This window comes from Pinus tabuliformis, chromosome Q, assembly GCF_031772625.1.
Source record: "Pinus tabuliformis cultivar Carrire ecotype Pingquan chromosome Q, CPIR1, whole genome shotgun sequence".
Classification (NCBI taxonomy): Eukaryota; Viridiplantae; Streptophyta; class Pinopsida; order Pinales; family Pinaceae; genus Pinus; species Pinus tabuliformis.
In genome coordinates this window covers 898,757,858-898,818,805 of record NC_142296.1, presented here as the reverse complement: position 1 = coordinate 898,818,805, position 60,948 = coordinate 898,757,858, and the positions used below count along the sequence as shown (strand labels likewise).

At 35.4% G+C, this 60,948-nt stretch overlaps 1 pseudogene; it reads right to left on the bottom strand.

Annotated features, from left to right (window-relative positions):
• Nucleotides 1–12,268: 12,268 nt before the first annotated feature.
• LOC149222369 (L-type lectin-domain containing receptor kinase VIII.1 pseudogene) lies at nucleotides 12,269–12,745 on the bottom strand (annotated as a pseudogene).
• Nucleotides 12,746–60,948: the final 48,203 nt, after the last annotated feature.

The window sequence follows — 60,948 nt, the reverse complement described above, 5'->3', positions numbered from 1 at the left end:
TCAGCTTTTTGGGCCTTGCAATTTTTTTTATCATAGGTTCATGTTGGGATTCTCCCATATCACTTGGCCTTTGAGTTAGATTACTAAGGGCGAGGCGAAAGCAAATTTTTCCTAGTCTGAGTCCCAACAGAAGGTGTTCATTGAGTTGAAGCGTCGCCTCTGCTTTGCATTAGTACTCATATTGCCATACCTACAGTAGCCATTTGAAATTGAGCTAGACACCTAAGACTATGTTATTGATGTAGTCTTCACCTAACACGGGCATCGAGTGGCCTATCACAGTGAGACACTTTTTGAATTGTATTCAATCGTGCAGGCTCGCCAATACTGGAAGCACTACATTCTAGGGAAGGAGACGATCATCCACACCGATCACCGACCTCTTCAGTTTATACAGACATAGGGGAAGTTGCAAAATGATCGTCATCAGAAGTGGTCTACATATCTGCAACAATTCCACTTGAACATTAAATACAAAAAGGGAAGCACCAATCATGTTTGCAGACTGCCTCAATCGACCCTTAGTTGCAGCACTTACTATTGTTCTCAACTCTTGTGGTCTCAATACCTCTGGATGGCCGCAACTATACAAAAATGATTAAGAGTTTGCCTCCACATACCAGATGCTAGGGGATGGAAAGCATGTTACTGATTTCCACCTCCAGGACACATTATTATGCTACCTGGGCCACATTTGTGTTCCTTCAAGCGAGCGTGCCAAAATGATTTGGGAGGCGCACTACAGTCAGATCGCAGGACACTTTAGGGTGGAGAAAATTGTGGTTGTACTACAAAAGTACTTCTATTGGCCCAAACTTCGATTGGATGTTGGGAAATATATTAGATCCTGCACTACCTGCGCCATTGCCAAGCCATCCATCAAGAAGCAAGGCCTGTACACTCCTCTGCCTACTCCCAACCAGCCGTGGGAATCCATCTCCATGGACTATATGTATGGCCTCCCTTCTACCAAACATGGTAATGATTGTGTATTTGTGGTCATGGACAAATTTTCTAAGATGGCTATATTGGCAGCCTACAAGAAGAGTATCATAGCAGAGGACACTGCCAAACTCTTCTTTGAACGAGTATGGGTACATTTTGGGATCCCACAGACCATTATATCAGATCGGGATAGCAGGTTCCTGAGCACATTCTGGTCAAGCCTCTGGACACTATTGGACACCAAGCTCACCAAGTCAACTGCCTTCCATCCCCAGACTGATGGTCAGACAAAGGTCATCAACAAGATGATAGTGCACATACTCTGCATGTACAACTCCAAGCATCCTCAAACCTGGGATGAGAGTCTTCCATATGTGCAACATAGTTATAATAGAGCTCTCCATAGCTCGATTGGTCGCAGTCCCTTTCAAGTGGGTCTAGAATTTGAACCGTTGTGTCCGATTGATGTTGCATGCCTGAGGCGACTACACAGACAAAATCCACACGTGTATCGTCTGAGGTGGATAAAGTGACCAGATTTATTAAACACATCCAACACATCCGCCAACAGGTTCACGACATCTTGGAGAAGTAAAATTCCAAGTACAAGTACCGACATGATCAACATAGGTTGCCACACAAGTTTCAGGTGGGCGATAAAGTCTGGGTGCATTTGTAGAAAGAATGCCTTACCAGAGCCCATCGGAAGCTCAGACCACTCCGATATGGTCATTACACCATTACCAAGGCTATGGGAGACAATGATTTTGAGCTCAACATTCCCCTATTCCTTGGTCTGCACCTAGTGTTCAATGTGGACCGCCTTCGACTATACTTCCCACCATTACTGAACACATCAGACATTGCAGAACAGCTCACACCAACAAAGTTAAATCCAGACTGCATGGAACATGCCACAACTGATCAGATTATGGACACACAGGTCAAGAACACTCGCCAATAGAAGATCCAACTATATTGGGTTGTCAAAGTTGGCCAACTCCTGCACCAAGGAAAGTGGCTCACTAGGGACCAGGTTCAACAGAAATTTCCTCACCTCATGGAGGCTCTGCATGCAATGGGGACCATTGCTTCCTAAGGGGGGAGGAATGATCTAGGTGGATATTGGTGGCCACCCACCTATCCCACCTAGACCTCCAGTCAGTTTCATTTGTTTCCTTGTTTATTTCAACATTTACTATTTTTAGCAGTTTTTTGGGTCCTGAACTTCCGGAGCAGTTTTGACCCCCTAAACGATGTTTTTTTATGTCTGCAACAAACACACAATTGTAGGTAGGAGCTTGCAACAAAACCTGTAGTACTCAGAGAGACCTTTCCAACAAGGTATTGTACGTGCTAAACAGAGATAATATGACCACGTTATAACCCTGGGAAGTTGGCTGCCCAACTAACCTCAACAGGGCCCACAAACTCTTAGCGTTACATCTCTTGGGGTAAGGGTTTTGGTTGTTTATGTTTCTCATGTTTTCCAATAATAAATAGGCCCTTGAGCCTCATTGTAACACAATTTAGAGGCATGTAGCTGGCACATCTCTTCTCAAAGATAAGCTATCATCGCCCGAGCTAGTCTTATTCCATTCTGTTTGTAAGCATATTTTAGTATTTGATATTAATGAAATGAAGTGTTATTTCTATTGCATGTTTGTGTTTATGGTTATATCTATAATTTGTTGCATTCCTGTTTAAATTCAGATCATTGACATATTAAAAAAATATTGTTGTTAAACAACTAGTGTAGCTAAATGATTTTTCTTATAGATGGGTGGATGAAAAGAAAAACTTCATTATTTTCTCTGGTATTAATTATTCAAGTAGCAAAATACAAATACTAATGATATGGTTCTTTATCTTCTTTCACATGAAACGAAAACACTATTCTTGTCTTTTTTCAAAATATATGTTGGAATTACACTAAATTTGAAACGAAGACTTAATGCATATGCAAAAATTATGCATTCTATGTTTTTTTATTTAGAAGTAAAAGAAGCTCTTGTGTAATGATATGTTGAAAAACTAAAGTCTTAGAAAGAGAATTTCATACTCAAGAGAAACATTTAGAAGTGAGGATTATAATTTTCGTAAAATAGAGAACTGTATGAAAAATATTGAAGTCGAATAATAGAAGCAAAAGAAGGGTGAGGTCACAATAATATAAACACAAGTTTCTAGACGTATAACAAAAAAAAACAAGAAAATAATACTAGTAAATTACTATATATATATATAATTCAAGTGTATATAACGAACACCACAAAGAAAAATTATAGAAGTATTTCTGAGATTTAAAATTTAAATCAGCGTGTTGCGGAAGATTAAGAGTACTTTTATTCTAAAAGAAATCATTTTACTTAGTTCTACGGGGCCGAAAACTCAGTATTGAGGTGTAATTTAAACTAATTAGAACATAAACGTAAACCCTAAGGTTAGGGTTTTTAGAATAACCTTTGTGTTAAAATAAGAATACATGACAAAAACATTACAGGTCTACAATCCTTTAATAAAAAATGTGTTTTTAGTTCTACTATAACTGTCAAATTCCTAAAAAACAACCCATCAAAGGGTTATAAGTATAATTACACTAACAATAAGAACTATGCTAGCTGAAGAAAAATATTTTTTTCCTATATAAGGAATGATGAAGAAACTTGTAGGTATGCTCCAACCTCGTAAGAAAAAGACAACTTGGTTAGGATTTCTCTTGAATCATAGCAATTCCGCTTGCCAAGAAAAAGGCTTCCAAAGGAGAATAACTTATGGAATGAAGCACATTGTGAATGTAGTTATCCATAAACATAGAAACTATTATGAGTATTTATGTAAAAAAAATATTATCTAATATGTCGAAAGAAAGAATGTAAGGAAGAGATTTATGAAAAGTATACCTGACGAGGTTTATCACTTTGTCTCGATAAAACCCTACACACAATTATAGAAAAGTTAAACAAAATTTTAGATGGAATCGTCTTCCCAGATAATAAGCAGAAAGTTAATTCTATTTTTAGTATGAATTCGATACTAAAAGGACCAGAAAAAGAAAATAAATGAAAAACATTCAAACTAGTCAGTTATAGGTAGAGCTGACATATGAAATACAAATACCTTGTTATATTCAGAAATCAGGATAAACTCTAGGTTTCTTACAACCTGTAAAATTTATGAGAATAACAGTAGTTTTGACGGTCTTGGGAAAAACATAGAGAAAGACACATAACATAAATAGTCAAACTAGACTATATATTAAAATAAATCACATATAGAAATGGACCAATCTCTAAAATTGTCATAGCCCCTATAACAAGAGATGTAGAAGGGTTATAAATGCTTCCTTCATTCAAAGACCAAAAAAATAGTCAAATTTTGAAAGAAACAAGATACAATGAAAAACAAATTCTAAATTTATGAAATGATAATGTAGGGTGTAAATATTACATTTATTGATTGGCGAATCCCTTTTTAATTCTACATAAAAGCCAATGGCATAAAAAATATCCATACAAGCTAGTAGAAATAAGGATAAGGATAAGGGTTTCATTATGAATCCTTTGAAAAACTTGAAAGATAAAACAAGAGCAAAGTTAAGGAAAATTGTAAATTAAGAAACGAAAGCTTGAAAAAAAAAATGAAATAATTGACCAATAATTACCCAATGGGATCTCAGAGTGGAACAAAAGAGTTTGCCTGAGTGAAACTGAGTGAACCTTAAAGATACATAGGTTCCAAAACTCAAAATAATCTTAAAAAAACCCTACAAGAAGCAAAGGAATTGTATAACATTGTTATATATAATTTTCAACTATAAATTAGGAAAAAAAATGAATACTAGAGTTACCTTCAACAAGGTTTTGACACATGTCAGAGGAGAAGGAACTCCATAGTAAAAATTGCATGGTAAATGGTCATTGCGCGATAGATGGAAGTAGCAAAATTGAGAAGTTTATCCTATTTACCTCTGCAACTTAATGCCGATGAAAAAGAAGGGTCACCATTGAAAAATAATCGAAACCCTAGCCACAAAGAGCAGAAAGTCCAAAGAAGAAAACCATAAGAGTAATGACGATGTTACTAAAGTGGAGATAGATCATTAAACCTTGTTGAAACCCTAAAACTCTTCATGACTGTTGATTAAATAACAAATATTTAGAACCATATATCATTCCAAATAAAAGTATATACTTGGCAATAAGGATAGGTTTCTCGTCCAGGTTTAGAATTCCCCAGAAAAAAAGAGTGATATTAAATTAACTATGGATAATGTGCGCAAAAAACAAAGGTTACACATTAATACCACATGCAATAACCAATAAATGCTTACCTTTATAGATATATGTATGTAAAACTAGCATTTGCATCATATGTTGCAAAGGAAACACTGTAAGGCATAAATTCAAGAAGAATCATGACATATAAAAAATCATTAGATCCCATTGTCATTCTTTCTGTGTGTTCATAGAAAATACCATTGTAGGAAAAGAAGGTAGAAGATACAAACATTTTAATAAAGTTGAGGTGTTCATAGAAAATACCATTGTAGGAAAAGAAAGTAGAAGATACACACATTTTAATAAGGTTGAGGGTTTCAGAATCGACCAACTTGGATATTAATTTTAAGGCTTCAGGAACAAGAATTCACTATTTTTCAGCCAACAAAACATCAATACATGCTATTTTTTAATCAAACTTAATCACAATTATTCAACCCACAAAGCATCGAGAATTAAGTCATGTTTTTCAACTACGAAATAACTAAATTAATTATCAACATTGTATGAAAGAAGAGAAGCGACACATGCATGACTTTCAACTTGCTTATTATGTACCCTAAGAAATAGAATAAATACCCTTCGTATCCTCATGGCATTGTCATCATTTTATGATACATCATATATATATATATATGAGAACATGCCTTCCGCTATGATACGTAGCATCTACTCAAATGATCTATTCAACCTAGGATTCACCTATAAAAGCCAAACACTTTACATTAAAAAATTGTGCGAGAAAGTTCGCAGCTAGAAAATAATATGTTAGAACATGCATCGCTCTATTTCATACAAAGCACCTACTCAAATGATCTACAAAGCCCTCAAATCATATGCCAAACCTACGTAGTAGGATTCAATTTAAAATGGGGCAGCCATATGCGTCATCAATGTCGTAACTCTGGACGAACCATCGCGCCGAGGCACGAGTCCATTTCACGGTTAAAACTGTATTCTGTTAGAACATGCATCGCTCTATTTCATACAAAGCACCTACTCAAATGATTTACAAAAGCCCTCAAATCATATGCCAAACCTACGTAGTAGGATTCAATTTAAAATGGGGCAGCCATATGCGTCAGTCTCCTTTTCGATGCTTATTAATGGTTTTGTGTCCCCTTTTCTTCATGCACAAAGGGGAATCATGAAGGGTTTTCCCCTCTCACCTCTATTATTCCAATTGGTTGCATAAGGACTTAGCAAGCTACTGGTTCATGAAAAGTGAAGAGGAGTGTTTGGGGGGTGGAAGTGAAATTTTGAAAATAACGCATCTGCTTCCTTCTTTTCTATGATGGGTTGCAAAGAGATATTAATTTCCTCCATACTGTAAACTGATCAATGAAAATAAACGTCTATCTACAACAAATTAATCATAAGCATCTACAGTGGGTAGCATACCTCTTCCACTGATGGTCCTTCCTTGCGTCTCCTCTGCACATGATCTCCCATAGAAACCAAGATAAAAGAAATATAGTTTAAAGGTTCAAGGTTCAAGCCAACCTTTTACCACATTCATTGACTAGTTCAATGAATCCCTTACAAATATCCCACTTGCTGGCTTCAAGAGTATGGTAAAAGTTTAAATTTTAGCTTCATAAAGACTTTGGATGTGTCATGGTGAAGTATTTAATCACAACACAGGATTGGTCAACTAACTTTAAAGTAGCTACTACCAACAACTCTACCATTTGAATTGAGCCAATCACTTAAATGTTACTCTTTACAAAAATGTGTATTGCTAAAAACAATTGCCAATCTCTCCAATGGGACTTGCAAACTTGTAATGAATCCAATCCTTGCAAAAGATATGGATATTTTAATAAAATTGTCTATGCCAACAACTAGATCACTTCTTTTGAATGGAAAATGAAAGCCTTCAATGACAAATGCACTCTTTCGGAGAATATCCTTCCTTTTTATGGGCTAGATTCAGCCTTTGAGATAAAACAAATCCCAAAAGATAAACCATCATTAGTTTGCACCTGCTTTAATTTGCTTCATTCAAGCCCAACCATAAAAGATAAATAACCTTAGCATTAATCAATTCTCCTCCTTCAATGTTACTTTCTCAATGAACTCACAACTAATAACAACTGAACTTCACAAAAATTAAAATTCGTAATCAGTGTAATGTCAACTGACAAAATACTGCAATTTATAACACAAAAATAAAAAATTGTAATCAGTGTATTGACAACTAACAAAATACTGCAATTAATAACATGAAACATACAATAAATATTGATAGTTTAATAACACTGTCTATGCCAGCAGCTAGATCATTGCTTTTGGTATTACACATCTCCCTCATACAGGGCTGTAGAACACCCCTCACTTATCTTAGTGCAATGACAAAGAAGATGCAACATTACATAGGAAGAAGAAGCACATACTACTATAGCCTTAGGCTTACGATGCATCAACCAATAATGCAAAAGGTCAGAATTTTTCAATACCAATTGGGTGGTGTCTCCTTACAAAGAAAACAGAGGTGTTGTACAAGCCCAACATTGTGGAAGATAAAAGGTAATGTGACCTATCTGATCGTAATATGGTAATAGATAAAGGACAAGACTAGAGCACTTTTGAAGCATACAATATAAATGAAAATTTAAGTGCTGGAGGAACTTCAACAAAAATGAATTGCTAGCGAAGGAGACTAAAATTGCAATCAAGGGAAACATGAAGCATTGTGCATAGAACAGGAAAATTTGATGGAACTAAAACATATTGAACACTGTTGGACCTGCCAAAATATCCTAGATAGAAGAGGATATATCATGTAATTGTGTACATGTTAAATGGTTAGAAAACATATCTCTGGATTTATCAATGCCTCTCTTTTGGCCAATTGGGCCATTTTATTCCCTCGGGGGGAAATAATGTTACTAATCAAAGGAAATAACTGTAAACTGATCAATGAAAATAAACGTCTATCTACAACAAATTAATCATAAGCATCTACATTGGGTAGCATACCTCTTCCACTGATGGTCCTTCCTTGTGTCTCCTCTGCACATGATCTCCCATAGAAACCAAGATAAAAGAAATATAGTTTACAGGTTCAAGGCTCAAGCCAACCTTTTACCACACTCATCAATTGTAAAATAGATAACATGTTTCAAATAGTAATATTTCATTTCAAACCTCCAACAAAAAAGTAAAATAATGGCCAAAACAAATTGAGACTCAAGCTTACCAACCTCTACCAGTTTTTAAAAATGTTATGCTATAAGAATCCTAATCTCTTGGCACTGAAAGAAGCCCTCTTATGAATGGCCATTTTGAACTACATGGAACATTGCAAAAACCAAATTGGCATCCACATTATACAATTAAAGAAATTTACCTCTTTCAAAAGATTCTTAGCTAATTTTTTTTTTTTTTTTTTTTTTTTTTTTTCACGAGGAAGTTGCATTATGCATTTCCTGTTACGGGAATGTATAATCCACGAAGCAACATAACAATGTAGAAAAATGAATCATACTAATAAACAATGCAACGTTACTTCAACTCTGGATCGGTGATTAGACAAGAAGTGGATCGACATGCCATAGCATAGAGCTCAAGTCATTCAAGAAATAGACAGAACTCGTAGACTCAAAATAAGGTCAGAATGAAATGACATGCTAGGCTTGCGCCGAGGAACATGAGGAAATGGAGCTTCTCCACTCAAAAATGCAGTACTTGCATCATTGTCGGTTTAGCTCCAGGATTGGGATGTGAACATAGAAGTCCAACCATCAACATTCTACTCATTTTGTTCTCATCAAAATGAATTGAATGAACTCTGAAAGATTATCAATCACATTCAAGAATAGTCCTTGATGCTCATGGAGGAATTGGAAACCTGGCTTTGATCACAATCAGGGACAACCTCTTGAAGGCTCAGATGACGGTTAGAATTAAATGACATGTTAGGCTTTCCCCGAGGAACATGAGGAACTGGAGCTTCTCCACTCAAAATATGCAATACTTGCATCATTGTCGGTCTAATAAAATTCTTCTCATTTCGTTCTAATCAAAGTTTCCTCTCAATATTAAGTCTAAGGCCTCAAGAAGCTTCCCATCTCTATGCAAACCCCAAAACCCAATCAACCAAATTGCTCTGTCCAGGTCGCGTATCCACCTCAATAGCTCTTCTTCCATAAGAAACTTCCAAGACCACTGCCCAAAGCTGAAGACATTCATTTTGTCTGAGGCCTTTCCCGTGAATAAATACTCAGGAGCAAGGTACCCCATTGTTCCTGTTGTTAAAGTTGGATCAGGGCTCTTATTGTGCTCTATAAGCTGAGCAAGCCCAAAATCTCCTAGCCTTGCATTACATTCGTAGTAACAGATAGAACTGACTTCCCAATAATATTGTAAATTTTTGATCACATACAGGAACCTGGGAAATATTTTTGTGATTACTGTTCTTGCAATCTTTGAAATTCCTCTGGAAGACCAGTGATCACAAAACAAATGGGACAACATTTCCTCACCAACATAATTTCCATTGTGTACAGGATTTATACCCACAAAATGGAATATATACCATTATTTACATGTGAAATTGGAAGGGCAGTTAATCCTGAACAAAATTTACTTATAGGAAGAATATTTTGTTCCAGTCAAATCCTTTTCCTCAAAGCCGGAACAATCCTTTCACAGACCTCAAAATTTTTACGCATCACCGAAAATTTTCAAGTAATAATTTGCGGCGAAAAAAATGCAAATATGGTCTTAGCTATGAATAATTTTCAGTTTCACTCAAGTATTAATGGAAAGAAGCACAATTCAGTAGGCAGAGTCTCTGTAGTTTTTGACATCATGTTTTGAAGCATATGTGAATAATATTTTCAGGATCAAACTTATTAAAATCTAATGTGCTTTGCTTATAGGTGGCATTCAAATCCTCCAATAAAATTCCAAGTTCAACAATTTGTGCATGAAACTGCGTAGCTAATTCAGATGGGTTTTATTTTTATTTTTGTTGTACTGTCCTGTTAGAAATGCAACTGAATGTCATTACAAACCTTTTTTCAGAAATTCAACCATTTTTTCATACATAAAATCAAATTTTATTTGTCAAAATGGGAAATAGATCTGTTCAAAAAATTTGTGTGGCACACATATCTGAGAGTCAATGATTCTGGAGACTTTACATCTCTCTTTGGAATCATCAAATGAAGTTGGAATTAGCTGCCCTTAATAAGTCAGCAGGTGAGATTGTATTGAATGGAGAATATCAATGCAGTAATATCATCAAGCTTTGACCAACTCGCTTCTTAATGCAATTGATGACCCAGTTTATTGTAATACAGGCACTTCTGTATTCCAGAGAAAGCAAGAAGAGATGACAAATTAGGGGAATGGAAAATGAATTGACTGAACTATGAAAGATTATCAATCACATTCAAGAATAGTCCTTGATGCTCATGGAGGAACTGGAAACCTAGCTTTGATCACAATCAGGGACAACCTCTTGAAGACTCAGATGACGGTTAGAATGAAATGACATGTTAGGCTTGCCCCGAGGAACATGAGGAACTGGAGCTTCTCCACTCAAAATATGCAATACTTGCATCATTGTCGGTCGAATAAAATTCTTCTCATTTCATTCTAATCAAAGTTTCCTCTCAATCTTAAGTCTGAGGCCTCAAGAAGCTTCCCATCTCTATGCAAACCCCAAACCCAATCAACCAAATTGCTCTGTCTAGGTCGCGTATTCGCCTCAATAGCTCTTCTTCCATAAGAAACTTCCAAAACGACTGCCCCAAAGCTGAAGACATTCATTTTGTCTGAGGCCTTTCCCGTGAATAAATACTCAGGAGCAAGGTACCCCATTGTTCCTGTTGTTAAAGTTGGATCAAGGCTCTTATTGTGCTCTATAAGCCGAGCAAGCCCAAAATATCCTAGCCTTGCATTACATTCTTAGTAACAGATAGAACCGACTTCCCAATAATATTGTAAATTTCTGATCACATACAGGAACTTGGGAAATATTTTTGTGATTACTGTTCTTGCAATCTTTGAAATTCCTCTGGAAGACCAGTGATCACAAAACAAATGGGACAACATTTCCTCACCAACATAATTTCCATTGTGTACAGGATTTATACCCACAAAATGGAATGTATACCATTATTTACATGTGAAATTGGAAGGGTAGTTAATCCTGAACAAAATTTACTTATAGGAAGAATATTTTGTTCCAGTCGAATCCTTTTCCTCAAAGCCGGAACAATCCTTTCACAGACGTCAAAATTTTTACACATCATCGAAAATTTTCAAGTAATAATTTGCGGTGAAAAAAATGCAAATATGGTCTTAGCTATGAATAATTTTCAGTTTCACTCAAGTATTAATGGAAAGAAGCACAATCCAGTAGGCAGAGTCTCTGTAGTTTTTGACATCATGTTCCGAAGCATATGTGAATAATATTTTCAAGATCAAACGTATTAAAATCTAATGTGCTTTGCTTGTAGGTGGCATTCAAATCCTCCAATAAAATTCCAAGTTCAACAATTTGTGCATGAAACTGCGTAGCTAATTCTTGAGAAGTTAAAGGCGTCCACTGCTGTTGGTGTGGTACATACTCAAAATATACATGCATGCAAATAGGTTTTATTTTTATTTTTGTTGTACTGTCCTGTTAGAAATGCAACTGAATGTCATTACAAACATTTTTTTTTGGAAATTCAACCATTTTTTTCATACATAAAATCAAATTTTATTTGTCAAAATGGGAAATGGATCTGTTAATTTTTTTTGCGTAGCACACATATCTGAGAGTCAGTGATTCTAGAGACTTTACCTCTCTCTTTGGAATCATCAAATGAAGGTGGAAATAGCTGCCCTTAATAAGTCAATAGGTGAGACTGTATTGAATGGAGAATATCCATGCAATAATATCATCAAGCTTTGAGAAACTGGCTGCTTAATGCAATTGGTGACCCAGTTTCTTGTAATAAATGCACTTCTGTATTACAAAGAAAGCAAGGAGAGATGACAAATTAGGGGAATGAAAAATGAGCTGACTAAACTTTGAAAGATTATCAATCACATTCAAGAATAGTCCTTGATGCTCGTAGAGGAACTAGAACCTGGCTCTGATCACAATAAAATACAAACTCCTGAAGAGTCAGAAGAAGGTTAGAATGAAATGGCATGCTAGGCTTGCGCCGAGGAACATGAAGAACTAGAGCTTCTCCAATCAAAATCTGCAATACATGCATCATTGTCGGTCTAGCTCCAGGATCAGGATGTGAACAGAGAATTCCAACCAGCAACATTCTTCTCATTTCGTTCTCATCAAAATTTCCTTTCAATCTTAAGTATGAGGCCTCAAGAAGCTTCCCATCTCTATGCAAACCCCAAACCCAATCAACCAAATTGCTCTGTCCAGGTCGTGTATCTGCCTCAATATCTCTTCTTCCACAAGAAATTTCCAAAGCAACTGCCCGAAAGCTGAAGACGTCTGTTTTGTCTAAGTCCTTTCCTGAGAATAAATACTTAGGAGCAAGGTACCCCATTGTTCATGTTGTTAAAGTTGCATCAGGGCCCTTATTGTTCTCTATAAGTCAAGCAAGCCCAAAATATCCTAGCACTGAAAGTTCCATCTAACATTATATTACTGGACTTAACATCTCTCTGAACCACCTGTTTCTCCCATCTTCCATGTAAATATGTCAATGCAGATGCAACCCCCATCACTATCTTGCATCTATTTTCCCGTGACAACACCGGTCCTCCACCTTCTTGAAAAATGATCTTATCCAAGCTACTGTTCGACATGTAATCATAGACCAAAAGAATCTCTCCTTTCTCTTGACACCATCCTTGTAGATGGACCAGGTTTCGATGACTAAGGCATCCTATAATTGAGAGCTCTGTATGAAATTCATATTTCCCTTTATTATTGCAGGTAGATCTCTTCACTGCCACCAAAGCTCCATCATTAGGCAGAATCTCTTTATAAACTATCCCAAATGCACAATGACCCGCAACTCTAGCCACGTTGAATCCTTTGGTAGCATTGCTGAGCTCTTTGTTGTGGAAAGGTTTTACCTCGCCCCTTGCTGCTTGCAATCGACGAGGCGAAATCGAAACTGTTCCTGATGACGCGAAGTCGAAACTGTTCGGGAGGAATGGAAGATCCCCTGTGAGCCTCCATTGCCTGCGATTGAAGACGCGAAGTCAAAATCGTTCGGGAGTGATGGGTTAGGGTTTAATAACTCCTTTCCAAACTACCTTTGCATGATCCAACGACTAAACACCTTCCAATCGTCTAACATATAATCTAACGGGGCATGATTATGACAGATGGACAAGAGGGGAGTTGATTTCATAGGGGAACGCCTTACAGCATAATAAACCAAATAACATAATGAGATATTACCTTTATAGATATATGTATGTAAATAAACCAAATAACACAATGAGAGATTGTAAGAACTTTCATATAGAAAATCACAATTTGGTTTGATGTTTGAGTTCCTATTACAATGCAAGGTCACACATAATGCTTGAATAGATATTGAGTATATTTGACTTCATAAATATTTACTTATATACATTGATGAGAATGATAAATTAGTGAGAATCAATTTGTCTTTCCTCCCATGGAAACCCAAAGGCATGATCAAAACTCCCTCAGACTTAAAGAAAAAGGAGAAAAATATCCATAGAGAGGAGAAAAATATCCATAGAGACAATGGAAATTTTGGATAACCATGTTCACCATGTTGTATGTTATTTTTTGGATTTTAACTGTGTGTAGATTTAGAGTGGACTCACCACCCATCATCAGGGACTGAAGCAAGCTATGATGGATTGGAAAAATAGTGCCTGGAGGTTTATGAAGAATATGAGAGCCACCCACAACAGTAATATGTAGTTAATATTATCGTTCAATTGAAAAAATATATAAATATCAATTGATAGAGATTTTTGACCTAGAGATTTTAAATTATTAATAAAATAAAATTATTTGAAGCTTAACCCTTCACCAAACAATCAAAGAGAAATTGAAAGTTGAATTATTAAAAATACACATTTAAAATAAAGATTAATTAATAAGAAATTTTGACATATAGGGTTTAAATTATTAATGAAATAAAAATATTTAATGGTTAATCTTTTACCAAACAATTGAAAGAATTTTGAAAGATGAATTATTAAAATAATAACCATTTAAATAGATCACACTAGTATTAGTAATAGTACCAGCCTATATCCATCTTAACTCTCGATCAACCAAGCCCAAAGAGGGGTAATATTTCTTTTCACACTAAAAGAGATTTGCATCTAAGTAGATTCACTTGTTAGTTCCAGAGTTAAGATGGATCTAGATTGGTTTAATTTCCCCTTTAAATAGGCTATAGTCCACATGAATACCATGGGTTCTCATAAACCAATGCTCAAAAACCACTAGTAACTTGACCAAGTCAAGTTTACCTTATTATTTTAGTTTAAAGTTATTTTTATTTTAAAGTAGAGTTAATTTTAATTTTATTTTATTTTGATGAGGTAAAAATGTTCAACATAGGGTTATTTTTAATTTTGTTTTTACATTACATTATGTTACAATATCTCTACCATACTAAGTGTAGAAATTCTGCAAATTCTCTACAAATCTCGTTCTAAGACCATGTAGAAAATCTAACTGTAGATTAACCCGATAATGCAATATACCAAAGAAAAATACTATAACCTACTTCTATTATCAATTTGCTTTGCAGAAGCTTAACAATCGAGCTGAATTAGAGCTGAACACATATAACCAGAAGAAGAATAATTAATACAAATGAAACATAGAAAATACTCAAGGGAAAGCCTCAGCTAAAAACCTCACTATCTATATTATCATACAAGGTGGAAATACATCAGAATTATATAAAGCCTTAGCTCTCACAGCTAGCCAGCTCTCAGTACAATCCTCCTGGATGCTCACATGCAATCAAAGCTTCTCACAAGCCTTCCTCTCTGCTCTCCAAGCTCCTATTTCCTTGCGCAATTTCTCCTGGGTGATCCTCCTGTTACCAAGTGGAAAACTCTCAACCAAGTGGAACACTGATCTCTCACATTGATCTCACAACCTGTCAGAACTGCGCAATCCTCAAGGAACCTTACCTTGACTGCATGCATGTATTTCCTTTATAGGAAACACATGCAACTAATAGTACACTGTCCTTGACATTTAGCTGAACTGGGTCTTTCTCAGAATAGACATGCATGCGTTTCTGATGAGGGAATCTTCAGTTATCTGGAGTACACTAGTTGAGTGCATGCATGCATCAACTAACTGATAACTCACAATTAGTTCCTCAAACAGTTTGGAACTAATTTAACTGGACTTAACTCAGTAAACCGAGTTAACTAATTACAACTCAAATATAACTCAATCTTATCTCCTTAATTAAGGGATAATCTCCTTAATTTAAGGGATAACTCTTGCATGACTTTAGAAAGACTTCTAACTTGAATTTCTCCAACTAATTAATCCATAATGAATTAATTAATTATTTCCAAGCAGCTGGTGAGACTAAATTCGATTTTAATTCACAATTTTAATTCAAGGACAAATTAAAATTGGAATTTCTGGATTCTATTTTTATCATTTCTTGTTGCTATTTTCAACACTCCCTCTCAAAAAGAAAGGAATTCAACTCGATCTCGATAGTGAACCTTTGGAATGCTATGCATGCAACACTTCTCTCTAGTGTTGTTGCTCCAGCAACTCCAAAAAAAAAAAAAAAAAAAAAAAAAAAAATCCAACCTGAATCAATATGATGCATCTGTCATCAAAGTCTCTGACTGCTATTGCCTCTGTCAACTGAAAACTTTGTGCTTCTGCTGACTCTACCTTTCTGCACTGTTGTCAATCCTTCTCTGCGCTCTTTAGTATCTGACTGCTCTAGCCTCTGTCACTTTGATCTCTGACTGCATCAATCCCATTGATTCCTCCCGCTACTATGTACTTTGGGCTCCCGTAGCAAGGTACGATCCATGAGATAAAACCTCTCAATGGACCCTGCCCAATTTCAGCCTTCTTGAGACTATCACTTCACATCGCCCCACCTCACACCTGGAGGTATGGCTGCATGTGATCCCTCTGCCCACTTCTCCAATTATGGCTCCTCCACAATTGTCTGAGACTTCTTCTGGGACTGCATATTGAGAGGTAATTTACTCTCCCTCTCAACCACCAAGTCTCTAACATTTGCCTTGCTCCTCAAGGCTTTGCATGCATCTTGAACCTCAAGAGCATATAGGTTCTTAACTCGTGAACTGATCTGTTTCACCTGTCTCGTGGTGATGTGTTTAAGGAATGCCTTTCCTTTATTGAAGACAACATCGTAGCCTTTGTTCTCCAACATCACGACTGATACCAAGTTCTTCTTCAGTCCAGGCACATACTTCATATCTGTCAAGGTGATAAGAGCTCCATGCTCCCTCTGAACCGTGCCCACTCCTGAAACATTATACCTTTTGTCGTCACCCATCTCTATGCGCATCTTGAGGTCTTTCTCCTCCAAGGCACTGAATAAACTTTTATTGCCAGTCATGTGGAATGAGGCTCCATTGTCAAGATACCATACACAACCCATCATCGATGACACCATGCATGCGATGAGAGTAAAGTCCATTTCGAACTAAGAGGCTAATGCCTCACCTTCCGATCCATTCGAGGATCCCTTCTTAGACTTCTTCGATGGGAAATTAGTCGCATAATGTCCCATCTCGTGACAATTAAAGTATCTCACTTTAGACTTGTCACCCTTCTTCCCTCCATGAAAAGAATTGGATTTGGAATGGAAATCCTTCCCCTTCCCTTTCCTTGCCTTACTCGCTAAGGCCAGATTTTCTTCATCATCATCCTTAGATGAAGAACCATCTCGAGTGCTCCTCCTGATCTCCTCCTGCATGAGATCCGACCATAGTCGTTCCCAATCCGGTAGTTTCTCCCTTCCATTCACAGAGTCCTGGTAGCTATTCTAGCTCTTTGGAAGGCCAAGGAGAGCGAGGCTCACCATATCATCATCAACAGTAGTTATTCCCACACTACCAGTCTCATCTCTGCAAGTGGTGAGCTTGTTCAAATATGTGGAAATAGTATTGCTGTTCTCCATCTTGATTCTTCGAAGCTTATCCTTGAGCACCAATTTCCTCTGGTCGCTACTGTTCTGGTAGAGGTCCTTCAATTTCTTCCACATTGAATATGGAGTATCCTTCCCATGGATGTTCGTGACAATATGGTCTCGAACTCCCTCAAGGATGATCCGTCTCACCCTTGCCACACACTTCTTCCACTCAACCAACTCTTGTGCATCAGTTGAACCTGGCTTTGGGATTTCTTGATCAATGAAATCCTTCAAGCCATTGTCTTCTAATACAACCTCCATGCGATATTTCCATGCTATGTAATTCGAGCTACCTTCCAAGTCATACTCGAGTCTCAAGCCATAGAACACCATTGGCCAACCTTGAATTATGATAAGAATTCAATTTGCACCTACAACCCAGAACTTCAAACTTCGAATTCTCTTCTCTATATACTGCTCACAGCTCTGATAGACTTGGCTCTAATACCATGTAGAAATTTCTCTATAGATCAGCTAGCTCCGATACCATGTAGAAATTATGCAAATTCTCTACAAATCTCATTCTAAGACCATGTAGAAAATCTGACTGTAGATTAACCCGATAATGCAATATACCAACGAAAAATACTATAACCTACTTCTACTATCAATTTGCTTTGCGGAAGCTTAAATATTGAGCTGAATCAGAGCTAAACACATATAACCAGAAGAAGAAGAATCAATACACATGAAACATAGAAAATACTCAGGAGAAAGCCTCAGCTAAAAACCCCACTATCTGTATTATCGTACAAGGTGGAAATACATCAGAATTATACAAAGCCTTAGCTCTCACAGCTAGCAAACTCTCAGTACAATCCTCCTGGATGCTCACAGGCAATCAAAGCTTCTCACAAGCCTTCCTCTCTGCCCTCCAAGCTCCTATTTCCTTGCACAGTTTCTCCTGGGTGATCCTCCTGTTACCAAGTGGAAAACTCTCAACCAAGTGGAACACTGATCTCTCACACTGATCTCACACCCTGTCAGAACTGCACAATCCTCAAGGAACCTTACCTTGAATGCATGCATGAGTTTCCTTTATAGGAAAACACATGCAATTGATATTCCATTGTCCTTGACATTTAGCTCAACTGGGTCTTTCTCAAAATAGAGATGCACGAGTTTCTGATGAGGGAATCTTCAGTTATCTGGAGTACACTGGTTGGGTGCATGCATGCATCGACTGACTGACAACTCACAATTAGTTCCTCAAACAGTTTGGAACTAATTTAATTGGACTTAACTCAGTAAACTGAGTTAACTAATTACAACTCAAATATAACTCAATCTTATCTCCTTAATTAAGGGATAATCTCCTTAATTTAAGGGATAACTCTTGCATGACTTCAGAAAGACTTCTAACTTGAATTTCTCCAACTAATTAATCCATAGTGAATTAATTAGTTATTTCCAAGCAACTAGTGAAACTAAATTCGATTTTAATTCACAATTTTAATTCAAGGACAAATTAAAATTGGAATTTATGGATTCTATTTTTATCATTTCTTGTTGCTATTTTCAACACTAAGTAGGAGAGGACCTCTTGGTTAATAAAAAGGAGTGGATTAATAATAAAATGAAATAGTTTAATGTAATAATAATAATATTATTGAATGGATCTATTATTAAATTAATAATAAAATGAAATTAAAAAATGATTTATAATTAAATTTGTAACTTTCAAAGTGGAGAATCCAAGAAACACTTTAGCATGAAGAAATTAAATTATAATAGACAAAGATATTAAATAATTTTTTTGACCAAATAATAGAAATAAATTTGAAAGATGAATTATTAAATTAATAACCACTTAAAGAAAAAACACCAGTATTAGTAATAGTGTTTAGACAGGGTGGATTAATAATAAAATAATTTAATGTAATAACAATAATACTATTAAATGGATCTATTATTAAACTAACCTGGATCTATCTTAAATTTGGATCTACCAAGCGTGAGGAGGGATCAAATATCTTTTAGCGACTCTAAAAGAGATTTGATCCTTCTCGCTTGGTCGATCCCGATTTGAGATGGATCTAGGTTGTTTTAATTCCCCCCTTAAATAGGCTATGTTCCACATGAATACCATGGTTTCTTATAAACCTAGAGCTAAAAAACCAATGGTAATTTGACTCCAAACAGAATTCAGTAAAAATAATAATAACATATAAATTTTATTTTTATTATATTAAGTTGAAGTTATTTTTGTTTCACATAGTCTAACGAGGCGGGGGAGTTGCTCGGAAAGTTATGGAAATTCCGGTCATATTTAGAGAAAATCCGACAAGGATTTTTGTAAATCCAAGTTATAGTTAAACTTCAAACGTTTAGGTGTCCTAGACGTTTTTGATGGTGCTGAATCCATTTCCACCATCAAAAGTACAATTCAAACACTGTCTCTACAAGATTTTTTGAAATTTCTTTGCCTGGATTCCGGCCACTTTTGGCCGTTCGAGCGATTCCTTCGCCTCGTTAGACGACTCCTTTTTATTTTAGCATAGAGTTGTTTTTATTTTTTTCTATTTTATTTTGACCCAGGCAAAATGCTTACACGACATTACAACATCTTTTGGCCCAATTAATAAAATCAAATAAAAAATGATCTATAATGATAAAAATTAATAAATAACGATTGATCTATAATGATAGAAATTAATAAATAATGATTGTTTGACTTTTCATGGCATCTCTCACCTATTTAACTAGCTAGACCTAAACAAACTTCACATCTTTGTCGTGATGATGAGACACACTTACTCGCTCCAAATTTCGACTCAAATATATGGTTGAGATGGATTTGGACAAATCAATTCAAAGTTATCCACATCACATAAGCCTAAACTCATAAAAATTATTAATAATTGATTCAATAGTAAATTAACAATAATTAAATTGTATATTTAATAATAGAGATTTAATAGTAATAAAGGGTTTGGTGGGGTTGAGAACCATTATAAAAATAATTTAATGGAGAAAGATGATTAGAAGATGCAATGATAAAAAAAAAAGATTAAAAAGGAAAGACAAAGAATGTATGAATCTCGTGAATCTATGAATTGACTCCAATGAGCTCCTTCTTCTTCTCATAACTAGACCTCATCCTTGCTTTTGTTTGCTAATGAATTTGGAGATTCTACGTTTCATTTTATTCAATCCGTAATTAGATCACTGGAATCTACATATGAGTTTATTGGTTCCCATGATGTTGCATCTGATGCTTCTTTGGTCCACCCCCTCAATTTCTCAAACTCTTTGGATGACCCTGGTGTTATTTCCCATGTTTTGCTTAACCATAATTTTCATGTGATTTCCTCAATGTGTAATTCCCTCGACTTGTCTCCATTGTATGATTCACCACGCTAGCTGTCCGCAACAACAATCATCAATGATGCTTGCATCAATGACTCCTATAACTTATTTGGCACGTCTGCCTTGCTTTATGACCATAATGTCAACCCCAATCCTTGCTCTAAATCGTTGAATATATCTTCTTTTGAGGACCCGTATGCCTTCTCTCATATTCAGGGTGCTGCTTCCCTGTCCCTATCCATGTACTCGATGGCTCTCACTACAAATATTTATGATTATTGTGGTCTACCTCATTAAGTTGTTTAAAATTCCCATGAGGAATCTCAACCCTCGTTCTCATTCAACCGTCATCCAACATTTTCAAGCCATAGTTATGATCCATCCAATCGCTTCCCTTTATCTCCAACCCTTTCCCCTCCTCATGATTATCTCCTGAGTTCAATTATTTCCCCTCAGACTTCTTCTCATCATAATTATTTCCATTCCAACCCTTTACTTGACCCATCACCCCTGCCTAACTCCTACACAAAGGCTCTCACCCTCCATTCTTCATTAACCCTTTCCACCAATGTAGTAAATCTTTCCCCTATTCACCTTAATCACCCCATCCTTAAGCAGTTAGAACAAGGTTTCAATTATGTCTGTGTGCCTCATAAAATCCTAGTGGAAGACAATATATACGATATTGAGTCAATTACTAAGGGTATGCCTTCTCATGAAGCCCAAGATATTAAACAAGAATGTGGTAGAATTTTAAGGAATGAAAAACCCTCTAGCCTAACCTTTCAAAAGAGGAGTTCCTTGCCATCAATGAGCTTAACAATAACCTTAAAATATTAGTCGTAAAGGTTGTAAAGGGAACACCTCAGTGATAATGAATGTGTCTGAATATGAAGACAAGGTTTGAGAGATCTCATATTTGTCTTCTTCTAAACCATTCTCTACAAAATCCATTAATTTGGTCACCAAAGCCATTAAATTCTCATCCATTGATCCTCAGATTTAGAAATGACTTATCCCTCATCACCCTGTCACCCCTAGAATCCATGGACAATCTAAGATTCATAAAAAGGACATTCCCTTAAAACCCATAGCGAGTGCCATTGGTGCCCTACTCATGCTCTTTCTCGATTCCTTGCTGACAAAATCCAACCTTTTGTTGGTGCCAAAAAATCCTTCATTAAAGATTCTTCCCACTTCAATAAAAAATCCAAGTCCATCCATCTTGACTTAGCATGACCCCTTTGGTGGTTCATGTTTTCGCTACTACAAAGTGCTGAGGGGTCATAAACCCCAAGTCACCTACACTTAACCACCCACCTCCATTCCAACACCTAAGTGGGTGCATTGCAACCCGCCGCATGGCACATGAAAGGTCGTTCCCCTAGAGGCTTCCCGGCTAACCAAGCATGCCTCCCAAGAAGGCCACCATAGAACCCCCCAGTGATGTTAGGCCATGAGGTAGCATCAATCTGAGAAAAAACACCATTTATCCCTTCCCCATAACAACTGCCAGCACAGTTATTATGCTATAATTTGAAATGTCTCCACCCTTCACCAACAAGACCCTAACCATGTCCCTTGTAAAATGGGGCCACATCGAACCACTTTTCTAAACGCCTAGAAACAAATAACACAAAGAGACGCCTTCCCAACAGAGAAAAAGGATCAAGATCTCCAAGAAAAGCCCAAGAACAAAGAATTGAATGAAATTACAACAGAGGAAGAAACCTACACTTACCCAAGTACCATCACTGGCCAACGAATTGCGTTCAAGGCCGAACAAAGTCCCTCAAGTCGATGATACAGGAGCTGCACTCTTCCAATGTGAGCTTGGTTGGCTAACGGTTCCCACTCCGTTCTCCTGGATCCCACAGCGTCCGGCTAGTCACTCAAACCACAAACTCACTAAACTCATACCTCCCACAGTCAAACTAGAGCAGACACAAACTGCCCAGACCAGGGGGCATGCACAGGAAACGAGCCTATGCACACTCATTCAAAGTTCCTTCACTTACCTTCCCTCCCATACCAATACAAAAAAACCTTGCTGAGAGTGCCAACCACGTATTTATATAACCCGCTAAGACCTTCTTGATGTTTCTCATCAACCCATCCACTTGGCCGGGTTGTCGTCAAAGCTTAAGCCACGGTGCATATTAATTATATTCATAATTTCCTCTACCTTCTTGTAACACCAGTTCATCCACCCCTAATGAGGTAAATTTCTTTCCATTGTTTAGTCAAAGATTACCATTAAATACTCTTATTTTATTAAGGCTTAATCTAACTCATAAACTAAATATCCTTCTTCAGTGGAATTCGACGATACAATTTCAAGCAAGATTGTGATTTTTTATCGTTTAAAATACATTTTTGAATGCGTTAAAGGTTTCAACACCCTGAATAACCCATAGGGCATAATAATTTTACATATTAAACAACTTAAACTCAAATTTGAAAAAATATATGCCAAATTTTGATTAAAAATAACAAAAAAAATCTTGAAAAAGGTCATTTTGTCTATTAGTTAGACTACTCCTTTTATTAATTTTTATTTTAAAAGCTTATTTTTTATAATTCGATTTCCAATTTCTCTCTGAATTTTGGTTTTTTGGACTCATATGGTCATTTTTTCTATTAGTTAGACTACTCCTTTTATTAATTTTTATTTTAAAAGCTTATTTTTTATAATTCTATTTCCAATTTCTCTCTGAATTTTGGTTTTTTGGACTCATATTCGGTCCAGAGTTTCGAACCACCCAGTGTGGTTCATCACCAAGACTAAGATAGTGAGTTAAATAGAGTAAAGATGCAAAGAATTATAACAGTACGGTAAAAAAAATTAATAATTTTTTTACCAAGAAATGTTGACATTGATTTTGAGACTCTCTTTCCCATGAATCACATCATTAGTTGTTGGAGGACATTTCCAATCATCTAATGTGGTTCATCACCAGTGAAAAAACCAATCTGTCAACTTGTTTAAACCATAATCATTAGGAAAAATAAAATATTTTAATTAAGATTAAACATTAGATTAGAGAATTGGCCAATATATATATATATATATATGATCAAGTAGTTGAATAAGTCAATATATTATATTATAAAATATTAGAAAACCAATCATTTATTAAAGAACTTTAAAATATGAAAATAATAAAAAATAAAAATAAAAATAAATAAATAAAAAGGACTAGAACAAGAAGATAAATGGGAAAGAAAAATGATAAAAAAATTGTAAAAGGAATTAAATTAAAGTAAATTATTTTATTATAAAATAAGTTTAAATATCATATGTATTTAGGTAAAAATATAAATAGTTAAACTGGAAGTTTAAAAAAAATTAAAAATAAATAAATGATAAATAAAATAATAAAATAATTACAAAAAATAAAATAAATAATAAATAAAATTAAAAATAATTGGAAAAGGGGAAAAAATAAATATAGGTTAATTAATGGAATAAATATATGTTTATATCATATTCTTAAACTTATATTATTATTATTATTATATATATAGACGAAAATAGTCTTTTTTCACTTAAATATGACAAAACAATTTCAAGAAAGAATGTGATTTTTTGTTGTTTAAATTGCATTTTTGATTGCATAAATGGATTCAACACCCTAAAAGACCCATGTGACACTCAAATTCTACATATTAAACAACTTAAACTCAAATTTCTCAATTTAGGCTTCTGCGATCCATAACTTGCATGCTAAGAAATCTTTTGGTGAAAATCACATAAGAGAACATTTTTGTTGACGTGTTTCGAACCATCAAGTGTGGTTCATCTTCAGGATAATATGAAGAACCATATATAACAATTGACAAATAACTGTAAAAATTAAATTAATTTTATTATTATAATTATTAATATTTTAATCAAAAGGAAAGTCATATAGAAACAACTAAAATTAAAAAATAATATTGTCAAGCTAATAAAGTAAATAAAATAAATAACACTAAGAAAAAATAAAATAAATAGAAATCATGAATTAAATTAATTTTATTATTATTATTATTGATACTTAAATAAAAAGGAAGGTCCTATAGAAATACTTAAAATTGAATAATATGGTCAAACTTAATAGTTCCAAACAATAAAACTAATAAATAATAATAAGAAATAAATATTTTTAATAATAATGATAATAATAAATACAAATGTATTATAATAATAATAAACAAACAAAACTTAGGAATACAAAGCAGGGATCCAACACCTGCTAATACTCCAACCATCGTCTCTATTTAGATTGATAAGCCTCTTTTCAATTTCCAAGGCTTCCCTAAACTTACGGTGATGAAAATGATCACCCGCTAATACTCCAACCATCGTCTCTATTCAGATTGATAGACCTCCTTTCAATTTCTAAGGCTTCCCTAAACTTATGGTGATGAAAATGATCAATTCTTGTGATCACCCTGGCCTCTTCAATGCAAATGTGATGTTTTGTCTTCCACATGTTCTTCCAAAGTAGAGGAGCGATACTTACCATGTTTGATGTCGGCTACATGCTCATGAATCCTATGATTTATTGAGCGACCAATTTCACCAATGTACAGAGTCCCACAGGAGAATGGGATGATGTAAACACCTTTCCCATCTTTAGGGTTCATCAAGTCCTTCACCGATCTTAGTTAGCTTCAAATAGTTTTTAGGGGCCTAAATGTCGAAGGAACCTTATGCTTCTTCAGGATCCTTGCAATCATGTTTGTGGTCCCTTGAATAAATGAAAGATGCACCCTTGAAAACCAGTGCTTAAGATCATTTTTAATTCTAGGAATTTTTTCAACCTTCAGGAAAGCTCTAAGACACTGGTGCCTACTATAACCATTCTTATTAAAAACATTAAGGAGATGGGTCTTTTCCTCATTGAGGTGGTTTTCATCGAAAACTTATAACACCCAAGTGACTAAGATGTTGAGAACACCTAACTTATGAGCAGCGAAACGATGAGAATTAGCGCGAAGATATTGCTTAGTGTGAGTTTTCTTCTGAAAAACCTGGTGGGAGAAAGAACCATCATATCTTTTTGAAATAATAACATCAAGGAAAGGTAGACTACCATCGATTTCACATTCCATAGTAAATTTTATGGAACTAGATTGATTGTTAAGATGTTGGAAAAAGAGCTCCAACTTTTCCTGACCATGAGACTAGATGACGCAAGTTTCATCCACAAATGTTTTCCAAAGCTTAGGTTGGAATAAAACTTAGCACAAGGCCTTGGATTCAAAGTACTCCATGAACAGATTAGCCACTATGGGGGAAAGGGGGAAACCCATGGTCATGCCATAGGTTTGTTCATAAAATTCCCCTTCAAAACTGAGGAAAGTGGAGGTAAGACAGATTTCAACCAAATAAGTTGTATCTGGATCCGTAATGTGTTTCATGACTTCAATGGCCTCGTTAATGGGGATATTAGTGTACAAGAGACCACATCGAAACTCAATAGATTATCACAAGGATCCATCCTTATACCCTTTAACTCGTTGACAAATGAAGATGAATCTTTGACAAAGGATTCAGTGTGGCCAACAAGAGGTTTTAGCTTACTGGCTAAAAACTTAGCAAGAAGATAGGTTGACCCTCCTATGGTGTTGAAGATGGGACGTAGGGGAGCCCCTTCATTATGAATTTTTGGAAGACCGTAAATCTTACGAGTGAGAGGGCTACTCTCAATAAGCTTCTGGCTAAGGGAGCTAACAGTGAGCAACTGTTCTAGAAATTTTCTTTAAGGGATTATTTTAATTTTTATGTAGCTCTTGCTATTACAAAGGTGGTATTATTAACATTTTTCTTTGGTAATCCTCTTTATCTAAGATGAAAACAACTTCCCCCTTGTCAAATTTAAGAACAACGATGTCCTTGTTATTGTTCAAAGCTTTGAGAGCCTCAAACTCAGGTTTGCTAAGGTTGTTCTTAGGGGGCTTAGCCTTTCTTAGGATAACCGCACAATCTTGACTTATGATATCCTTAGTAGTGTCCGTAAGTCCCTTATCCCGAATTCAATGTCACATATAATCTCTTCAACATGGATTTTTCTAGGAGCAAGGGGAAATTTAAACCTTTCTCTAAAAGACTATAAATAGAAGGATCAAAAGAAAAATTGGAAAGATTAAACCTCTATTATTAAAAGAGGTGAAAGAAATTTTATTTTTAATATTAATACTATTATTAGAATCGACAAAAAATAAATGATTATTATTATTATTAGTATTAGTATTATTATTATCGACATTAATATCGCTATTCTTATTTTTTTCAACTGTGGTTCATAGTCGCTGAGTGGTCACTACATCCACAGGAAATAATTTGGGCATATCCACTCGAAGGGATCTACCTGACTGCCTAATATGTTGGGCATAACCCCAAGGGAGTTGAGGAGATTTGACCCCGTGACCTCCCAATTGGCAAGGTACTTAGCACTGAGAACTCGACCAACTGAGCTATCCCTTGGAGCTTAATATTGTTCTTCTTCTTACTATTATTATATTCAAAATTATTAGTATCATTATTATTGGAATCAAAAGAATTATTATTATTATTATTAAAGGATTCAAAAGAAGAAGGACATGAGATACCCAAAGAGGGGAAACTCCTGGGATTAGAGGAGAGGTCAATATAAAGGTTCACCTCAAGAGGGGTCTCAGAGGTGGATAATTCACCTCTCTTGCTTGAATGGTCATCATCTGATGAATAAGGACAAAACAGGGAGAGAGAGGTTCGGTCCATTGAAACCCTAGACATCGAGGAACATTCACTGCCATGAAGCCCAATGGACGTGGAGGGTTGACCATCCATGCTGGAGGAAAGTGAGCTACGCAAAATGGGAACATGAATCAAAGACGAACTAGGATGCTTGGGATAAAAGGAGAGGTTAACATCAATGTTCACCTTTGTGGGGGTCTCGAAGGTAGAGATTTCATCTCTATTGATTTAAAGGTTAACAACCGACGAAGAAGGGAAAGATGGGGAGAGAGGGGCCTGGTTCATAGAGACAAGGGGAGTTAACCGATTAATGGAGGACAAGGAAGGATTAAATCTAGGGCTTGAAACACGAGAAATTAAAGAGAAATGGCTGCCAAGAGAGTGTACGTATGTGGAGGGTTGACTATCCACAGGTGAGGCCACGCTAGAAGGAAGCTGACTATACAGAACCGAAACTAGAATAGAAGAAGAATACAAATTACAAGGACAGGCTAGGGAGGGATCCATGAGACCATATAAATTAGGACACATTGAGCTTGATCCGGAAGAATCAATTTCAGAAATAACATCAATGCTAGAGAAACAAGGAAGTGCAGGAAGGACAGAGTTAAGAGGAAGAACATGAAGAGGAACTTCAGAATGCACAATGTTCATGGAATATCCACTAGAATCAACCCCTAAATAATAATGATGAGAAGTGTGATAGAGAGACCTTGAATCCTCATTTTTGCTTGCTAGGGACAACACACTCCTAAAATTAGGAATAGCAACGCCGTTAATCCAAGAACGAAGAGCAGAGATTTGACTTCCATTCAATCTGCTATTGGAAGAAATAGAAAAACCTCTATGAGAAGAGGAATTTTCTAAGACTTTGAGAAACTTCGAAGATTGTTTCCTCTTCCATAATTCCTCTAAGCGAAGATACTTTAATGTCGAACATGCTTCAATCCTCATCCAAATGGTAGGGGATACCACATTAGAAAGCTCTAAATGTAACGAGAACAACTTCCGAGATATAAGATCAATACTTTTTCTAATCCTGGAAATCTCATAACGAACCAACGAAATGCTAGCAATAAAAAATACACGATGGTTCCTAGAATTATTAAGGTAATGCTTAATCTTAGAAAACGAAGGAACAATGGAGGAATATCTACATATTTTCAAGAATGTTAGATCTGATTTAATATTGGAGACCTACAAACGTGCCTGTTCGGATTTTGTTTAAAATTAACTAGAAAATATGTCATAAATAGGGCCATTTCGTCTATAAGTTAAACTACGTCTATATATAATAATAATAATTATATATATATATATATATATATATATATATATATATATATATATATATATATATATATATATATATATTTAAAAGGGGTGAGGGATAAGAGATACTAAAGAAGAGAGGGAAATCCAACTCCTACTTAGTTTCCAGCCATCGTCCCTATTGATATTGACTGCATGCTTCTCAATTTCGATGGACTCCCTTAACTTCCTATGATGGAAATGATCAATCCTCGCGAGGACATGAGAATCCTCAATGCAGACACGGTGTTTAGTTTTCTCAACATGTTCAGCAATAGCTAAGGAACTAGAACGATTGCGCATAATGTTTGTTGCATGCTCTTGAATTCTTTGATTAATGGAGCGGCCAATTTCCCCAATGTAGAGAATCCCACATGAGCAAGAGATTGAGTAAACCCCTTTCATGTCTTTAAGGTTAACTGGGTCCTTAACGGATCTAAGGGAATTTCTAATGGTATTAAGGGGTTTGAAGGTAGCATAAACTTTATTATTTTTAAGAATATGAGCAATCTTATCAGTGGTCCCATGGATGAACAGAAGTTGGACATTGGAAACTTGTTCATCACGAGCATCATTATTATTATTATTTTTTTTTACCAAGAAATGTCTATATTGTTAGATCTTAGGCTTTTGTGATCCATAATATAGTAAGCATGTCTTTCGGATTAATCACATCAGTGTTATTTGGTCGACGTTTCGAACTAGCTAATGTGGTTCATCCTCAGGACAAAGGTGAAAAAATCCATAGATCCTAATGAATAAATAACAAAGATGCATCAAAGTCCAGAATTAGTTGTTAGGAAATTAGTTATTTAATTAATAAATTAATATATATTTAAAAAAATTTAAATTCCAATTAAAGATTAGCTGTCATAAATTAGCCATTAATTATTTATATAAACATTTAATGATTTACTCATAATATTAAAATTAAAATTATTATTATTATTATCATTATATATATATATATATATATATATATATATATATATATATATATATATATATATATATATATATATATATATATATATATTATAATAACCAAATAAGAAATTATTTAAGTATTGAGGGTCTTCCGTAGTGCATTATATTAGATATCATTTTTTTGGGATTCAACTGCGTTAAAAAAGTCATTCATCTATGACCATTTCCATGAGAGGTAATCGTAACTGACTAATTTCTCATGATTTTTGAATAGTCCACTTAACACTCATTGCATGAGGTGATGCTCATAGGGGTGAAGAAGTGGGATTGAAACTAGTGAAATGAATCACATAATGTCAATAATCACTTCCGGGGCTTGCACCCGGTAACCAAGACTTCCTGGGAGGTCACCCATCCCAGATCTCCTCTGGCTCAAGTGCGCTTAATTGTAGATTTTTCCCACAATCAAGCCCACTTAGCTTGCTACCCCATTTGCAAAACCTTAGCAAGTATTGTGCCCCATGAACCATTCAAGTAGAGCTCCCTTCACTCTTATGTATTTAAGTATTGAGGGTCTTCCGCAGTGCATTATATTAGATATCATTTTTTTTTGGGATTCAATTACGTTAAGAAAGTCATTCATCTATGACCATTTCCATGAGAGGTAGTCGTAACTCACTAATTTCTCATGATTTTTGAATAGTCCACTTAGCACTCTTAAATACATAAGAGTGAAGGGAGCTCTACTTGAATGGTTCATGGGGGACAATACTTGCTAAGGTTTTCCAAATGGGGTAGCAAGCTAAGTGGGCTTGATTGTGGGAAAACTCCATAGTTAAGCGTGCTTGAGCTAGAGGAGATCCGGGATGGGTGACCTCCCAGGAAGTTCTGGTTACTGGGTGCAAGCCCCGTGTCATTTCACTAGTTTCAAATATTAAATTATTATATATGTATTATTGATTATAATAACCAATTTTTATTTTACAAGAGGACAAGAGCCAAAACAAACTAACCCTATTTCTATTTCTTTAATAAATAAATAGAATAATAAAAATAAAATTATTTATTAATAATATTAAATTATTATATATATATAGATTTATTTATTAATATTAAATCTCTCACACATATATATATTATAATAATCCAATAAGAAATTATTTATTAATAATATTAAATTATTAGATTTGAATTATTGACTATAATAACTATTTTTATTTATAAAATGAAGAGATTCAAATAAAATACAAATTAATAATACAAACTAACCCTATTTCTATTTCATAAATAAATAAATTAATAAATACAATAATAAAAATAAAAAATACAATATAATATTTACTAATAGTTTATAAAATTGCTATAAAATTACTCATGGTCTATTACAAAAAAGGAATAACCAAGATAAAAGAGCTGGAATCCAACTTTTACTCAATTTCCATCCATTATTAATAGATAATGAGTAATTTCATGTGTATAAACTATTAGTAAATATTATATTATATTTTTATTTTTATTATTCTATTGATTTATTTATTTATGAAATAGAAATATGGTTAATTTGTATTATTTATTTGTTTTTGATTTGACTGCTCATTTTATAAATATAAATAAAAATGGTTATTATAATCGATAGTTCAAATATAATAATTTAATATTATTAATAAATAATTCTGTTTTTATTATTCTATTTATTGATTTATTTATGAAATATAAATAGGGTTAGTTGGTTTTGACTCTCCCCATTTTATAAATAAAAATGGGTTATTATAATTAACAAGGAGCCACTGTTGTGGCGCTAGTCCCTGCCGGTTAACAGAACAGTTTGGTCAGTTATTATTATGAGATTTAAATTGCCTTATCATGAGAGATGGTTTCCATTACTAGTGTGTTGTAGGCATGCTTACTTGTATTAAGATCTAATGAATTGGATGGCCAATTGTTGTATGAACTTTTTGACTTTATGCGAAGAGTGAAATATAATGAACTTTGCCTTTGTTAAGTAAGAATTCTCATAAATGTCATTGAAGTGATAAATCCTTGTAATGTTGAGTTTGTATTTCTTAAAATAAGATTAGTTTTAGATATAATTTTCCAATGTGTCATGATTTAAAAAACGCTTAGATTAATAATTAAAATATAATAAAATTTAACAGTGAATCATAGAAAACTTGAGGGAAAAAAACTATAAAACCTAATAATAATGCATTAGAGAGTGTTAAAGTAAGTTATGTATTTTAATAACCACGGGGTGTAAAATATATTTAAATGCATAATAATGAGTTATAATGTACGAAGAATTGGAAAGTGTTAAAGTGAGTTATGTATTTTAATAACCACGGGGTATAAAATATATTTAAATTCATAATGAATGACTAATAGGAAGGTGTTAAAGTAAGTTATGTATTTTAATAACCATGGTGCACAAAACATATTAAAATAATAGGAAGATGTTAAAGTAAGTTATGTATTTTAATAACCATGGTGCACAAAACATATTAAAATAAATATGTATCAAAATGTAATAGGTAAATTTTCTTATTTTCTTACATTTGAATATTATGGAAATATTCATAAAATGATAATGACCAAATAAACATTATTATGAATATAAATTTGTTAATTAAATTCGCGGTGGAGAGTGTTCAATATTTACATAGATCATTCTCGAAGGTCAAAGAAGAACTTAAGCATTTAAAAATTATAGTTATGGAGTCTTGAACCCATGATTGAAAGATTACATATCTAGTAACATGTTTGGACATAAATGATACCATTCAGGTTAATCTCAATGATTGAGGAATTATTCCATGGTCAAAAGAACAAAAGATATATTTATTTAAAAATATTGTTTATCATAACTTTAGTGTGAACTTTAAATTTGTCCAATTACTAATTAGCAAAGAAAATAAACCCTGCATCTAATTTCTAATTAGTAATTTGTTGCATCTAATTAATAAGTTATGTATTTTAATAACCATGGTGCACAAAACATATTAAAATAAATATGTATCAAAATGTAATAGGTAAATTTTCTTATTTTTTTACATTTGAATATTATGGAAATATTCATAAAATGATAATGACCAAATAAACACTATTATGAATATAAATTTGTTAATTAAATTCGCAGTGGAGAGTGTTCAATATTTACATAGATCATTCTCGAAGGTCAAAGAAGAACTTAAGCATTTAAAAATTATAGTTATGGAGTCTTGAACCCATGATTGAAAGATTACATATCTAGTAACATGTTTGGACATAAATGATACCATTCAGGTTAATCTCAATGATTGAGGAATTATTCCATGGTCAAAAGAACAAAAGATATATTTATTTAAAAATATTGTTTATCATAACTTTAGTGTGAACTTTAAATTTGTCCAATCACTAATTAACAAAGAAAATAAACCCTGCATCTAATTTCTAATTAGTAATTTGTTGCATCTAATTAATAATTTGTTGTCATACAAAAGGACATGACTTTTGGCCTTTCTTATAGTTTTGGGTTAGTAAATATACCATCTAACTACAATAATAAAATAATTTTGATAAGTTTATTATAAATTAACAATTAAAATAAACAAATTAAAATTAAAAAAACATTTAAACTTTACCAGTTGAAATCTAAATTGATCATGATCTCCAAGAAAAAATTCATTATCTTTTGGTGTTCTATACTCGTCCTTCCTGCAATATCATAATATTCAAATTAAAAAATATAATTTATAATTTAAACTGATAAGCTAATACATTGTTTAATAATATATTGAATATATATAAAAATATATATTTTTTACACAGAGAACATTGGTTTTGGAGCATAAGCAGTGGCAGTAGAATCCAAATTCAAAATATAATCCAGTTCCTGTTTATCAAAATCGTTCTGTCATTTTTGTTGCAAAATACATTTATGTCAAGTCAAAGAAATGGCACTTTATATGCTGGATAAAGAAGTATTCTGTCAGTACAATGCCAAATTTTGTGCTGTAACATTTTGTCATTCTGTCAGTACAATGTCATTCTGTCAGCAATGACAACACTTCATTCCAAGTCTCCACGTTTCAAAAATTTCAGTTGAAGGGGATCCCATGGAATTTGCAGAAATTTATGCTTCTTTATACGAGCTTAGCTGCTGAATTTTAACAACACCATTTCTAGACTTTCCTAGAATGGCTGCAACTGCGCGTTCAGGTATTAGAACTTCAATTGTAGTTTTTGTGATAAGCTGACCAGCTACTGTGACACTGCAAAGATGATATACAATGTCAGGGACATTAGTACAGAAATGGTGATCAGCAAAACCCCCATGATAGCAGTAATCGACAAAGTTTTGCAAACCTTGTGTACCTTCCAAATCCGGCAGAACTCCCTTGACGAAGAATTGGCTCCTCAAACTCAGAGAAATTGCCAATACTGTTTATATCCCGATTTGACTGAATTTTTAAACAAAGCATATAGTTAGTAGTACAGGGGTTGCTGTTTGCAGACAGATTTATGCTTAATTATCTTAAATAGAAATTTAATTGCGGCAAAGAATCTGCTTTTATTCTAAGAAATCAAAATCAAAAAGTAGCAACAGAGGGACAGTAGAGGAATTCATGGAGTACGTAAATTACTAATTGTTCAAGAGTAGAATATAGATTGTCCAATCTATACACAACTTGGGAAATGCTGAGGACATTTTCAAAATCTTGGCAAATGTTGGAAAATGTCAGAGGGAAATCAAGAACTGCATACAAAATGGGTGCACTTGTTTGCTGTGGAGTGCCTGAAATTTCAACCACTGCTTCAGATGTTCCTGGTCTAACTTCAAGAAGATTAACTTTGGCATGAGAAATCTGACCATACAAAGAAAACATGATCAGTAAATAAAGGGTCTTCATAGCAAGGTATCAACAATTGAGCTTGAATCACTAGCCATTTAACACATTGTTATTTCCTCTAGCATTGAAGCTAAATTTATCGTTAATCTCATACTGTTGCCATGTTATCTCATTGCGGCAAAATGTGGCAACAGTTTTAAATATACAGAACAGGTCCCGTCAAAAATTGATCCAGTACAAAATTCTGAAAACGACAGAAACTCCCATTTGCTAAAATTCTGAAATTGAAACATGATGCATTGAAGCATACCAGAGCAGAAATAATGTCGAATAGTTGATAACAGTCGTCAAAGACAAAAAACCTTGTTTTAATTAACAGTGGATGAAAATAAATAAAAATGTTTAAACAAAGCTGACCTTTGATGACCATGGGGCTGGTGAAGACTACATAGTCGGATAGCTTGATGAATGGCCAGAATCTTGAAACAGGATGCTAGAAGAGAAAGATGTACGAGGAGAGCGGTGTTCAAACCTTGTTCTAGTACTTGATGGTGCCAGAGACGAAGAAACCATAGCTGCAGTACTGTACTTGTCATGGTTTAAATTTTCTTGCAGTCTTGAAGTTATCTGAACTAAAGGTTCTCGTGCAACCCTTATATCATGTACAATGTGCCAAAAGCTTGTTTAACATTAAAAAGAGTATTTGATTGACTAAAGCTGTATAAGATTAAGAGACATCCCTAACATGACTTGTCTAACTTCAAGGATATTAACTTTGGCACGAGAAATCTGAACATACAAAGAAAACATGATCAATAAAGGATCTTCATAGCAAGGTATCAACAATCGAGCTTCGATCACTAGCCATTTAACACATTGTTATTTGCTCTAGCATTGAAGCCAAATTTATCGTTAATCTCATACTGCTGCCATGTTATTTCATTGGGGCAAAAGAATATTCAAAATAGAAAACTCATAAGGTATACAGGAACCAGTATGTGGCAACAATTTTAAGTATACAGAACAAGTCCTGTAAAAAATTGATCCACTACAAAATTCTGAAAATGACAGAAACTCCCATTTGCTAAAATTCTGAAATTGAAACATGATACATTGAAGCATAATAGAGCAGAAATAATGTTGAATAGTTGATAACAGTCGTCAAAGAGGGAAAAAACCTTGTTTCAATCAACAATGGATGAAAATAAATAAAAATGTTTAAACAAAGCTGACCATTGATGACCAAGGGATTATAACCTAAGTCGAACCAAAGTTTTGGGGTGGAAAGGTTTTGGGGTCTTATTGCGGGTTTCGCATTGTTCGAGGCGAATGGCAGGCTTCGGCTCAGTGTTTGACGTTACTGCGGTACACATGGGAGTCCTTTTCAAGGCAGACGGATGTACATTCCCACGGCTACATAGGTACATCACTAAGCTGGAGTATGTATGTGCCGCATATTGTGTTTTTAATGGAATGTATTATGGTTTGGAGAAAGGAATAAAGACCTGCAAGTATTTTTCGAGGGCCTTCTGGAGACTTCGTTAATCAATTTCGTCATTTGCACATTTCTTGTTTTTGTTTTTGGGTGGGAGTGTGAGGATTTTTACAGAAGTTGTCCTGTTTCTTCGAAGCCTAAGCGAAGTCTGGCCAGCTTTAGCTGAAGAAACCATTGGTACACCGTTGTAGGGTTTCTTTTTTCTTCTTTTTGGGTGAAACTGTGATTCTTGGTACAGATTGAGCGGCAATCTTTTGTAATTTGAACTGTTTTTGCACATGAAGATCTAAATAAATTGGGGTTCATGGGTATTTAGATTGAAGCTAGAGTATGTATGTGCCGCATATTGGCTTTTTAATGGAATGTATTATGGTTTGGAGAAAGGAATAACTGGACTTTTCATTGTTTAAATTTTCGGGCAGTGTTGAAGTTATTTGAACTAAAGCTTCTCGTGCAACCCTTATATCACGTACAATGTGCCAAAAGCTTGTTTAAGATTAAAAAGAGTATTTGATTGACTAAAGCTGTATAAGAGTAAAACACATCCCTAACATGGCTTGTTGCAGCTTTGCAATCTTGACGAGATCTCTTTTAATTTGCAAAAACAATTTATTAGAAAGTGAGTATTGTATATACCTGAACCAACTGATCAGTTTCGAAAGCACACCGAGGAAGGTCTTCTCTTTGTAATATTCTAATATTGGCAGCTGTTGTGTGCCTCATTTCAGAAGTCAGTGCAGCACCCCTGCCAATTAGACAACAAAATTTCAAAATAAGATCAAGCTGCTGAAAGGTACTTTATCACATGCAATCCTATTACTGGTTACAGAACTGTATCTGCCATCAAACTTCAGATTCACGCTAACTAGCTAAACATGACAATGCAAAAGGAGAGATCAAAACCGTGAGGCTACAAAGTCATAAACTTCTGGAATAAGGCTTGCAGTGCCTGCTTTTCAATGAGATCTAATAGAAACATTGGCTAAAAATATTCCACAGTGCTGAGGATGTAGGCAATTATGAGATTGCCATTGTCTTAGTATACAACAAAGGGGCAAAATGGTGCAAGAAAATGCAAACAACCGACTAGAAATTTTAGGCACGGGTTTCATAAAAACCTTTAAGTCCCCTTGCTGAAGTACTCCAAAGGTAGCTTCTCCATACACGACACTGTGTGTGAAGTGGACTTCAAATCATATAAAAAATGAAATGGGTTGAGATAAACATACTGCTTTGAAATCCAGCATTGAGTCCGAGCAAGAATACCAATGGAATGAGTGGAAGTTACCAGAAATGTATATCGGCCATTGTGTCCTTCGTCCTTTGTAGATTGGAAACCATGTGACCATTCTTCAGATTGTAAATTGCAAACCATGTCAGCACTCTTCAGATATATGGCATATTCAGATGGTCTCTGGGATAAATTCTTTCCTGGTAGTGTTAGCAGATTTTATGCAAAGCAGTTATCATGTACAATGTGCCAAAAGCTTGTTTAACATTAAAAAGAGTATTTGATTGGCTAAAGCTGTATAAGAGTAAAACACATATCTAACATGGCTTGTTCCAGCTTTCCAATCTTGACGAGATCTCTTTTAATTTGCAAAAACAATTTATTAGAAAGTGAGTATTGTATATACCTGAACCAACTGATCAGTTTCGAAAGCACACCGAGGAAGGTCTTCTCTTGGTAATATTCTAATATATGTGTGCATCATTTCAGAAGTCACTGCAGCACCCCTGCCAATTAGACAACAAAATTTCAAAATAAGATCAAGCTGCTCAAAGGTACTTTATCACATGCAATCCTATTACTGGTTACAGAACTGTATGTGTCATCAAACTTCACATTCACGCTAACTAGCTAAACATGACAATGCAGAAGGAGAGATCAAAACCGTGAGGCTACAAAGTCATAAACTTCTGAAATAAGGCTTGCAGTGCCTGCTTTTCAACGAGATCTAATACAAACATTGGCTCAAAATATTCCACAGTGCTGAGGATGTAGGCAATTATGAGATTGCCATTGTCTTAGTATACAACAAAGGGGCAAAATGGTGCAAGAAAATGCAAACAACCGACTAGAAATTCTAGGCACAGGTTTCATAAAAACCTTTAAGTCCCCTTGCTGAAGAACTCCAAAGGTAGCTTCTCCATACATGACACTCTGTGTGAAGTGGACTTCAAATCATATAAAAAATGAAATGGGTTGAGATAAACTTACTGCTTTGAAATTCAGCATTGAGTCCGAGCAAGAATACCAATGGAATGAGTGGAAGCTACCGGAAATGTATATCAGCCATTGTGTCCTTCGTGCTTTGTAGATTGGAAACCATGTGACCATTCTTCAGATTGTAAATTGCAAATCATGTCAACACTCTCCAGATATATGGCATATTCAGATGGTCTGTGGGATAAATTCTTTCCTGGTAGTGTTACCAGATTTTATGCAAAGCAGTTACCCTGTAGCATTTGTTTCGAAAATATAACTCTACGTTTGACTTTGAATCAGATGTGTTTAGGAACATGGAAAAAATTTAAGCAAATTGTACAGGTAATAGTAAACAGAAACATAGGTAAAATAAAACAAAACCTTTCGAGCCCAAAACTTTCGTTCGACTTAGGTTATAATGCTATTATAATGAAAAATCATGTCGGTCAACCAACGGTCAGCAATTGATCGATTGCATATAGTCCCAGGGAGGGACTAATAATACCAAATGCATTATGCCATAATTCCATTTTCAAACAACATATATTCATTTTAAAGTCCATATAGTTTGGTGCTATTTATAAAGTCTAGCTTCAAGCATGTTGCAGAATGCGTTCGATCTCAAATACAGGACAGAAACAGAAACAGTACAAACAGACATGTATAAAGACTTTCTAGCCCTCTTTCCTGAATCGTTACCTACACTATGCAAGAAACAAAAACTAACATAGCATTCAACCATAACATAGGAAGAAACATAAATGAGTAGCCGATTCAATATACAATTTGTCATTTAACTTGAGTGGATAATAAGTGCCATGTTTAATCAATCTATGGAATCTTTGGTGTTTGCATTCAGCAACTGTAGATACAAAATTATTGCTGATCTGATGTTGCATTTGCTGTATTCAATGATATAATTTAAACCAAACATGGTACTTTTTAAGATGGAGCAAAAATATAAATACAAAAGGTGGCAAGACAATCTCTGGTTGTCAAGCTTGAAGCATGATGCAAAATGCGTTCCATTCGAGATAGAGAACAGAAACAGAAACAGTACAAACACAGTTGCATAAAGACTTTCTAGCCTTTTTTCATCAACCGTTGCGTTACATATTCTTTGTAAATGAGTCAAAATTGCAACTGAAATACTTGTATTATAGTAAGAGCATAATATGAAGAAACATATTCATATTACTTTTGCATTTGTTGTGGACGTGAAGGCTGCCATGTTCCTGGATTTTGTAATCTGTATAACAAATAGTTAGTTAGAACAAAATGATAACATTATAAATTGAAGAGAGGACATATTTGAGAGAAAACATGTTAAGGCATATGTTGATGTACCTTCCATTTGTTAGTTGACATGTAATAGTTCACTATCTTCATTGAGTGTGAACTTGCTCTGAATTTTGAAGTCACGTAACATGTAAACAGTGGTAGCTTTCTGTTGCAAATATGTTTCATATGACATTGATTTTAAATCAGGAAGTAAGTCATGTAATAAGGGCTCCCTGATAATGCACTGGACAAAGTTATTTGTAATGGATTCTATTACAACATTTATACAATGCTTGTAGAGGAAAGGGCAATTATCATTGCATTGTGAACAGAAAATTGTTGCATTGGCTATTGCTATGGATGAATTCACTGGGGAGTTACAAATTGCACAAACAAGTTCGAAAGGAGTTGAATATGGATTTGTTGCGATCAGAATACCTTCGACCTATTTATAAAACATTCAAACGTTAATTTACATTATTACATGGCAAATGCAAAGGCAACAAAAACATTATTATTGCTATACTTACAGCATAGGTAGATGTAGTTAGTTTTATGAGATTGTTCAGTGCATCTGTGTTAAGTTCAGTCATGAACGTTGACTTTGATGCTCTGAATATTGTTTCTTTTGTGTTTACCTTTTTTGTTAAATTTTTGAAAAGGATGAGCGGAAAGTGTCCTTTTTGCAATTGTTTTTCCATTGAAAGGAAAAATTGTTCATATGTGTCAAAGAGTTGCAACTGCAAAACATAAATTGTTGTCTATTGAAAAATACAAAAAGTAATATGCAAATACATTGTTCGTATGCATTGAAAAATTGCAATTGCAACAGACAAATTACAAAAACTATAGACAAATTACAAGAACTATATATTGAAGTGATGCATGTTATCTACTGAAAATTAGCAATAAGTAACATGTGAATACATACAGTTGCATTGTCATTTTCAGAATCTCCATCTTTGATATGGAGTATGTAATGCAATCCAACTCGTTTGGCAAGTGTAACGGCGGCAGCGATTGTGCCAATTGGGTACATTTCTTTTTTGTTTGCAAATTGCCTAATGGTTGTATTGGGAATGAAGCAATATTCTTTGCAAACTTCAGGTACAGTTTCTATGATACTTGATTCATTAAGCAAAATTATTTTGTCACAGTCACCGCGATCATAAACAGTTTTAGGCAATATCCTAAAATTTGTAATTGAGATGCTGTTGCCTTGCAAAATTTTCTGTTCATGTCGCTCCACCAGATGTGCAGGTACACTCAACGTTATAATCATCATTCCTTGAGCATCTGTCAAATCAGCTCGTAATACTTGACGTGATTTGTTTGCTTTATCAAGGAATGCAGTATAGACAATCATTATGTCTCCAACAAATAGCTGCCCAATTTTACGACTATTGAGATCTTCAATTGATACTTTAATTGGCAGTATCTGTTTTTGCCTATTAAAATTGCTTAGTTAGAAATTGCTATAAACATTTGTAGAATAGTATGTTTCTCCTAAAAAATGAATAGGTAGAAATAGATTAGAGTGTTGTGTTTCATATGCATACCTTTTTGATGTATCATTTTGTACATTTGTTGAATGAAGTTTGGCTGCGATTGTTTCAGTTGGACTAACACAGGCAAACACACGGTTCAATATGATGTGGATATTATCACATGTATTTTGTGATAAGCAATCAATAAAGAAATTGTGATATGTAACCTGTACATGTCTTCTTGCTGCATTGTTTGGGGGGACTTACTACTAGTGCTTTCTTCACTCGTCCAAGATTTTCTAATTTATATACATTTAAATATAGATATGTAAAAAGAGAAGATATATATAGTAAACATTAATCTAATTTATATACATTTAAATATAGATATGTAAAAAGAGAAGATATATATAGTAAACATTAATATTTTAAATAGAAAATAGCATATTTGTATAGTTGTCATACATACCTTTTCAAAGCAAGTGGTTGGTTTTGCTTTTCTAATTGAGTTATGTGCTCTATTTCTTCAATTGTTTGTTTTCCTTTTTCAGGATTTATGCTATGTTATAGAATAGAAACATATATTTAGTTCAATTTGAAAGAGCATATAGAAGTAAACAGTTAACAAGGAACATTAAAACCATAGAACCATACATATGTAAAGATAGAATGCATATATAGTAAACATTAATATTCTAAATACAAATTGGCATATTTGTATAGTTGTCATAGACATACCTTAGTCAACATTATTATTCTAAATACAAATTAGCATATTTGTATAGTTGTCATAGACATACCTTTGCAAAACAAGTGGTTGGCTTGCCCTTTCTAATTGGGTTATGCATTCTATTTCTTCAATTGTTTCTTTTCGTCTTTGAAGATTTAGGCTATGTTATAGAATAGTAGCATATATTTAGTGCAAATTAGAAGCAAAAAGTGAACAAGAACATTAAAACCATAGAACCATACATATGTAAAAATAGAATGCATATATAGTAAACATTAATATTCTAAATACAAATTAGCATAATTGTGTAGTTCTCATAGACATACCTTTGCAAAACAAGTGGTTGGCTTGCGCTTTCTAATTGGCTTATGCATTCTATTTCTTCAATTGTTTCATTCCTTTTTCAAGATTTATGCTATGTTATAGAATAGTAAGACATATTTAGTGCAAGTCAAAAGAACATATAAAAGTAAAAGTTGAACAAGAATAGAAGATCCATAGGAAAGGAAAGGCAAAAAGAATATACTCTGTTTGTTTATGTTGCATGTTGTTGTTCTTTTTTCTTGTTCGTTCTGTTCAATTGAAAAGGGTTTTACTAGCAGAATCTGCATCCATAAATAGATGAGGTCATATGTGCAAATTTATGATAGGATACTTGTGTTGGTTAATTGAAAAGGTTGTCTTTGGCATAACTTGCATTGATCAATACAGAACGCCATATATGTAAATGTACAATAGAATGCATAGTATGTATGCTGTTATCATTTCGTTTAGTACAAAAAGAATATTGTAGTATGCTTTAGTAAAATAGAAATTGTAAAACCAATTAGGTATTGCAAAAATGTCAAAATTTGCAATTTTGTAAACTGTTTCATGTGTATATCATAGCTGAAGGACAAGAGATATTGTATCATGGTCAGACCAATATGTATCCAATACGAAAATTCTATATTTTATATTAGCTAGATTTGCCCAAACATGGTCAATCAATGATTTATGCATGCTATTAGTTTTGTCAACTAGGAAATGAAGATTGTAGTTTTGCATGTAGGTTTCTAGCTGCTTTGTTTTTTGATTGCAATGTACCATATCAATATTGAAGTCCCCTAATATAACTATGATATTGTTTAGATCTAAGTGGTATAAAGCTTTTGCAATGACATTGAGGATATTGTTTAGGTTTGCATGTGGCGATGCATATATATTGAGTATTGCAATTTGTAATGTGTGAACTTTTATTTTTGCGAGCAATGCTTCTACAAAGCAGTCTTCAAAATGGGTATGTTCAAGGATAATGATATTTTTCTTTATCAATATCATTACTCCATGCTTAATGCAACTTGAGATGCAATTGAAAATTTTGAAATATTCATTTTCCATACACAGCGACATATGTGTTTCTTGTAAGCACAAGATATCAGATTGCATTGTGTCATAATCATTGCATACGTCAGTAAGATGCGCATGAAGATTGCGAGTGTTCAATGAAAGAATAAATATGGATCACAATGATTGTATTGATGAAGAGTCATATTCTAATTTCCATTTTGCAGTGTTTTGCAAACGTTGCATTTCACAATTTACTTTTTGCTTGACCTTGAAATTATTGTGTTTAAGAGGATTAAGCAAATACAATGATTCTATGTTTCTGACACGTGATAGTGCTGTGTATGCTAGGCCATGCACTTGTACTCTAGTAGGGTCGAATGCAAGCCTATCCAAGGTTAAGCCTTGTGATCTATGTATTGTGTGTGCACATGCAAGTTGAATTGGAAATTGTTTTCGTATTTTCAATGGGGCCATCTTTGATGTCATAGGCATTGATTTTGATATTCGCAATATTGGTGTCCAATCATGTGCTATCTCTGAAGTATACAAATGAGCTAGTTTTCTAGATTGTCGGTGACCAATATTAGGGTCATGGAACTTAATCCATAGAACATCGACCTTATCTGTATGGGTATATGCTTTAACTATTCCATCTGCACCATTCACTAGCCCGTCTGGTGCATCATAATTGCAAGCATACATTTCAACTAACATGTTCAACTTTATCAGAAGGTGCGGAGGCAAAATAGCCGTATGTTGATGGGTTGGGAAATTGTCATTATTCTCCTCATTTTCATCAATTGCATTAATTAAAATTTCTTTGCCAGGCATCAACATCAACATTTTCTTGTTATGCATTGCAACATCTTTGTTTTTGTAAAATAAATAGGGAAATTTTGGATGATTTGGTACAGGGCGCATGCAACTTGTATTCATATATGTTATATCGTCAGATGTTTGACAATTTGTTCGCATTCTATTTAACACTGATATGAATCTCTTATTTGTTTGTCGCATAGTCATATGCAATTGGAAGCACTTGACATTATCCTTCCAGAAATCATGTGTTATTGTTTGATTGTTGATTCTTGGTTGTTCAAAAATAAGAGAGTCTTGAATAGGTTGTGCTTGATAGAAATCATCACAAAATATGATGTCAATGTTCCCAAAGTATTTCGTTTGGACATGTTTTATGTTTCTCAATCTATTGTCAATAGAATATAAGAACCGACTTCCAATCATCAAGATCTCATCTATGAAAGCTAGTTGCAATTCTTGATATAGCTTTGATAAGTTGTCCAATACTTCTTTGCTCAGTGAGAACAGTTGAGACTTGTTAAAAGGCATTAGCAATGCAGAATGGATTGTTGTTCCACCTGCATTATATGCAGCTTTTCCTGTGTATGCTAATATTAGACCTTTTGGTTTCATGGGATCAGTTGTGTTTTGTGAATCATAAATTCGTATAAGCATTTGGAAAATCGCTTTTGCTGTGAGTGTTTTACCTACACCTGCTCCACCTGTAATAAAAAGGTAAATTGGTTCCTTGGGGTTTTTTTTTTTTATAATTGCAATGTCTTTTACAATTGCTTGTTGCTCTTTGTTCAAGATTCTTCTAAGTTTGTAATATTCATTGTTCTCCATTAAAAATGGATGGGCAGTAATTTGAAATCCAAGATTGATTTTTTTCTTCATTTCAAATTGTTTTGGAAATTGCAAGTCTGATTGCAGATCATATTCCTCATAATGGGAATTGTTCTCCTGGTTTCGCATATTCATTTGGTTAGTATTCAAAGAACTAATTTGCTCATTTGTTGCAGTCTCTAAATCACCCCATGTTGGATTGATGTTATATGTAAATTTGGCTTCATTGATTTGAATTGTTTTTTCATGTAATGTATATGCAGAGAGCCATGTAGGCAATTCTTGTTTCAATGTATCTTCACAATTTTCAAATGGCATATATAACAATAATTTCTCTTGACAGAAGTTTTCAATATCATTGTGTTTGTTATATTTGACAAATCGTATAACATTTGGTTTTTTCCTTTTAGATATGGGTGTGCCATCTTTCTTGTAATTTGATACAAATTCTGCAAGGCAGATTTTGCTAATGGAACTTGGCCGTCCAATGTAGTAGTCAACAATGGAATGGCACATAACATCTTCTGAATCGTCAGGTTCTTGTTTCAAAAGAATAGGCGGTTTAAGCATAAATGTGCGTTCATCAACTAGAGACGTGTTTACAAATATACATTCCCTTGAACTACAACTCAATGGCAATGAAAGTGCTATATGCACTGCTTGTTAAGCTGACATTTGCTGTAGATTGAGTAATGTATTTCCAAGTTTACGAATCATTTGCATAGCATCAATTTCATCTTTCTGATGCTCTTTGCATATATTTCTAAATGCATTTGTCATAGACTTGTCAATTTTGGTCATATATGAACTACAATATGACGCTGCAGCATATGCATTTAGCACAAATTGTGCATCTGTATTTGCATTCCATAAAGTAGGCATAGCCTTTGCAAAACTGTTATTCCAAATGTGAGAAGGTTTTCGTTTCAGGAAAATTGTGTTGGCATTATGATTCTGGTATGGCTTTATGATACATATGTTGTACTTGATGGCAACCCACTCATCTCAGATGATAAATTATAGTGCAGAAAAGTTCATGCACTTATATGCAGAGAAAAGCTTATTCTATGTAGAGAAAAGTTCACGCACTTATATGCAGAGAAAAGTTTATTTCATGTAGAGAAAAGTTCATGCACTTTTATGCAGAGAAAAGTTTATTTCATGTAGAGAAAAGTTTATTTCATGTAGAGAAAAAGTTCACGCACTTTCATGTTGGAGAACTTACCTTTGGTCCATGGTGGTTAGTCCTTGGTATTATTGAGCCCCATGTCTTTGGGCCCCTTGTATTGGTTATCTATGGTATTGATCCATGATTTTAGGAAGAAGCTTGCCTATATAAAGCAAAGGAGATCACTTGGCTAATTCATTCTTGCAAATCGAATATCTTAAGATCTGAAATATTGGGTTATTGTTTTAAAAGTTTGATCTATGAAAGGGAAGTTGAAAGCGAATCTGTGAAGGGTGATCTCTCGAGCGCTGCAGCTGCGGCAGTGCGGAGGCGCAGTGCGGAGACGCCACAGAAGGCGCAGTGCGGAGGCGCCACAGAAGGCGCAGTGCGGAGACGCCACAGAAGGCGCAGTGCGGAGGCGCCACAGAAGGCGCAGTGCGGAGACGCCACAGAGGCACCACAGAAGGCGCAGTGCGGAGGCGCCACAGAAGGCGCAGTGCGGAGACGCCACAGAGGCGCCACAGAAGGCGCAGTGCGGAGGCGCCACAGAAGGCGCAGTGCGGAGGCGCCACAGAAGGCGCAGTGCAGAGGTGCCACAGAAGGCGCAGTGCGGAGGCGCCACAGAAGGCGCAGGTGCGGTGGTCGCGGCGCCACAGAAGGCGCAGGTGCGGAGGTAGTACAGATATCCGCAGATCTATACCAGTGAAGTTGTGATCCCTGCTTAAAATTTGTTTTAACTGCCTTTGACTATTCTACAGGGTTTTGGGTGCATAACTGATGTTTGGTTACTGGTATTGAGTTCAGATAACAGCATGATTAATGACTTATCTTTATGTACTAGATCTGGTTGATAACTCTCATAATATCATTGTATATGTATGGATCTGGTGATTGGGTGATTCAGAAGGTTGTTTGATTATGAGCTTCAATGTTGTTGTTGGATCCAATTTGAAAATTTATGAAAAGTGGTCCTTGAAAGAAAAGAAGTAGGGGGTTGTAGCTCCCTTCCAGGAGAGACTGGAAAACGAGAGAGAGTTGTAGCTCTCTGCAGGTTGCAGCCTGCGTACTGGTAAAGGACTGCACCAGTACAAAATCATTGTAACAGGAGTTTCTAATTTGAAAGAAGATAGAGACATATTGCAGCAAGTGGTTTTCACCCACATTGGGTTTCCACCTTATATCTGGTGTTCTTTGGTGTGACTATCTATTTTTCTTATTCATGCTCATTATTTTATGGTACTGATATGCAAAAATAATTCAAAGTGTAAATAAGGAAGATTTGTTCAAAGAACTTGATAATACTGATTCACCCCCCCCCCCCCCCCCTCTCAGTATTATTTTCAACAAATTGTTGGTTGCTTTATTGTATGTTGTAATAGTTCTATGTACTCATTCTCTAGTAGCCCTATTTCTAGGAGGAAATTTTCATGTGTTATTGAATCATTGTAGTTTGTTTGCTCCAAGAATGCAAAAAACGATATTGATTTCTCTACGATTTTTTTATTTTCTGCATTGGTTGGTTCAACGATCATTGTTGATTTCATTGGTGGCATGGGGAAGTTGTATCTGCAATTTGAATTTTTTCGCTTCTTACAACTTCTTGTATGGTGATGTTTATGCAATTTAGCAACATCTGGCTCCAAATGATCTGTATTACAAGTGATGTAATTGTCAAGAAACCTCTCAATTTCTGAATTGCTTTCTTTTCCATATATTGGAGCATTCTCTATCCATAACAGTCCATGTTCATGTTCAGTTCCTCTATTTTGGAATTCTGTTACGAAATAGTAATCAGATATTTTTCCAAAGAATGTAGTATCTTGACATATCAATTGCTTTATAGCATTAATTCTATGTCTATAGTATTGGCTACATGTGACTGGATATTTTCTTATAAGGTAGTCAATGTCATCATCTTCTAATATATCAATAGCATTTTTATTTGCTTTATTTCTAAACAATGTGACGAGTGTATCTACTAATGGTTTCCATCGATGTTCTGCACTTGTGAATGTCACAAAGAAAGTTGGAGGCCCCAATTGTCGTATCATTGCAAATATGTTTTTCCTAATTTGTTCCAAATGATCAGAAGATATGCGAATGTTTTTGAAATCTATGTATCCAATGTCAGACTTCAATAACTTTTCCAAATTTGCTCGATACTTGACATCTTTTGCTAATATTTTCCTGCCTTTTAGTTGTCCTTTTCTTATTTGTACCCATATGCAAGAAAGCACTTTATCAATTATTATTCGCATTGTCTTGAAAAACAAATTTGTTGTATGATATTGGAAGTCACCACTTGCTTGTAAAAATTCCCATTGTACAATTTTTTGGTAACTAAACCTATTTGTGATGTCATGATCACGTGCATTGCCATAAAATAATGTTGGAAAGTTCATTTCTTCTGCATATTTGTCCTTGAAAATGCCTAATGGTCGTTGTCCTTCAGCAGGTGCCAATTCAATAATCTTGTCTTGCAAATCGTAGATGCGTTGTGATTCTATTAATCCATGCACCAATGTTTCAGTAGGTGTTTCATTATTTGCATCACTATCTGTATCACTTTCATTGTCACTGTTTGAATTTTGTACAATGTATTCATTATTCTCTTGTAAAACATGGGCCCAATTCTCATTTATACAAATTTTGCTAGCTTTATAAAGACTTCTAGAACATAGTTCGTTCAATGCTTTCATGACAATAATTGGACGTACTTTACCTGTTTGGTATGCATTTTTGTATTGCAATCGTCTTTTCAATGCAATTGCAATTGTCATTGTATCATTTAGATATTGTGGCAATGCTTTTTGCACAATGTCCATATGAACTGGTACATTGATAATTGATCCTGTTAAGCCAATTTGTGATCGTCTATGTCCCCATTGTCTGATTTGTGCAAATGCAATTCTCAATGACACAAGTCTTTCTTCTAGGTCTGAAAGTATATTTATAGTTGGCAATGAAATTGTACGTCTTATTTGTTCAGGTGTTGCAAATTGTGGTAGCTTTCCATTCTCGAGCGCTTTTTTGCAAGAAACACATATGTTTTCATTGCTAAAGGTCCTATTGTTCAACGTCAAATTCATATGCTTTTCTTGCAAATAGTGTAGAATCTAATATTTTTTGCAAAATGTAATTTGTTGCAAACTGCACATGTATTCCTAAGCGTGTCTTCGACTTTTTCCATATAAATTTGTATTGCATTTTTCTTGCTTGTAATTCTTGACTTCTTATTAGAAAATGGTTTTTTGCATTTGTCATTGCATTTGCGTTTTGTACGTATGAATTGCTTTAGCTTGTGATAATTCAGCCTACAATCCTTAGTTGGTTGCATTTGATCTAAATGACATGCTATCTCAAATGCAATATTATTGCTAAAATGTACCTGAGATATACATTGCTCTTTTTCTAGTATATGCTTATGATGCAATTGATTACAAACGTCATTTGCTTCCATGTGCAGTTGTTGAGAATTGTGAACATATTCTTGTATCATTGCGTGGTAGTGAATATGTGATGTATTTGTCCTGAATGACATGATGTTAAAAATATCATTGCATCTCGAATAAGCGGAACTGTAATTGACAAAGTTATTAGCAACAGAGGACCATACTTGGATATTGACTTTGAATATCACAGATATCCATTGTAGACAGAATGGTCCGCCTTCCACTTGTCCTTTTTCATATGGCATTGCCATATTTATCAGATATTGTTGCCAGTTTCTATTCATTGTATAGTGTATCACCTCAACTACTAGATATTGCTCTAAACAATGCAATGCCTCTTGATTCTTATGCATAAGTGCATTGCAAAAGGATTGCACAATGTAAAGTCGCAAACACTCTGCATTGAATTCTGTTGCTACTGTAGAGCCTCTAACTTGCACCTAATTATCTATCATTACCTACAACTTTTCCTCACTTATCCCTCTCTTTTGCCCTATTTTCCTCATAAACCTATCCAGATCATTACATTTGATGTCTTTAAGCATGATTGGTTAACTTTGCTAATGTTTGACTGTTTGTCTAGATTTTTGACATATGCACAGAGATTCCGCAGCTGTCTGGCAATTCCGCAGCCATTCAGCAATTCCGCAGCTATCTAGTCATTCCGCAGCCTTTTCATTGATCTCTATGTTCCACGTGTCATTTTGAAAAACGAATCACATGGGCATGTGGGAATGAAGGTGTTAAAGGTTCCTATGCTATTGGTTCGGTCAGCAACGCCACGCACACCTCCGGTCAACGTGGATCAAACTTCGGTCAACAAAGCCAGCTCAAACGGTGCTGCGTGAGCTGATAGGTCACGTCACTCCAGATGGCGATTCCTCCACGCTATGCAGGTTATGGGAGACAGGATCCAACCTTGGATTCAACCTCCATGACGACCGTACCCTCCAGATAACACACGGACCTGTTTACGTGTTGCTGTACCATTTAATTAGCATGACTGTCAGTTAATTTCTAGTTTCATGTTTTACGCAATAGGCAGTTGTTCATACACCTATAAAATCCAGCGTCTGCGCACGCTTAAGGATTAGTTTTTAGTTGCTTTGTTTATGTAATTGCTACAATTTTAGTGTGTACAGAAACTCCATTTTGAAGCTGCTGTTTCAGCACTTTTTACTGTAATTTCTGCATATGAGTTAATAAAAGACTGTGCTGTTTTGACTCCTTCAAGTAGCTGATCTTTCCTTGGGTTTTGTGGATGGAGGGCCCCCATTCATAACAGCCTTTGTACAGTAAATTTACCTTTATGTTCTTGCCATTTCCTTCTTTTGAATTCAACAATTTTCCTTTTCTTTAATACATGTACAGTTTTGATTTACTTTCACTGTCATCTCATTTCCAGCATTTACTTTAACTGATCAGGATTGTTTTCTGCAGGTGTTAGCCCGAGATTGTGTGTCTTTGTTGTATTTGCTTTATCTCTAATGGTATTTTCAGTTGTCATATTCATAGTTGCTGCCTTTATTCTGTTTTTCTAGCTTGATTTCTAGTTTAGTTTCTCAAGTTGTATGCTAACATATTGATGGTCTCCTTATCATAAGTTGTTCATCTTTAAGAGATCAGAATACTAATAAATCACAGCTTGCTTTGAGTAGTTTTTGACTTATATCACTAACTCTTTCTTAACTTGTTACACATTACAATGTATGTTGGAAGCAGAATGTTGGAGAGAGGCACAGTGGTGTTATAATTTGTCATCTTAGAGCTTGATTACTTTTTAGACTTATATCTAACTACTTCTTAATCGTGTTTCACATAGTACTATATGTTGGAAGCAGAGTGTTAGGAAGAGATGAACATTATAATTGGTCTTTAAAGTGGTTTTTCTTACCTTTTTATTGCAGCAGCATGAGTAGTGACTAGTGCCATTAGAAAGTGGTTTTTATGCTTTGCTTTCAGTTTCATTTCAAGTTATTTCTTTCAAGCTCTTTCTTTGCAAGTTCCAAAAGTAGTTAGAAGCCACCATTTACACACACTCACTCATTTAGAAACCACCATACACATACAAATCACTCATTTGTTTATAAAATCATCACTCCATCTTAGGAAGTTAAATTGACCACAACACCCCCAAACGACAAAAAGATCTAAGAGGTTACTTAAGTATATATTGTACACCTTCACTTCATCAGCTTACGAGCCCCGGGTTGACAATTTATGATAGCAATTTAGACAACACTAAATTGACTAAACATTTTGGCGCCGTTGCCGGGGAAGTGAAATTAAGTAGCCATATTCTTAGGAAAAAAAAAAAAAACATAAAATTTCAAGAAAAGAAGTTGATAACCTATAAAAGTATGCTCTCCTCTTGCACTTCAAAGTGATCTGGAGGATCAGAAAAGAGAAAGTTATTGATTTAGTAGTTTCTTGAGTATGCTCTCTTCTTGCACCTAGAGTGACCTGGAAGATCAGAAAAAGAACTATTAACTTGACTTGAAGAAAAATAAAAAAAATGACATGCATAGAGCTAGAGATTCTAGGGGAAGGTTTTTAGCTAGAGCTCGAAGTTCAATTTTTACAAGTCCATCTGCTTCAAGGAATAGACAAGAGACACCTCCCTCATCTCCAACCGACACTCCTAGCTCTAGAATTCCTGGAATTCAAGAGCCAAGAATTGACTCTCCCACACCTTCTATTGAATTTGAACCAGGAAGAGACCCTTCTCTTTCTCCTACAGAAAGACCAATTGTAATTGAGGAAGTAGAATCATCTGAAGAAGAAGGAGAAATCTCTTCTCATTCACCCTTTGTAGAAGAACCAGAAGATCTTGAAATCCCTAGGGGAACCATCATGGCAGAGGAAGAAGGAGGTGGTAGAGGTAGAGGTAGAGGTAGAGGAGGAGGAGGAAACAACAATGGAGGAGGTAGAGGTCCCCTTGGAGGAGGAAATAGAGATGGGGATAACTCATTTGGGTTTCCTATCGTTGATGAGGATTCCCGAGCCACTATGAAAAACATATCGCCATCTGTCCTCCCAAATTTCCATGGGTTAAGAACTGAGGACCCTGAAACATTTTTATTTGAGTTTGAAGTTGTGTGTCGAACTTATGACTATCTGGATGACTCTCAGAAACTCAAATTGTTCCCTTCAACATTAAAAGATCAAGCTTTGAAATGGTTCATGGGGTTACTCACTCAATCCATTAGGTCTTGCGATGAAATGAAACAAACATTTTTGGATAGGTATCTGGACTATTGTATGCCTACTAATCACAAGGACGAGGTATTTAAAATGATACAAAGAGAAGATGAGAGCTTAGAAGATTTACTTGAAAGATTTCAATATAACCTGAAAAGAGCAAAAATGAGTAACTTGGATGAAGAGACCTTAAAAGCCCTCCTATTAAACGCCATTAGAGATGAATGGATAGATATCTTGAACATGATGGGGAAAGGGGATATATCTCAACTTTCACTCAGTGATATAGCAGAACTATGTATCCATCTCTCAAGGGGCAAATAAAAAACTCAAAAAGGGCCTAGAGATCCTTCTCTCCTTAGAGCAAATAAATCTGCAACGGGATCAGTAAGTAGGGCTGAAATCGGCAATATGCTTGATGAATTCAAAACTGACATCTTAGGGAGTCTTAGTGAACAATTAGATACCCTTAAGATTCACAATAAACAAAAAGCAGAAGCTGAGGCTTTGGCCATTTTTTGCCCAAAATGTAGAAAGACACATGCTTTAAGGGAATGTCCCTTGGATGCACACGTTGTAGAAACATGCGTAATTTGCTCAGAAACTCATGAGACCAAGGATTGTCCTTCAATTCCTGGCCTCAAAGAAGTCTTTCAAGAAGATCCAAATACACTTGAATCTCTCTGTTTTGTTGCAAGGAGACCTTGGCAAGGGCAACAGAATCAAGGGTTTAACAACTCTATGAATTTTCAACCCCAACCAAATTGGAATCCTTAGCAACAACCCTGGTCTCAACCTCAAAATCCTTTTCAAGCATGGATGCAAAGCATGCAAAATCCTTATGGGAGATTTGCTCAATTCTATCAATATCCTCCATCTTTTTAGAACCAGCAAGCTCCACAACTTCCAAATCAAGGTCAACAACTATCATTACCATACCCTCAACAACAACAACCTCCTCCACAAAATCAAAATTCTCAACTCTTGCTTCAATCCCAATAGAAGTCAAATCAACTTCCCTCTCAGCCATTACCAAATCCCAATAATAGGAACCCTCAAAATGCTTACATGATGGAAGGTCAACCATTCCCTACCTATATAATTGTTCCTCTCAATGAAGTACAACTCAGGTCAGGTAGAATCCTAGATCAACCTTCTATAAATGTTCAACAGCCAAGCATTTCTGAGGAAGAATCTCTTAAAGTCAATAAGGGTTCTGAAGTATCACTTCAAAACCAAAATATCCAAAAAGAAAAAGAAAAAGAAAAAGAATCAACCCCCACAACTCCCATAGTTGAGCAACCTACATCTTTAGCTACACCTCCTTTTCCTGAAAGATTACAAATTGACCATGGAGTGGAAAAGCAAATTTGGTTGCCTAACTATAATTTTCTAGATGAATTGAAGAATGTCTGTATCAAGATCCCCTTGTTACAAGCCATTAAGGAAATTCCCATTCTAGCAAAGACAATAAAGGAGTTGAGTTTGAAGAAAACAGGAAAGAAAACCAGAGATACCAAAAGGATCCATCTGGTTGGAAAAATTGCAGACATTATGATGGGTAAGATTACCATGCAAAAATATGTGGATCCCGGTAGCCCTATTGTCAAAACTCATATTAATGGGGTTGAAATCCCAAATACTTTGATTGACTTAGGAGCCGCTATCAACATCATGAGTAGACAGACCATGGACCAGTTAAAACTTCCTAACCTTCTCTTTACACCTACTTTACTGCAGCTTGCAGATAGATCAATCATTAAACCTGATGGTGTATTGGAAGACATTCCAGTCTCCCTAGACTCTTGGGAATATCCAGTTGATTTTATGATTTTAACTCCCAAGAAAAATCTAGGAGGACATCCTCTTATCTTAGGAAGACCTTGGCTAGCAACAGCTGATGCTTTTATCAGTTGTAGGTATGGGGACATGTATATATCAGATGGTAATTCCACCAAGAAATTCAACTTGTATCCTCCAGCAAAGGCAATAATGGAAATCGGAGATAATGAGTGGGTTGATGATGAAGATACTATACAACCTGTCTTTACCATTTCTGAGATTAGTGAAGACAGTCAAATTCTGAATACATTAGAAAATTTCGAACCATCTTCAGAATATGACTCTACACAATTTCAGTTGGATTCTGACATAGAGTGTATATCATCTAGACAAATGTCTCTTTTCTCTATGGAATAATTTGGTAGTTCTGCCATTGAAATCTTTCCAGGAAAAACATTAAACATTAATAAAAACTTGGAAAAATTCCAACAGGAAGAGCTAACCAAAGTCTTGCAAAGACATTCTACTGCTTTTGCATGGGAGTATACCGACATGAAAGGAATAGACCCTAAGACTTGCATTCATCACATTTACATTGAGGAAAACAATAGAACTATCAGACAACCTCAAAGAAGGATGAATCCAAATCTTAGGGAGATAGTGAAAGAAGAGCTCCAGAAGTTACTCAATGTAAACTTCATTTACCCTATTTCAGATAGCCAATGGGTTTCGCCCTTGGTCATAGTACCTAAAAAGAATGGTAAATGGAGAGTTTGCATTGATTACAGAGAATTAAACAAAGCAACCTTGAAGGATAACTTTCCTTTGCCTTTTATTGATCAAGTCTTAGATACTTTAGTAGGTAAAAAGTTTTTCTCATTTTTGGATGGTTTTAGTGGTTACAATCAAATTCAGGTAGCACCTGAAGATCAAGACAAAACCACATTTACTTGTCCTTGGGGAGCTTTTGCTTACCGAGTACTTCCTTTTGGATTATGCAATGCACCCGCTACATTTCAAAGGGCTGTACTAGGAATTTTTTCAGATCTAATTCATGATTGTGTAGAGGTTTACATGGATGATTTCACAGTTTATGGTAACACATTTGAAGAAGCATTAGGAAATTTGGAAAAAGTTCTAATTAGATGTAAAGAAACAAATCTTTCATTAAGTCATGAAAAGTGTTTTATGATGTTTACTGAAGGGATTGTTTTAGGACATCATATTTCAGGAGATGGGATTAAAGTTGATAGATCCAAAGTAGAAGTCATCTCCAAGTTACCTGTTCCAAATTGCCAAAGGGATGTTAGAAGTTTTCTTGGGTTTACTGGATATTACAGAAGATTTATTGAAAACTTCACTAAGATAACATCTCCTCTTTTCAAATTACTTACCAAAGACTGCGAGTTCAAATGGGATCCTGAATGTCAGTCTGCCTTTGAAACCTTAAAGACTAGAATATCTGAAGCACCCATTTTGAGAGGACCAAATTGGAAACTCCCTTTCCACATTTCTACTGATGCTTCAGATACAGCTCTAGGAGCTGTTTTGGGACAAAAAGATTTGGTCCCTTATGCCATTTATTACACCAGCAAGAATTTGACTCCCACCGAGTTAAATTACACTGTGACTGAAAAAGAATTCTTAGCCGTTGTTCATGCAATCAACAAGTTTAGACACTACATAACCGGCTATGAAACTTTTGTCCATACTGATCACTCCGCCATTAGATATCTCATGAACAAACCTATTACTAACGGCAGAGTTACAAGATGGCTTTTACTTTTACAAGAATTCAACATTACTGTGTTAGATAGACCAAGAAAACAAAACACAGTAGCTGATTTCTTGTCTAGAATCCAAAACACTAACGAAGATTCTCCTGTAGAGGATAAGTTTCTGGATGAATATTTGTTTGCAGTAACTACCAAGACTCCTTGGTATGCAGATATTGCTAATTATTTAGTTACAGGGAAGCTACCTTCACACTTATTTCCTAATGAGAAAAGGAAAATCATTCAGGAGAGTTCACATTATTCTTGGATTTCTAATGAATTGTTCAAAACAGGGCCAGATCGTATGATCAGAAGGTGTGTTCGGGAAGATGAAATGCCTGACATCCTTAAGGCATGTCATGATGAACCATGCGGCGGACACTTTGCTGACAAGAGGATAGCCTATAAAATCCTTTCTTTAGGATATTATTGGCCTTCTCTCTTTAAAGATGCAAAGCAGTATGTTAGAAGGTGTGACAGCTGCCAAAGAGTTGGGAGACCAACTCCTTCAAATGAAATGCCACTACAGCCACAGGTATGCATCAAACCCTTTGAGAAATGGGCTCTAGATTTCGTTGGACCTATTAATCCACCATCTAGGCAAAAGAAGTATATATTGGTTTGCACTGATTATGTTACTAAGTGGGTAGAAGCCAAGGCATTGCCTTCTGCCACTGAAAATTCAGTTGTTCAATTTCTTTTTGAGGATATTTTTACTCGTTTTGGTGTCCCAAGAGAAATTGTGACAGATCAAGGAAGCCAATTTACATCTAAATTGATGGAGAAGCTGATGGAGGAATACAAGATCAAGCATAGAACATCTACTCCATACCATCCGTAATCAAATGGTCAAGTGGAATCTACCAATAAAGTCCTTGAGGGCATCATCACAAAGACTGTTCATCTTCATAGAAGAGATTGGGCGGAAAGGCTTCCTGAAGCCTTATGGGCCTATAGAACTACATGGAGAAACACAACAGGACATTCTCCCTATGAACTTGTTTATGGGAAGGAAGTCCTGCTCCCCATTGAGTTCCAAATCAAGACCTTCAAGATGGCAGTTCAATTGGGGATGAGCCTATCAGAAGCTCAAACACACAGAATGGACCAGCTAAATGAACTAGATGAAATAAGACAAGATGCAATTCTAAGGACTGATCTAGTTCAGCACCAAAGAACTAAATGGCATGATCGACACATCAAAGAAAGAAAGTTTCAGAAAGGAGATTGGGCACTATTGTTTGATTTCAAATTTAAGGACTTCAAAGGAAAATTTCAAACTCATTGGCTTGGGCCATATGAGATTGATGAAGTCTTTAAAAATGGAGCAGTTCGAGTGAAGACCATTGATGAGCTTCAGACTCCTCTCATTGTGAATGGCCATAGATTGAAAGTCTACCATAAGCCACTCTCAAGAGAGGAATTTGTTAAGTTGTTCCAAGAAGATTCTGCAATGAGGCTAGTGGAGAAGAATTCTTCTCCTCCATCAGCCTGATCTTTGTTTCTTTCAGTTAAAAAAAAAAAAAAAAAAAAAAAAAAAAGAAAAAAAGAAGAAGAAGAAAAAAATCTCTCGTATAAGCCTGAAAACCAATCTTGGATTGGCAGTCTTATGCAGAAAATATGAGGTGAAAATCAGGGTCACCTGACGCTTTATATTTTCTCTTCTTTTCCTATCCATCTCATCCATTTCATCATTTTCATTCCATCTCATTTTCTTTCAGTCCATTCATTCCATCTCATTTTCACCAATAAAGTCCCTCTCAGGACTATTCCATTCAGTCAAAGTTGTTTTAATCCTCTTTGTGCAGGCAGAAAAGTGTTGCTGCAATTTCCACAGCTAGGAGCCAATTCCGCAGCCAATATCACAATTCCGCAGCCGATACACTCTGTGCCTGCACATAAAAAATACACTCTGTTTCAAGAAGAAATCTGCAGTCAGAAAAAAATCACCAGCATTATTAGAAGGCAAGGTCATGTAGCAGCAATAAACAATTAAAGGTTAGCATCATATGAGCAAAAGGAATCAAGATGCGGATACACAAGGTATGTTCTAATTTCTGACCAACAGTTATATCATTATGCATGGTTTTCGGATTATGTTTTGAGGCACCTAATGTAATGATTGCAAAATCCTTCCACTCCTCGACCGAAAATCCACGTAACCCTCATCCATAACGGTTCCTACTCATTACAGATTCAAACCCAAACACGGCTGCTCTTTCATTAAAACTCTCGTACCAGAGTGACGTATACAACTGTACTACGACACCCTGAGTTATAATTCCGCAGCCAGATGTACACCAATGACCGACGTCTATGGGATTTAACCGTTTTCACCCATTACTCGTAACCCTCCTACGCATACATAATTCCATTCCCGCTGTTGATTCACTCCCTCATTTCCATTGTTCTTCACTGCTCTGTCTTATTCACTATTCTGACCACCGTAAGCACTCTCTGTTTCATTTTCTTCTCATTTCTCCACTAAAACCTTGACCACTGTTGTAAGTGCATCACAGCTATTTTGCTGTAGCCGTAAACCCACTGTTCAAACACTTTTCTCCCGTATAACTCTTTCACCAAGTGTTAAAACTGTGCTGTTAAGGCAGCCAGAGAGCTGATGGGTAAGCTATTGAGGGCAGAGCCTGAGGGCTCTAAATTTTTAGAAGGCTATCCCCAAACTAAAGACGCTTTGCAAAAGGCCAAATGGCTCCAGTTCATTCAAAAATTCAAGGGATACCATAAGGAAGTCACAAAGGCTTTTGCTCGTTCTTTCAAAGACAACAAAGTGGAGATTGGAGATCTGAAATTTACAGTTACAGAAGGCAGTTTAGCACAAGCAATTTCATTACCTCAAACTGGGGAAAGGTGGTTCAAGAATCGATCAGTGGAAGACCAGGAATGGAAGCAAATATTTAAAAATCCAGGTATGGACACTAGTATTTTTAAAAAGGGAATCCCTGTTAGTCTTGTCAAAGAAGAATGGACAGCTTTGCTTCTGTTAGTACAGAAATTCTTTACATGTGAAGGAAGATTCGGAATTTTGTATGTTTACCATGCTAAAATTATGATGCATTTCATGGGTGAGCATGACATTAATCTTCCTTATTTTCTACTATCTAGCCTTAGAAAAATGTGCTCAACAGTCCAAAGAAACATAAATAATATTGAGCCACATTTATACCATCACGGGCTTGTCAAAATGCTAATTGAAGAACAGTTAAAGGCCAAAAGGGATACATGGGAAAGATTTCTTGTGAGGAACCACTTCCAAGAGGCAGGAGAAGCCTCTGGTAGTTCACCTAAAGTGCCCAGAAAGAGTAGAAGAAGAAGAAGAGAAGAGGTTACCCCAGAAATTGCTGTCCAAGTAGAAACTGTCCCTGAAATTGTTGTCCAAGAAGAAACTGTCCAAGACCTTGTTGAAGAAGAAATTGCTGCCCATAACTCTGAGGAAGAAATTGACCCTGAGCTTGCTGTAGATATTGACCAAACAACCCAAGAAATCATTACAGAAACCCTGCAAGAAATTGTACAAGAGGCTGCTCAAAAGAAAAAGGAGAGTAGGAAGAGACAAAAGAAGGATAAAGGAAAAGCTATAGCCCAAGAAACCTACCTTACTCCTGAAAATTCCAGTGAAGAGGACACTCAGCCATTGGCACATAGATTGGCCCAATTTCATGAGGCTGCCCTTTCCAAGAAGATGCAAAAACAAAAGCAGAAGCAACAAAAGGAAAAACAGAGCATCACCACCGTGAGGAGGAGCAGCAGGCTACAAAGCAAAGTGGGGGCCACAAAGAACAAAGAGTCACTCTTTATTGACTTGAGCACACCTGAAAAGGTTGCTACAAGACTTGACTTTGAGGCAAGGCCACCACATGTTGAGGTTACTCCTCCACGAGAGGAAAGCCCTTTTCAACAGGAGCATGAAATCGAATTTGAGCATGAGCCTAGTCCAAAGAGGTCACCAGAGATTGACCCAGATCAGCAGAGAGTATATAACTACTTGGAGACATTAGAACAAGCTGCTGCTGGTCCAAGCACTGTTCTACCTCTTGAACAGCAAGTTCACTCACTTAAACAAGAAATTTTTGAGCTTGAAGTTTTAAACCGCCACATCACACAAGAGAATGAAGCATTAAAGGAACAAGGTAAAGTGGACAAAATGGTCCACAATAATACAATGCTTCATTTGGGCCTTTGGCACAAGGAGAACAGAAAGCTAAAGAAAAAATGCAGGAAGCTAAGCAGAGCTTTGGTCAATTTAAAATTCAGATGCTTGGTGAGGAAACCAAGAGTCAATGTGGCTACACAGAGGAAGAGGAGAAGACTAGATGTCCTAGCAGAGGCATCTCAGTAGGTGGATTAAACAATGTTTTCGTTGCATGAGGACATGCAACACCCTCGTAGTGGGGGTATGTAGAGCCTCTAACTTGCACCTAATTATCTATCATTACCTACAACTTTTCCTCACTTATCCCTCTCTTTTGCCCTATTTTCCTCATAAACCTATCCAGATCATTACATTTGATGTCTTTAAGCATGATTGGTTAACTTTGTTAATGTTTGACTGTTTGTCTAGATTTTTGACATATGCACAAAGATTCCGCAGCTGTCTGGCAATTCCGCAGCCATTCAGCAATTCCGCAGCTATCTAGTCATTCCGCAGCCTTTTCATTGATCTCTATGTTCCACGTGTCATTTTGAAAAATGAATCACATGGGCACGTGGGAATGAAGGTGTTAAAGGTTCCTATGCTATTGGTTCGGTCAGCAACGCCACGCACACCTCCGGTCAACAAAGCCAACTCAAACAGTGCTGCGTGAGCTGATAGGTCACGCCACTCCAGATGGCGATTCCTCCACGCTATGCAGGTTATGGGAGACAGGATCCAACCTTGGATTCAACCTCCATGACGACTGTACCCTCCAGATAACACACG